The 72,089-nt window shown below is 32.8% G+C and overlaps 2 protein-coding genes across 2 annotated transcripts; one reads left to right on the top strand and one right to left on the bottom strand.

Moving 5' to 3' along the window:
- Positions 1–1,226: 1,226 nt before the first annotated feature.
- Positions 1,227–12,566, bottom strand: LOC127728322 (required for excision 1-B domain-containing protein-like). Its single transcript, XM_052235672.1, has 4 exons — positions 12,429–12,566; positions 10,192–10,396; positions 8,113–8,201; positions 1,227–1,572 (listed from the first exon to the last, which is right to left on the bottom strand). The coding sequence occupies exons 1-4, from the start codon at positions 12,536–12,538 to the stop codon at positions 1,467–1,469; spliced, it is 510 nt and encodes a 169-aa protein (XP_052091632.1). The 5' UTR covers positions 12,539–12,566; the 3' UTR covers positions 1,227–1,466.
- Positions 12,567–26,371: 13,805 nt separating this feature from the next.
- LOC127728295 (uncharacterized) lies at positions 26,372–34,007 on the top strand. The gene is made up of 3 exons (XM_052235637.1): positions 26,372–26,725; positions 32,030–32,170; positions 33,189–34,007. The coding sequence occupies exons 1-3, from the start codon at positions 26,518–26,520 to the stop codon at positions 33,623–33,625; spliced, it is 786 nt and encodes a 261-aa protein (XP_052091597.1). The 5' UTR covers positions 26,372–26,517; the 3' UTR covers positions 33,626–34,007.
- Positions 34,008–72,089: the final 38,082 nt, after the last annotated feature.

The following is a 72,089-nucleotide window of genomic DNA, read 5'->3' on the forward strand; positions in this document are numbered from 1 at the left end:
GACAGAAATATGAAAAAGGACCAGCACAGAGCAGTTGCTTCAACATTTTTTCAAGAAAGTTTCTGTATTTGAACACACAAAAATTATACCTCATTCATGATTCATGAATGATTGCTAGTGTTTAACACAAATTTCAGCACACTTGTTATAGTGTGACGACCTGTTTTTATTGGTGGAGGAAGCTGGAGTGCCACTGAGAACCACTGACCTAAGGCAGGAAAACTGGAAATCCTAGTCAATCAAGATAGGAGTTGAACCACCTTCCAAGTGCAGGGTTTGAACTCATCACCTCATTGTTGACAGGCTAGTGATTGCTGAAGATGAACCACTTAGACCACTCAGCCATTGAAGCCCCATATAACTCATTCATGTTTTACTATTATCTGTCTGGCAGCCATGATAATGTACATGTAAGATCATAAAAGATACTGTAGATCAGGAATTGCTGTGTTATCATCCATGCTTTGTTGGATTCATATGATTATTTACTAACAGTTGTTTGAATAAACAGCTGTGCAAAGAGTGCATTATACGCCTTTATTGTGCATATTGAAATTGTTGCAAGAATAGACTGATATTTCGATAGCATTTAATCATATGTTCACCAATTCCAACAATTATGTAAAGTTTCCACTGAATCAATTAAAGCAAACTCAAGTTATGGTACAATATATGAAAAATTTACTAAAATCTGACAATTAAAGTCCCATAACTCTGAAGCAATAAACTGGAAAATTTAATACAATAAAAGATAGCCTCCTTTCATCAATCCCAACAATAATGTAATGTTTTGAGGAAATCAATCCAGGAATACTGGAGTTAGTGAACGATTAATGAAAAATTGCATTAAATCTGATCAAAGCTCTGTAACTGTGAATGACAAATCCAAAAAAAAAAAAAAAGAAAGAAAAATGTGTCCATGGGACACAGATGCCACTTGTAAATATACGGCAAATTCATCAATTTTTACATTCGATAAGGGACATACCTGGAGAACGGTGAATATGACGCCACCCATATTCGACTTCATCTGTGTTTGGTGGTAATAAGCATTTTGTATGAGTTTCATAACATTTGGTTGAGGCAAACTAAAGTTAGAGAATGGAAACTAATTTTGGGACGTACGGACGGACAAGGGTAAAACTTAATGCCCCTCCGTCATGGCAGGGGCATCAAAAAACTCAAAAGGGAGCTTTCTGCCTTCAATGTCAATGTTGTGTTAAAGCTATATGAGAATTGGTTTATTCATTTACATATCATAGTAATAATGTAACAGACAAAGATTGAATGTATATGAAAATTACAAAACCATATCTCCCTTCCAATAAAACAATATTGATGTTAACATTTATAAAACAATCCCGTTTTCATTTTCACATCTTCAAGGGTATCATGACATCTTTGCACAGTTTTCTTTTCTCTCAGAAACAATTCTTAAACTAACAAATTACGACTTATCAATGTTGTCATCTTTCAACATGGCTCTCGTCCTCTTCTTCAACATACAATTCTTCTGATTCATATTTAAGTTCTTCCAAAAAGTCATTTATTTTATCAACAATTTCCTTTAACCTGAAAAATGAAAATAAAATATTGAAATAGTAAAGAGTACTTGACACGAATGTTGATACATTGCAGAAAAATGCTGTTGTATTTGAATCATTTGAAAGGGCAATGAAGTTTCAAACTCGTCTGGGTCAAATGAAATCCGTCAGTTGTGCATGTTCTGATACAATGTACATTTGTACATGCAATAAATCAACCCACACGGTCACACCATAATAATGTTATTTAACTTTCCAGACCGACTCTATCACGATTTTTCCCTTTCTTACAAAAATTTAAAGCTTAACTGGAGAGAAAGATGTAACAGTATACTGCATAAAACAATGGTAAAAATTATCCCTAATTAATGTTTGACACATTTTAAGTAGCTGTAATCTCCTATTCCCTTCCTAGTTGTTTGTCAAAAATTATTACATGTGTGTTCGTGTCTTTATTTTAGAGATGTTACACCTGAACAAAATGACCTTGTTTCTCCAAGTTGAATGAATAAAGAAGACTTTTTTGTTAAATAAACTGAATGTGACTTTTTTCCTTTGTAATACTGGTTATTTCAAGCATTCCTGTCAAGTTTTGTCATAATCAGTTCAATAGTTTGAGAAAAATCTAGTATAATGTAAGACGACATCTACAGCGATTTGAGCAAAATTTCTTCGAAAAATCCAAACAAAGCCGCATCATAATAGAATATAGTGTGGACCAATAAATGATCAAATATTTATCTCATCTGCCTACAAACAGTTGAATATGATACAAAAGATGACTTTAGGATGATAAATACTACTAATGGACCTCTTTGTCTTCCTTATAAGGTCTCTTTTGGTCCATTTATACCTCTCATTTCCACAAAATTTCTACTTTTTAGGCCAATAAATAAAAATTTTGGGGTAACTTTCACTCATTTATGATGGAAATGTTATTATAAATTATTAATTGAAGTATTCAAGCAGAATGAACTATCCGTATAAAAGTTTACTGTCTCCAAGGAGGTTTCAATAAGTCCTTACGTAAAACTTAAATTTACGCCGCGTTCCAGAGAGGGACATAAAAAACTTGGCGAATAATTTGTTGTTACTGCTTTAAAAATAATTTCATTTACTTAAAACTATATATTTATTAAAGTATTTCTTAAGAAAAATTTTCTAGTATAGCAGAATATAAGAAATAAGGAGAAAAAGCTCCCCAAAACTCTAAGTATGGCTTGTTCTGTCAACTAATATTCATGGTAGAGTCCTATTTCAAGGAAATTTTCTCATAAAATGTATTTTGGAGACTCAATCCACTCAGAATATTTCATTATTTGTAATATTTCACTTAAATAGCAAGAAATTTTAACACATGAGAGTACTCACAAGGTCAAAGGTGCATGTACAGCTTCCCATATTAGGTGTAATACCACCATTGATTTCCCCCTATTAGTCTTTGTTAAATTTGCACTTTTCAAAAAATTGTGCAGAATGTATCTTTGTTTCAAATAAAGAAATACTTGGCATGAGTAAAGATTTATCCTGTCCAGTACTATAGAAAAATTTCACATAACATTTCATTGCATATAAGAAAATAACCATCACTGGAAGTTAACCAATCAAATTTTCCCCCTTTTTTAACCTGTGTACAAGCTTTAGTAACCATGTAACCTCAAGTTTCCAAAATATTCTATAGAAACCCCAAATAAAGAAATAATGGTGCTTTGAAATACCCAAGATATATGTTTATGACTCAGAAATGTTTTACTGCAATGAAATGTAGGATCAATTACCTACACCAGTCTTCACGCTGAGTGGCAGCCCAGGCAGCCCAGGCTTGTAATATTGCTCTCGGGCCTGTAAAAATCATATCTACAAGCCAACAGAATCTAACTAAAAATTTTCAAAAATTGAGCTCCGGGCCTGTAGATTTAGCAGTTCATCTTGAAGACTGAGCCTACAACTGTCAAATTCAAGGGAATATTTTTTTTCGACCTATTTTCGTATGCAACCGGATGTGACGTACTATGATTTGGTGGTATTACACCTAAAGAAGACTTTTTTGTTAAATAAACTGAATGTGACTTTTTTCCTTTGTAAAACTGGTTATTTCAAGCATTCCTGTCAAGTTTTGTCATAATCAGTTCAATAGTTTGAGAAAAATCTAGTATAATGTAAGACGACATCTACAGTGATTTGAGCAAAATTTCTTCGAAAAATCCAAACAAAGCCGCATCATAATAGAATATAGTGTGGACCAATAAATGATCAAATATTTATCTCATCTGCCTACAAACAGTTGAATATGATACAAAAGATGACTTTAGGATGATAAATACTACTAATGGACCTCTTTGTCTTCCTTATAAGGTCTCTTTTGGTCCATTTATACCTCTCATTTCCACAAAATTTCTACTTTTTAGGCCAATAAATAAAAATTTTGGGGTAACTTTCACTCATTTATGATGGAAATGTTATTATAAATGATTAATTGAAGTATTCAAGCAGAATGAACTATCCGTATAAAAGTTTACTGTCTCCAAGGAGGTTTCAATAAGTCCTTACGTAAAACTTAAATTTACGCCGCGTTCCAGAGAGGGACATAAAAAACTTCTCTTTTGGTGAATAATTTGTTGTTACTGCTTTAAAAATAATTTCATTTACTTAAAACTATATATTTATTAAAGTATTTCTTAAGAAAAATTTTCTAGTATAGCAGAATATAAGAAATAAGGAGAAAAAGCTCCCCAAAACTCTAAGTATGGCTTGTTCTGTCAACTAATATTCATGGTAGAGTCCTATTCCAAGGAAATTTTCTCATAAAATGTATTTTGGAGACTCAATCCACTCAGAATATTTCATTATTTGTAATATTTCACTTAAATAGCAAGAAATTTTAACACATGAGAGTACTCACAAGGTCAAAGGTGCATGTATAGCTTCCCATATTAGGTGTAATACCACCATTGATTTCCCCCTATTAGTCTTTGTTAAATTTGCACTTTTCAAAAAATTGTGCAGAATTTATCTTTGTTTCAAATAAAGAAATACTTGGCATGAGTAAAGATTTATCCTGTCCAGTACTATAGAAAAAATTTCACATAACATTTCATTGCATATAAGAAAATAACCATCACTGGAAGTTAACCAATCAAATTTTTCCCCTTTTTTAACCTGTGTACAAGCTTTAGTAACCATGTAACCTCAAGTTTCCAAAATATTCTATAGAAACCCCAAATAAAGAAATAATGGTGCTTTGAAATACCCAAGATATATGTTTATGACTCAGAAATGTTTTACTGCAATGAAATGTAGGATCAATTACCTACAACTGTCAAATTCAAGGGAATATTTTTTTTCGACCTATTTTCGTATGCAACCTGATGTGACGTACTATGATTTGGTGGTATTACACCTAAAGGCTTATTTGGCTGCAATCTATTTCACAAATACTATATAAATGCTTGACTGTACTTGAAATTGAATACCTATTTCCAAATTTGATTAACAAATTAAAAATTAACACAGTAAAACCTCTTTTAAGATCAGTTTTCTCTGGTCCCAAAGGTGACCTTTATATACAGGTTTGATTGTACTCTTGCAAACACATCCATGAATAAATGGTAAACTTTGTGTATTTACTTTTGTTGACAACCATGTGTTTTTGGCAGGAAAAAAAGGGAAATAAACTATTACAGACAACAATTTATAGAGTAAAGTCTTAAGAATTTCATTCTGACATTGACTTGTTTTGGATTTATTTATTGTATCATAAATGGGAGTAAACCTATACAGCAATGTTTGAAATAGCTTTGAGATTCTGAAAATTCAATTTTATTACAGAAACAGCGATGTTTGAAATAGCTTTGAGACCTTGAAAGTTCAATTTTATTTGATTTTTTGAATTCCTTTTGTCATTTCTGTAGATTAGACCACAAGGCAATTGAAATAAAATCTAAACTTTTGTTATGAAAAGGCTCCATAGGGTAATATAAATGTATAATGCATACAAATTTATCACATGAAAAGCATTATACAGATGATTCACTTCACCCTGAAGTCTTCTATTGGGTCATCACTTCCCAAAGCTGCTTGGTTGCTAGGGAGAAGACACTTCTCTCTAAAATTCTGAAGTGTGGTGACGCCTGATCAACCAAAGTTAAAGTTACTTGTACATTTACAGGTATCATTTAGAATGATACACACATATTAGTGAATGTTATACATTTTGTAACTTTCAACAAAAAAAACCCCAAAAAAACCTTATCTTGAAAACTAAGGTTGTAGTAAAAGTTAAAGGTATGTGGAATAGCATTTCAGCCACTGAATTTTCAAAATATGAAGAACTTTGGAGATTAACATTCACTTTTAGATAGATTAAGAATAATACAGCCTTAAAAAATAGGTTTTCATATGTCATAATTATGGTTTTATGTGTGTTTTTCTTGGCAATTATCTGTTTGGCAGTCTGTGTTTTTCAAATTAAGACTCTGAATAGGTCTAGAAATTACTGTATGGCTTTTGTCTGCATATAAAGGCTGAAAATGTGATGCAATTATATCATGTCTATAAAAAAATGATGCCAAAAGCATAATATGTTTATTTGATCTGTCAGCAAATTAATGTCAATTTTTCAGAATGGTATCACTCAAAAGGATTAAAATTCTACTCTGGTCAAATTTTGGTGCCAAATTGATACATGTCTGCATTAAATTGTTCAGATTCAAGTTACCTGTTTATTTATCAATAACATTAAGATTCTTTTGAAAGACTTGAGTAATTTTACTATTTATACAATTTCAGGGGCTCATTTCATACCTCCTCCTTTTAGTTACTTGATTTTAGCAACTAAAAATCCAGGCGCGTAGCTGCCTTTACGCAAATACTCATTTGCTTGCACATTTTTTTCCCAAAAAAATTAATTCTGAAATTAAATTAAGAATGAGTAGGAAGACAGATCAACCGGGCTAACTATCCAGCTGACACCCCAAGTCAGTATTGGAAGCGAGCCTTGTATTTCTCCTTTCTTGACTATTTCTTTGAAGAATTCACAGGACGTTTACTGGATAACTCTGATCGTTTTCAAGGCCAGACCCTTATACCTGCAAGTTTGGAATCTTTGACAGCAGAGTGTATAGACAAACTATACGAAACATTTAGACACGAATTGACGGACAATCAAGAAACCTTCAACTCTGAGGTAAAGAGATGGCAGAGACGCTGGTCGGGTCCAGGTGTTATAAAGTAGCCCAAATCTCTTATGTCGTCTCTAGCAGTGACTAAAAAGGAACTATATCCTTCAATAGTTTGCAATCGTGTCAATCCTAGTTACAATGCCAGTAACTACATCAACTACTGAACGGTCATTTAGTGCATTACGGCGACTGAAAGCTGATCTCCGTTCAACCATGGTATAGGAAAGACTATCTTCGTTGGCGCTCATACATGTTCACAGAGAAATGAATATCAACACCGAGAGAGTTCTGCGATCATTTGTCTTGGCAAAAAATAGATATATATTGACTTTGGATATTAACTATACTTTAAGTCTTACATGCAGTATTAACATTTAATAATACAGGCTCAATACAATAACCTTGAAAACATCTTAGATTTATATCCCTCACTTATAAGTCAAGACTTAAAAGTCGCCGTTTGATTTCGTATTCACATTGTCCGTTCGTCCAAAAGACTATTAATTCACCTTGGGTATCTGTGTCCCAAGTGACCTTCTACCGTTGTCGTAGAAACCTCTCCTTTGATTCGAAAATGACCTTAGTGCTAAACGCTACGGTCGGGTGTCTTGCAAGAAGCAGGACCTGCTTACCCTTCCGGAGCACTGGAGGTCGCCACATTTTTTTTTCGGGGTTCGTGTTTTTTATCAGTATTTAGTTTTCAATATTGAATGTTTTTGTTTGTTCTTTTGTGTCTTATCTGATCCCGGGTTGGTCAAGTGTCCATTGATTGCCCTTCTATTGATAAACGCTTCGGTTGACTTGTCGTCTGATCTTCCCGTTTTATAAAATTTATTTTATATTTGAAAACAACCATGTTAATAAGGAGTAATGTGAATTTCATAAGCATGGCATTCCTGGAAAATGACCAAAAATAATTATTTTCGGCATAAAAAGGTCCCAAAAAATTGGTAAAAGACTTATGCTTGCAATTTTTTTTAGGCCAGCTACGCCCCTGAAATCAATAAATCAAACATTTTGTTTTAAATAACTGAATTGCACAATTAATAAAATGTATCTATCCAAACACATAATACATTCTATTATAAAACATATTCATATACCATAGTGCTATAAGGCCTCTGGAAGATCACTGTGTGGTTATATAGCTCATCAACTTACATACATGACTTAGGAGTGATTTTAAAAATCCAAAGAAAGACTTGAGTTAAAAAATCCATAACTCCCCTCTAAATCCAGCAATGTGTATGTATCAACTTTATTGAGCATGGGGGCTGCAGCACTAATGTTTCTTGTGTTTCAATTATATGAGCGATTTTAATATTCATATAAATTAAAATATATGCAATACAAAGTACATGATCTGCCTACAATCTATGTATACAAACTTTTCTTTATGGCTTTCAGATTGTTCTTTGTGTCCTGGTACATCAGGATGATCTAATTCATTCTGTCTTGATATCTGATGTTGTACAGTCTGTAATGGAGCAGAAAAAGTATATAAGCTATATTAGAACTCATAAATACAAACAAACAATTATGTCTAATGGCATAAAAATATTAAAATTGCTAGATTCTTTGAATGTTTCATTGAAATCCAGACAAGTGAAGCAGTTTCAGACAATTAGATTGTTGACTTCTTCTATTCCTATAGATACTAGTGTTTTTATAACAGTGAATAAGATAGAAATTTTTGTGAGTCATTTATTTGGATCATCTACATTCTAGTTATATTTACATGTAGTAGTTGAGATTCACACCTCTGTATTTACAATATACATGTAACTAGTTCACAATTTCAGGAATACAATGTATGTTAATTGTAGTTCCTTTGAAAAATAAGAAGAAAGTTCCATACATGGCTGCTATGTCTTAGAATATATAATCATTTGGTTAACAGGAAGTTGATGAGCAAAAAATCTGAAAATGCAAAACACGTCATATAGAATGTTCACATGAAGACAGGTCCTAAATTTTTGGAAGCTCCAATTTTTAGTTTCCTTGAAAAATGCAACAGATTTCATACACAGTTATTATTGAGAAAAAGAAGAAATTAATTTTTTTATCTTCTGAAAATGACTCTCAAGGTTGATCTGTATTAAATGTCACGTCACAGTACCCAAATTGCACTGAGTACCCAAATTGCACCGAGTACCCAAATTGCACCCATTTAGCAACAGGCAGCAGAAATCTTACAAGTTTTTTTAGAAACTAAACAATTTGTATTTTTATGATTTGACATGTGTACATTCCACATGTCTTTCGACATAGCTAAATATATTTAAATATACGCCAAAAGTTGACAGTTTATATGACAGTACATGTATATAACAGATAAAGTATTCACTGGAAAAAGTAAAATCTACAGGACCTCCACAAAAAGTCAACTTTTAAAATTTAGCAATTAAAATATGTTACAGGAATTCATTTCTTAAAAAATTAATAGTAAGCATGGACTATTGTCAAATTGTTCTAAATATTTGGAGAAATAAAACAAAACATTAGTTATTCGATTTTTATGGATGTGAATTTAAGCATGGATGCAATTTGGGTACTCCTCATTACAGAATCATGGATTGTTTGGAGATTGCTTCAAATCCATTTTTCTATGATTCAATATGGATTCAAAATTAAATTGGTGGAACTATATAGTAAGTAAGGATATATCTACAAATTAAACACAGAATGGAAACTTGTGTCTGGATCATAAATAAATGTGGGTGAAAAAACTGTCAAAATAGGTGCAATTTAGGTACCCTCACGTTATATATATGTATATAGCAATAATACTGAGAAACTACAATATGTCTTAACTATTCTATTTTAAAAACAAGCTTAAAAATCATTTTTGGGGGTATTGCCCAGCCTGGGCCTAGGTATTACTTTGCCAACCCTGAGTATTTTCAATCTGTCCAAAATAGACAATTATAGATGGTGTACATGTACATCTTCAATATGTATGCTGTAAAACTACTGCGCAAAGTTGTAATAATGTTGATCAATAATTCTTAAAGTTACAGATGACATAAGTTACCCTCTATGTCTTTTGAGAGGATGGAAGGACCAGCTAAATGAAGGAGGGAGTCCAGAAGTAACTTAACTTGCTCTTGTGTATGACAACACAGGTTAAGGATTAGGATGTGAACAAAGCAAATAGCCATTGAAGATATAAATCCAATCACTGTAATATTTGTTTGCAACTACAACTTATACAATGACAAGATATCTTTAAGATCTTTTTTTTTAAATACAAGGAGAAATTTTCCTACTTAAAAATGCAGAAATATTTGTTGTGGTAGAGTCTGAAAAGGGACCTCAGGAATTATATATTTCCAATAATTTGGCTTATATTCACCACATCATAAAATTTTAAATCATTTATTCCATCCTATGATCAGTTCATTACAATTTCAGCCACGAAAGATCTTAGAAAAAGGAGACAATTCAAACCACATTTATCAACCTACAGTTTCTAATTTCTTCTGCTCCTGCTCCTGTATTTTACTGATGGGTCCAGCTACAGTATTCTGTTGGTGATCATCATTAAGTCTGGTTTTAATGACTATAATATCTGTAGATATTTTGTTGAATGTTTCTGTTATCTCATGAACAAGCTGACGATACAAAGGAAAATTGTAATTTGGATGTCCCTTTAAATATGCCACAAAACCTCTGAAAAAATAAGCTGAATTAAAATATATTCAAATGCATGTCAAAATTTGTGTTAACACAGACAGTCTCTCAGAAATAAGATAGACAAAAATACAAAATCAAAAATTAATTTTCATTCAGCTTTTTAAAGAATATGACTACCAATACAACTAGCATGACTAGTGTAGTGTGGCCATGGTGTGTCAGAGTATTTTTTTTCATTTTTTTAATGTTTTTTTTTTCTTTGGTGACCTTTATTCAATCTGACCTTAAACAAAAAAGTTCTTCTAAGGTCAAATGCATATTGCTACGAGCAAAATCTCCTCAAATCAGGTTGCCTCCTAAAATGCCAATTCACTTTTTAAACTCCCTAGAAATGAAAAAAAAATAGTTATAGGAGAGGTCTAATGGTTAGGGTCACTGCATATGGAAAAGCCATCAGCGAATTAAGAGTAATAAATTTACTGTATGGGAAGACAATAATTCAATAGCAGTACATTTCTGAAGATTTTGATAAGATAGAGGATTTTTTTTTAAGATAGAGTCCATGTAAACTTGTTTTATAGTATATAAAACATATTCAACTCTTTTTTTTTTAATTTGAAGTATCATGTGACTTTAACTTCTTGAATTACACATTTTCAGGGACAATAATTCTAATTAATCATTCTTATTGTTTTAAGAAGTGATAAGGATTTTTTCTTCGGACAAAGAATTTTATATTGCAATGTGTTTTTAAAATCAACAACATTTTTTTTCCAATAGCATATACAGGAACAAGAAATATTTTTTTGAAACTCGATGTTGAATTTATATGTTACCCTAAATTTCAATGGAAACAATTTTGTTCATTTCCATTCTGAAAGTCAAACACTATTTCATTTAAGAAATTGGGAATCAAACAATTCATTTAAAAATTGGGGAATTGTCAATTTCTTTTACAGGTATGTTTCAAAGAAGCATTGAAAACAAGAAAAACATGAAAAACATTGTATGGCTAATTTGACGCAGTTTGCTTAAGTGATGCAGGGGATATATTTCATTATACAGAAAAAATTTGGCATGAAACCTCTAAATTGGTGAAAAGTGAGGTTGAAAAAAAGTGTCAGTGCAGATTATACTGAAATAATAATTGTTCTGCTGGTCTAAGGCAAGACATTTTATTTTGGGCTAAGGTTACAATTTCTTATCCTTAAAATTTATCTTTTAACTCAGAAAATCATAATTTCTGGGGTTTTTTTTTAATTATTTATTAACACATGTATTGTAACTGAACAAAATTTTGTAGACAAAGTTTATCCAGAATATTGATAAACCTGAGGGGTGCTTTAAATTAGCCTTCTTTTGACTGTGCATAAAATAGGGATGGGTCACCTTCTACTATACTACTAGTATAATTTATTTTGCAAGGTAACATATTTATGATTGTGATTCAATCACCACAAACAATAACTTACAGTAGGTACATGTAGACTGGTACTCATTGGTTATTTGACAATATCAATTGATCTTTCAAAAAAGGTGGAAAGGCTTAAAATGCAATCCTTGCTTTAAAGACTTAGCTTTAGGAAACAAATTCAAAGGGTTCACCTTATTAGCGACAAGAAACATAAAGAAGATTTATTTTATGTGCATCAAGATGTGTAACTATTAATCAATTCAATTTCAAATATAAATCAAATAAAGAAACTTGCATTAAAGTCATGCAATATATTGGTTTTTTATATATAAATATGTGTATTTTAGAAATTTTCAATATTTGAATTTCATCATAGTGATCAATTGAACGGGGGAAAATTCCCAATAACCACAATGGGTCTTATTTTCTTGAACAAGTACATGTCATACTGATAGAAATGAACACTTGTTCAAGAAAAAAAGACCCACTTGGGTGATTGTGGGAATGTTTCCCCGTTCAATTGATCAAAGACACAGCCTATAATAAATAAATAAGCTTTCCTTAGAGTTGGCAATACAAACATGGACATAAAATTTATAACATAAATAACCAACATGAAAAATCCTGAAAAGGAACACTATGAAAAACCCGTACTCCTCAAATAAAGTGTAAGTTTCTACTCTTTCTTGTTGTAGTAAGTGAAATCTCTGAAGTAATTTAACAGCAGTTGTTTCAAAAGAATTATCTGTAACAGATTCTGTCATTGTTTTGATATTTTTCAAGGGAGGCAATCCCCCGTAAATACGCACAAAATAAAACCTTCAGAAATGGAAACGTATGTGTTACGGAATTAATAAATGATAAAATTTAGAATAAATCACTGGAATCTGATGGGAAATAATGTCATTTTTTGTACAAATGCTTCTTTTCTCCCTTTTAAAAGGTTTTTAAGGTTCTTCCATTGGTAAATAAATGAAAAAATAGAATATTTTAAAGTTTTTTTGTTGTTCTAATCTGTCCCGATAGTAAATAATTCTTCTTCTTCTTCTTCGTCTTCCAAATACTGCCCACATTCAACATGATGAATATTCTGGCAAGTTGCGCATGATTAAAAACTAACTGTTGATCGATTTAGTTAGAAGTTTTGGTCATTTAAGACTTGAATATCTCAAGAGACTTTGATGTAGCGATATCTGGAGGCAGTTTGTTCCATTCCTTGACGGTGTTTACGAAGAAGGACCATTTCCTACAGTCTTTGGTGGCTGGCTGTAAAAGGTAAGTATGATGTCCTGTCCGGCTAGAGCTTCTTGTTGGTTTTTGTAGGTATTTACTCTTGTCTATGGCTACAAGGTCGTTTGTTATTTTGTAGCACATGATGAGTCGAGCTTCTTTTCTGAGTTCTTGTTTGTAGGCTTTTCCATCATAATTCCGTAATCATATTGCTGACACTTGATCTATTTCTATGTCTGCTGGTTACATGTCGTGCTGCAGCTCGTCTTTGTACTTTTTCGATTTTTTCTATGTGGTTTTGCTGGTACAGGTCCCATACTGTCGTGCAGCTGGAGTATTCATTTTGCGGTCTTACTAATATTTTATTGGCATGCTCTTTGATGGATTTTGAGCTGATGTGGAGGTTTCGGTGTAAGAAACAAAGGCTTCGGCTGGCTTTTCTGTGATGTTGTTTATGTGTTCTCCCCAATCTAGATCATTTGCAATGGTGCAGGCTAGGTATTTAGTAGATGTTTCATGCTCCAGAGTATGGCCGTGGAGTTTGTAATCCCACTGTGCATAAAATAGGGATGGGTCACCTTCTACTACTATAATTTGTTTTGCAAGGTAACTAGATTAACATGAAATGTAACTTGAATAGTAAATTAAAGCCAGTTAATTATGGCAAGCCAAAGTGGACAAAAAGAGCTACAGTACTTTTTGTCCACTTTGGCTTGTATATTTTAATATTTACAGTGTTGAACGTCTCAATGAAAAGTAATGCTTGTTAAAAAATATTTTCTCCCTTCGTCTTTTAAGGTAACACGATACCAAATGTCATATCTCCTGATTTCTATAATTTTTGGCACAATTGTACTTTGATTCGAGTTACATCGGAATATGAAATAAAAAATAGGGGTCACCAGTTTTTGTTGTTATAATTTTTATAAGAAAACGTCATTTTTGGCCACAAATATACATATAGGGAAAATGCTTTTTTTTTTTAAATTATTTTTTTTTATTTTTCTATTGATGGCTATGTTCTTATATGTTCTTATATACGGAGAAAAACTAAAAACTAACATAATATCAAGGATTGTATAATAAATCCATGCATATATAGAAACAAATATGTCACCATCCTTGTCTTTTAGATACATTGCTTCAAAGTTGACTGATACGCTTTAATAGAACTTGGCAGAAAACGTGTGACGTTACTGAATACAGAATACCGTTATTTTTATTCAGAGGTATTGAACAAAATAAAATTGACGGGATCTGAATGATGTTTGTTATTTTATTTTCATTCCCCCTGTAGTTACTTTCCTATTAATTCAATATAACATTCTACTGATTTAATGAGTTTTCTCCTGAATACAAGAAGTTTAAAGAATAACAAATACGTACTAGGAGACTGAAATATGTTGCTGTTATAGTTAAAATCTGACTTATGTTGTGAACATATGATGTTATAATACTTGCTAAACTAAATATACTTTGCTAAAACTACAAATTAGCATTAAAAATACTCTTCCATCCTGTATAAATCACTTACTATATGTCTTTGGTTTTGTGTGTCGTTAATTGGTCAGTTGCTGTTTACACACTTGTATACACACTTGTATATACTTGTTGTAAAAACTCCTTATAAGACTGCGAATACTCTCGAGCTTTTCCCGAAGCCTATGTGAGCAATATGCCCATACCCGAAAAAGGCACCTTTGCTTATCATCTGTGAGTAGTTATGTCCCCCCATTTTGTTAAAAGGTGCGATTTTTATCAGCTGCACCTGTACATCATCACCCAACTCGAAAATCAGAAACATACTCATCCCCGAAGACTAAAGTGCAAATTAATATTAATCTAAAATAAAAAAGATTATGAAAACTCGTTGGTTTTTTGTCCCCCATGCGACGCGTTGTGGGGGACATAGAAAAATCGGGCGTCCGTCCTTTTGTCCGTCCGGTATTGTTAGCTCTCTCACGTGTACAATTCTTGCCAGATTTGTATAATAACATTGAGAATGGAAACGGGGAATGCGTCAAAGAGACAACAACCCGACCAAAGAGCAATTCTTATATATTAGGTTTATATCAACATTGCGACTGACAAGTTTGAAAATCAGTGCCGAACAATTATTTTTAAAAGAGTTATGCCCCTTGGAAATATTAATTACATGAAAAATTGCTTTGTAAGCGCTCTCACGTGTACAACTCTTTGGTTTCATTCTTGTTATATTTTTTTATTCAGTTGGCTGAAATGTCCGGGAAAGAAACGTCCATTGGCGAAAATGTCCTTAGCAAAAAAAGTCGTGACCGAAACGTCCGTTCACCGAATTTAGAACCCTTAAGGTAGATGGGGTGTCTAAATTATAATCCATAGAATTTTTTAATAATTTGCCAAAATGTAGTTTATATCATGCTTTTTTTTAAAAAATAATGAAAAGAATGGGTCACGGGCCTTATTTTCATGCTACAGGTTGTGCAAAATTGACAGATTTTGTATAGATTATGCATGAAAAACCCAATTTTCTGCCATAAAATGAAAACTACACCATAGAATTTTGAGATAAAATATGAGAAGATAGCTCTAATAGTATGCTTTCAGATAAGAAAAAGAAAAAATGGGGTCACCGGACCCGTTTTCTTGCTACATAATAAAATAGGTAAATTCCTAACACATTCTATTGTAAATGTAACTTTATGTGAATTATCTGCCCTTACATTTGAGTTGCCTCCCCTTATGTTGCAAAGTTGGAAAATATAGAATCAAACAAAAGTATTCTGTTTTTTTGTAAAATACAATTATAAATATGATCAAATATGTCATTTTCTATATTGAAATGAAAATTCTTACACATGAATTACCTACTACTCTCAAAATTTGAGACCTTTTATTATAGATCTAGACCGATTGTTTTCTGGTATTTCAAAATCCAAGATGGAGGAAGACACCCTATCTACCTTAAAAGGGACTTATGACCAATGGTAGTTTTAAAAATCCACCTTGCGACCTGAGGGGTGGTACCCTTCTGTAGTCCCATCTATATTTTGCTTTTTTATGCCTGAACTTGTGTCGATTACCCAAACATGCCTTCATCATAATACGTAGTCCATTCTTAGTTTGACCGGAGATCACTGAATTGTTCATTTTCCGGAATAGGGTCGCTATGCTACCCATTCAGTATCTGGATTAGACTTCTTCCACTTTATCTGATTCGAGACTTTTACAAAATCATTAGCATACACTTGCAAAATATTAAATGAAGGCACACCAACTCATATATTATGTTCCTATGTTTTAAGTTTTTTTTTAAACTTCCCTTGGCTTGTAAGGGTATTTTTTTTTCAATTCGGGTACATTATGGGTGCGTTTCATAGGAATAAATGAGTTTTGGTGCCCCTTCAACAGGGGCAGATCAAAGAAGGGGTGTAAGAGGTGACCGCCCTTTCCCCTTTAGTTGAAAAAACATGAAAAATACGTCATATTTAAGTTAAAATTCTGCAAAAATACACAATTTTTCTGCCTCGTTACGCTCGGTGTAGATTTTTGAGACTAAACATCATATTTTCTCTAAAATCGAGCACAAATCAGTAAAAAATTTCAAATATTTTTTCATCTCGTTATGCTTGGGGTACAACTTTGGATTTACGCCCCCACTGTGAGACAATACCTTTTTCTGTCAACATGTTTTGGGCATATTTTTGCTGTTGTTAACTTGTTAACGGACCCCTATTCTCCCTATTAAATATTTTGCATGTGTATGCCAATGATTTTGTTAACTTGAAGTCTCGAATCAGATAGTGGAAGTAGATTGGATTTTGAAAGAAATTCGACGTTGTATGAAAGCAAAATTATTTAAGGAAGTCAAATTCAGAATATCTTTCATAAAACTGTGCCTATTCCATACCTGTTTTAGGTCTATCGGCTTTGTAGTGTGACGGGCTTGCACCCCTTAATTCTCTAGCCAGAATTTACAGAAACATTCCTCATGTCTCTGACTAATCTTGACATGGATGCCAGTGACGATCCCAGCAGCTCAACAGTTACCTCATTTAATTCTCCTCTCCCATTTTCCAGTTTAGTTGAGTCATCTCTAAACAGGATTTCAACTTCTTCGAAATTATTTGATAAAGCTGCCCGTCAATCCTTAGCAAAATCTGATTGAGTTCATTCTTTTTTTCGGCCAAATTTTTTTATTCTTTGAAAACAGGGAGGAGTTATTGAATAGAAAATAAACAAATCAAAACTCTTTAGTGATGAAGATTTTAATTTGTAACTCTGAAAGTTGATTTTTTAATATTAAATAATGAATTTCTAATATTAAAAAAACATTTATAAATATTAGAAAATGAATTTCGAATATAAGAAAATACTTTCGAATTTTTAATATTAGAAAATGTATTTCTGATATTAAAAAATGGATTTCTAATATTAATTACATGATTTTTTAATGTTAGAAATTCTTTTTTTTTTAATATTAAGAAACCCATTTTCTAATATTACAAATTCATTTTTTAATATTAAGAAATAGTTTTTTTCTTTTTTCATATTAGAAATTCATTTTTTAATATTAGAAAATGAATTCTTAATATTAAAAATACATGGCTCTTTTTGTCCACGTTGGCTTGCCATAGTTAATAAGTTAATAACCGTCTCTGTTTATAATCTTAGAAAATTCATTCCACAACTCTGTATTCTAATTTAATAAGTTCATTCAGAGAAACAAAATAGTTTTAATTACAATTTGTATGAAATATATTTATGAGATTATTAAAATCAACAGATTTATACCGAACCAATTTGAAATATGACTTACAAACGCATTATTTCAATTTACTTCTCATCAAAAGGTATTAATTACACACAATTTCAAATAATTTGTTGTGCCTCGGACCTTTTCCGTACATTAGAGACATATAATACATATATTGTTTATGCCTACATGTAAAAAAAAATATATGTATTCACACTGAAGATATATACTAAATTTAAATGTCCCTTTGGTATCTTTCGCCTCTCCTTTCCTATTTTTTTCTAGCTTAAGTTATTGGGACTTAATTTCCAGGGACCTTTTTGTTGTGACTTTTCATGTGACTTTTCGTTCCGCGACTTTTTTCCACGACATTTTTTCCTGTAACTTTTTTTCCTGCATTCGATTTTAATAGTTAATGTCATGTTTTACATTTTTTAATATAAAGATAAAAACAATAAGCGTACTAAAAGCTTGCTCAGGTGAGAGCCGAATATTTCAAGTAACATAAAGGAGCATATCATAAGTGACTATATAAGAGTACAGTCTTTAAGGTGAGTGGGGCACGCTGTTATGTTACAAGGGACAGCTTATTGACCTTAAGTTTCATGAACAATACTGATTTGGAGAGTATATCCAAGTATTTGTATTGTAAGAAATCCTTGGTATAACAGTTACTGTTCCAAACCATATGAGTATTTGAACCATACGTGTATGGTCATGACTCATGACTATATATATGCGTATACTCATTTGGTTATTAACGGGTCGGACCATATGAGTATCTAGACCATATAGGTATTTTTCAAATAAATTCTAACTTCCTTCGCAGGAACACACAGTTTCCGAATCAAAATCGGCACGAACTACTAAATAAAATCCGTTCTTTGACATATTGTCTGAATCGTAGTGTATCCTTTATCTTGCCTTCGCTAGCGTCAATTTAAAGAGTATCTATCATGTCAACCTGTTCTTTTGTTAGTGCTACCATTAGATTAGTTTTTTTTTAATTATTCTAAATTCAAATTACTTTCCCTTCACTTTATTTCATTAATCATCTATTAACAATAAATCAACATATGAAAACAAGAGTCAATATTTAATAAAAAAAAAAAACTCTTAATAATAAACGGTATGGTCCAAATACTAATATGGTCCGGAACATAACCATGGAAGTATTATATTAATAAACCGTAAATATTAATATACCATGGTATAACAGAACACACCAACAACCAACACCTGTCTCTTCTGATCGAATGGACGTACACAAAGCATGCAAGAACATAACATTGTCAACAATGAAGTACGTCATCAATTATCAAGGTATCTGCCATCAGAGACATATATAACTGTATGTCTCTGCTGCCATTATGGGTTAAAATGTAGATTAATGTGTCATAACATTTATTTTTTCCTTTCTTAAGGTTTTGCATGAAAGATTAATCATTTATACAAACAAATAAAAATTCAGCAATTAGAGGTACACATGCATTTAGTACCCAAAGGAATTTCCTGAAATTTGAAGATATAAAATCTTGTCATAACGAAGAATATAGCGTCATTCAAGAAATTGAGCATCAATGCTTTTCTATATTTTTATGACTGAAGAAATGTTATTACAGAAAATGAATTAACATACATTTATATATGAATACAAGGAGCTTGCTAATGAGACAACTATCCACCAGAGTTCAAATAACGTCAATGTAAGCAATTTTAGGTCACCGTACGGACTTCACAATTACGAAAACACATACCGTATAGTCAGCTACAAAAGGCCCTGACATGGCAAGATGTGAAACAATTCAAACGAAGAAACTTACAGCCAAATTTATAACAAAACAGTCGACCTGATATATATTGACATTCATATTTTTCGAAAGAACAAATATTAAATTGATAGCAAAGATTTCGGTTTGAACAAAGATTTATATTACTATATAAATCCTTGGTTTTAATCAGATTATTTTGTTCTGTCTTAGTGGTGTATAATAAACTCATCATAGATACAATTGTATAATCATCGAAACTGACTGTTACAACTTATAGCTACCAAATATACAATGAAAACACTATGTTGGTAATTTTTGTCTGCTGTGTCCTAAGCCATTTAAAAACAAATAGCATTTGACATTGAACACGGAATTTCTACTCAGTTATAGTGCATTTTCTCTCTATCGTTCTCCCTCATTGTAATATATTGAGGGACTCGAATGAATTTTTACTGTTTCCAATATATTTATCAAACTCTTAAAGCACCCAATTTCAAAATCTTGATTTCTAATTGGTTTTTATTTATGTATTTTCTTATTTACTATTAATTAGTGGTGACAGCAACGCTTATTTGTAGAGAAAGGCAAGCAGTCAACTCAAAAAAAATGTAAATTTTAAAAATTGCAAATGTTTAGGTTGAGAATTATAAGGATTAAACACACTTTTCTAGAGTTTATCAATGAATTATAATTCATGCAAGTCATAGATTTCTTGGAAATGTTTAGTTTATCTTACAGAGGGTAAAACAGAACAGCCAAATATGTCCACGTCATGAACATGCATGAACTAATTGTCACTGGACGTTAAACAATTAAGCAAGCCAATCTATACAGAGGTAAACATTCAGTCAAGCAAAAGCAGACTTAAATCCCTTCTTATTTAAAAAGTTGTGAAAAAATTAATTTAATTAAATTCCGATCTATCGAAACGCGTGTGCATATGAGCATAACGAAATCAGAGATCAATAATTCAATTAGATTGTGCAAAAGATAAACAGAGGATATTGAAAAAGATTTGTCATCATGGTCATGTGACAAAAAAAAACCATTAAGATATGGCATAACACAGCAACTGACGAGGTAATGGACTTTGAATAGACCCATTCACTATTTGTATTTTCTATCCAAAAATGTAGACCAATATTTTCATATATGTCAAATCCTTTCATTATTCCAATAAGATATTATTTTGTCTGTTTTTAGTACAAAATTTCAACCTTATTCATGATGTACACCTGAATACATAAGCTGTCACAGTCGGAACGACATTTCACAAAGAGCACCGCAGACGTATGTATTATATAATAGGGTGGGAATATATTAATTATAATAATATATATATATATATATGTTTGCATCTATTGAAAATGTAGTGCCGAATATCTTGTACAAAAAAAATCAATCAATTTTCTATCTTGAAAAATAATAAAATTCTAAAGTCTATGCTAAATCCACAAAAAGAGCGTAAGAAGACTTGTATTTAAACTTACAAAACTAGCAAGAATCATAGTCGAATTATGAAAAAAAATATATTTCATAAACAAGTGACAATAGATCAAAAACCAAACTCTTCTAAGTAGCAATTTATGCAAGTATTATTGTGTAAAATTTTGTTTTAAAGTCAACTTGCGTTTTCATATTTACTATCTTTGGTATACTTTTAAAATTTATAGATTTATCAACTTATTTGATTAGTGTTTAGAAAGTTGTTAGAATATTTATAATATCTTGAGAGTAATCATTTAATATCTGCAATAACTTTTTATCTAAAATATATATATGTCATACACATTTCAAGATTGCACAAGGAGCGGCCACCGGTGGATGATCTACTAATAATAAATCCTGGATTTTTCAGATCATATTTGAAACGGATTATTTTGCCTTCGAGGAAGTTTGATATTAAGCATGGTCTAGCTGATTTATTTACTCCCTTTTCTCTACGGTTCTATCATTTTTTCTTATTCTTCCCATGCTTGCTCCCTTTAGGCTTGTCATGCGGTGTGTGTGCTGGCCCATTGTTCATGGTAATGGATGGCTGCTTAACATCCAGCGGCAAATTAATATGCATATTCAGGACGAGAACATGTAAATGTAATATGAATATAAACCCTGCTTTGTACTAGACCGACACGCTGAGCCGGATTTTAAACGAGCTAGTTTACAAAGTAACAGTCCGCAGGAAGACATGTCACCTTACCCAGACACATTATTCTGACTCCGAGCCGACCAGTCTTTGCTCTTACTCCTAAATGCCGCGTGCTAAGCGGAGAAGCAGCACATACCTATTTTAAAGTCTTTGGTTCGAACCCACGACCTCCTGCAATCGAGGTGAACAGGCTACCACGAGACCACAGAGGCGGTTAAAACCCATTGTTGAAGACCTCGGTTTGATTTGGTGTTAATTTTGGTTAACTTAATTGTGTTGTACAAATACAGATACAGATATTTCACAACACCCACAAGGAGCAGATAAGTTATAATGATGAATCACACATAACTAAAAACTAGTAATTATAGCATATCAATTAAAGAAATTACAATAAGCTGTTTTCATTTTACTTTATTGAATTATTAATAGTTCTAATAATGATATCCCCACACGCTCAAAAGAAGCAAAAGTAAAAAGTAAAAAATAACCGAAATACACCTTAAAATTAAAACATTTTATTGATCTCCAGTGCACATGTATATTTCCAATCAAGCGTTGCTGGTGTTATTTTTTTAATCTTGTTAAAAAGTTCACTGTTATCAAATAATTAAGCTACCCTTTTGAATAACATATAGGCACAATTTTTATCATCATTACACGATGATCCATATATATGTATTTTCTGAACTAATTATGTTATACATGTAATACAAACTGTTTGAAATATCCATAAAAATAATTAAATATCTCTTAAAACTTTAATTCATATCTCTCAAGAAAAGTAAAAACAAAGTTGCCTTTTTCACATTTGTGTTTTACAGACTGACAGGCGCTGTCGAGTGGATTATAAATGATACAGATCACTTTTGTGTTTTACAGACTGACAGGCACTGTCGAGTGGATTATAAATGATACAGATCACATTTGTGTTTTACAGACTGACAGGCACTGTCGAGTGGATTATAAATGATACAGATCACATTTGTGTTTTACAGACTGACAGGCGCTGTCGAGTGGATTATAAATGATACAGATCACATTTGTGTTTTACAGACTGACAGGCACTGTCGAGTGGATTATAAATGATACAGATCACATTTGTGTTTTACAGACTGACAGGCACTGTCGAGTGGATTATAAATGATACAGATCACATTTGTGTTTTACAGACTGACAGGCACTGTCGAGTGGATTATAAATGATACAGATCACATTTGTGTTTTACAGACTGACAGGCGCTGTCGAGTGGATTATAAATGATACAGATCACATTTGTGTTTTACAGACTGACAGGCACTGTCGAGTGGATTATAAATGATACAGATCACATTTGTGTTTTACAGACTGACAGGCACTTTCGAGTGGATTATAAATGATACAGATCACATTTGTGTTTTACAGACTGACAGGCACTGTCGAGTGGATTATAAATGATACAGATCACATTTGTGTTTTACAGACTGACAGGCGCTGTCGAGTGGATTATAAATGATACAGATCACATTTGTGTTTTACAGACTGACAGGCACTGTCGAGTGGATTATAAATGATACAGATCACATTTGTGTTTTACAGACTGACAGGCACTGTCGGGTGGATTATAAATGATACAGATCACATTTGTGTTTTACAGACTGACAGGCACTGTCGAGTGGATTATAAATGATACAGATCACATTTGTGTTTTACAGACTGACAGGCGCTGTCGAGTGGATTATAAATGATACAGATCACATTTGTGTTTTACAGACTGACAGGCGCTGTCGAGTGGATTATAAATGATACAGATCACATTTGTGTTTTACAGACTGACAGGCGCTGTCGAGTGGATTATAAATGATACAGATCACATTTGTGTTTTACAGACTGACAGGCGCTGTCGAGTGGATTATAAATAATACAGATCACATTTGTGTTTTACAGACTGACAGGCGCTGTCGAGTGGATTATAAACGATACAGATCACATTTGTGTTTTACAGACTGACATGCGCTGTCGAGTGGATTATAAACGATACAGATCACATTTGTGTTTTACAGACTGACATGCGCTGTCGAGTGGATTATAAATGATACAGATCACATTTGTGTTTTACAGACTGACAGGCGCTGTCGAGTGGATTATAAATGATACAGATCACATTTGTGTTTTACAGACTGACATGCGCTGTCGAGTGGATTATAAATAATACAGATCACATTTGTGTTTTACAGACTGACAGGCGCTGTCGAGTGGATTATAAATGATACAGATCACATTTGTGTTTTACAGACTGACATGCGCTGTCGAGTGGATTATAAATGATACAGATCACATTTGTGTTTTACAGACTGACATGCGCTGTCGAGTGGATTATAAATAATACAGATCATGGTTTAGCGCTAAAATAGTTTTACAACGTCACGAATAAATATTCTGCCTGTTCTAAGACCGGACTCACGTCAGTGTCTTTTTGTGTGTTTTTTTTTCCTTCTATATTGAGAATCTGATGCTTGCTTCAGATATAAGGACATTTCTTTCAATTCATTTGCATCTGATCGTGAATAGGCTAGCAACAATTTGATTGAGGACTGATGCGGGAAATGATTGTATATCCCTGATTTTCTTTATGGCATCTTTTTAGTTTTCTTCGTTGGTATCATCGAGTATTATGTACAATGCAATTGGTTTTGTCCTGGTACTTCTGTTTTCCTTTGACAATTTCTTTGTTTTTCTATTTTTTTTAATACCCTCCATTGCAGTAGCGTAGTTTTCATTAAGGCAATGAGGTAACTGATTCACCAAAGTTTTGACCAAGAAAAGAAATAGAGAAGGATGAAGAGTGATAGAGTATACGTCTTTTCAATAGTATAAAGTGAGATGGTTCGGATGCCCTTAACATTAACTAAAAGAAGTAAAAAAATATGTCCATCTTTTTTCATAAATACTACCAACTTGGATAGAAATATCTTGTTTGTAGGAACGTACAATTTGTATTTTGTAAAAAATCCTTGTTTCAGACAAGAGATTAGAATTGTGAACTGACGTCATGCTTTTTTGTTTTGTTTTACTGACAACATATTTGTTATTTTGGTGGACCTGTTTTTCAACAGACAGTCGGCCTTCCTATGAGAACCAACTTTGATCCACTTCTCACCGACATGTTCCTTTATTCATATTTGAGGCAGTTATAATCTATTCACGCATCGTGGTACCGTTTAAAATACAAGCGAGCATGGCTAATCTTAACTTTAATATCACCGAATCTGTATATTCAAACGTATTTGTCGAATGCGCATTGGAAAATATCATTATATCATAATAAAAATTCAACAAATTGATTTTTTTTAAAACAAGTAGACAAGAACATTGCGCTTATGTGTGGCAAATCAAATGCGTCCTGAAAAAAAAGGAGAGCGAAAACAGTAGAGTCCTTAAAATTTAAAGATGGATAATGTCTGAAAACTCTTTGTCAATTTACAATTTTTTAAACACCCAAATACCTGCTATATAATATTTCATGATTATGAATATCTAGAAAATACTTGCATATCCTGCATAAAATAAGAGATGAATGGGGTATATAGAAATGTTATCATCTCTAGACATGAGGATGTACAGGATGTATAAATATGCAGCCACGTCCAGTCAGAATAAAGACGTTAAATCAAGTATTTCGTGTATAGTGAGAGTACCACGCTCTCTTCGCGTTTAGAATCGTCACAACAACTCTTTGAGTGGTTCATAAATGACACTGCTGGAAGGAAAAATTTCTGCCTTTGTCTAAACTGCCATTCTTTTCAAGTTGCAGTTAAAAGCACAGGCACTTGACATTTTTACCTATATATATCATATTGATATATTAAAGTATATAAGTAAAACAAAAATGAATATACATGAAATATTTGTCACTGCACGTTAAACTACCATGTTGAACCGCAATGAGGCCTCGACTCCCACACCAAAAAATTGTTTGCCTCACTAGAAATAAGTGTCAAGCTACGACACTGCATTGTCCCCGAAATTAAGATCATATAGTAACTGCCTTGGAGATTGTTTTGAGATTTGGATGCTTGTTCATTGTTGAAAGCCTTATTTATATAGTACCTGTCAATTCTTGAAAAAGAACACATATAAAATATATACTACTGTATACGTAGTAATGTATAGTACAATGTACAAGTTATTACTAAAGACAAGACCTTGTGATGGTTGTCACTAGATGTCTATTTGTTAACCTGTTTTGTTGGGTTTCTGTCTATTTCACATGATAAATGTCTATACTATATCCACCTGCCCTTCATATTAGACTCGAAAGGGTGAGGCATTTGATCTATTTGTAGGGTTGCAGCTAGAGTACCATCATTATATTATAATTGGATGAGATAAATTGGTCACGAGGTTTAACGAGTATCAACTAGATATAGATTCAATATCTGGTAAGGTATGAGAACCTACAACGCCATTAGTATATAACCCTGTCTAATATTTGATAACAAATTTACCCCCTTATCATATACAATATGTAGCATGAAAGACCTATTCCAGAGGCTCATATTAACCACACATGGCCATTATTCATTTCATGAATATTCACACTTAGTCTAGATTACACATTATACACACAGATAACAACCAACATCAGTTAACATATTTTCACACACTTAAAATCAAATTGATTCAATGCAATATTCATTTTTAACCTGAAAAGAAATTTATAGATTTGTGCGTGTATACAATAATGCATGCGCAGTTCAATTAAAAGTTCCAGGTAATATATATGAGGTTGACCCAGGATGTTGCCGGAATATCTCTCTCTTATTTGATGCATTTATCGTTTAACACTTATAAAATATTATTAACAACGATAACAAAATGTCGTCAGCAGTACCAATTGGAACGTTTCTTTTGGTAGCATTCTTTATAATGGAGGTTGTTGGACTTGCAACTGAGTACTGGATGGTAGTTGCTCATTCATCAGGACTACTACAATCTCATGCTGGACTCATTAAGATTTGCTACGAAATTGCATCTCAAGAAGCCTGTTTTTATTATATTCAATATGCAGAGGATTTCTTAAATGGTAAGAATTTCTTAACTGTGCATGTGTATTTTAAAAGAGTACTTGTTTTAACACTTCATTATTTATATAACTAACAAATCAAGTAAAAGAACAAACGAATTAAGAGTTAAAATGTTGTCTGCATGAAGATACACTGGCTTTTATCAAAGATGAAAGACATAGTTGTACATGTTGTATTCAATTAGTATTATCATAGATGTATGTTACAAGTAAATACTAAATCATTTTAGTTTTGTCTCCCTGGTAATAACAAAACTACAATCCATATAGTTACACTTTCTATCATTTATTTTATTCAACATTTTCTTGATCCTTAGTTTCTGATTATCATCCCAGATTAAATTACAATTTATTACTAATGACTTTACAGAAGAACTGGTTGGTCTTCTGCATAGCATAAACAAACAAAAAACATCCAACTTCTACAAAAAATTATAACACTTTAATTTAGAGCCTTTGCTTATCATAATTTAAAACTCGGAAGTAAATCTATATTCTTTTCTTAGTTCAAGTAGATACAGATACGGATAAGTTGTAATATACAATTAAAAAGCAAATACGCATGTGTATAATCGAAAACTAATGTCATCTGTCTTCGAAAGGTTAAAACAGAGTTTAAATGTCTGTCTTTCGCCTCTTACAATCGCTTCTTTATTTAGACCAAAGTACTTTTCATTTTTGCTTTACCTGGAGGATGTTAATAACATAATTTTCTGAAAACGATGGTACGGATGTAAACATACTTTGAATATCCTGAAAACTGTTCAGGTTTTGCTAGTGATACCAAATCGATACAGCGTCGTTTTGAGCACTTTACAATAATCACTTGCTTTTCGGTTCATTCAACAAGACAAAAATTAGATATGATTTTCATTCAAATTAGATCTAGGAAGAGGGGGTAATGACTAGTATTTATTCAATTTTCTTTTGATTTCACAGTGAGTTATATGCATATTTAAAATCCGTTTAGTTGTTGAAATTTTACATACATAGATTCATCTTATTTACATAATCGGACACAGCAAAACTACAATAAAGATAGATTTTGTTTCATATCAAAATTTTGATATCTAAACTATTTTTATTTCTGTTTTCTTTTTTTTTCTTGTCTTTTTTTACACTTAAAATATTGTTTCTTTTATTTGAAGTCCAATTTTCGTCTTTTTAAATTTTGATTTCAATTTTTTTTCAAACTTAACAGTTTGAATTTTTACAAGTCAAACTTTCTACTTTCCAAATCAACTTTTTAAAGATTTTACATTGAAACTTTAAAAAAATCGAAACTTTACTTTTAGAAAGTCGAAATTTGACTTTTTAAAGTAATTCAATGTTGACCATCGCCAATGTTGTCTCGAACACCATCATGTACGGCAAAAAGAAGAGACGATGTAAGCTATATAAAGGAATGATTTACAAATTTTGACGATTGATATAACGGAAAATTGTCCATTTTCAGCGTAAAAATATAATACGCGATAAGCTTTTGTAGCGGCTACTTCAGACTGAAATATGTTTTTCTTATATTGAATGCATATGTGCTTATTCAATATTTAAGCTGCTTTATACAGTTAACTGTTTTATGAATTTTGTTTGTTTGTTTGTTTTTCTTTAATCAATTTGTATTAATGATTTTTGAAGGCATCGGGGAAGACCACCATGTTATTGTTAAATTTTTTACCTTCGTTAAAAACAAATCTTGTTTATCTAAGTTATTTATGTACTAGGCAAAATAAAAACAACCCCAAAGCTTTGACGATACCATCTTAATTCAGATGCCGCATGGTTATCGCTTGATACAAACTGTATCAACGCATGCAAATGTTCGTGTTCATTTCAAAAGTTTTTTTCCTGAAGGATGTGAGGTAAAGGGTATTTGGCCCTGAAGGATGTGACGGAAAATTACTAGTATAGTCTTTGGCCCAGAGGGTGTGAGTTAATGGGTCTTTGGCCCTGAAGGTTGTGAGGAAAAGGGTCTTTGGCCCTAAAGGTTGTGAAGAAAAGGGTCTTTTGTATGGAAGGGTGTGAGTTAAAGGGTCTTTTGTCCTTGAAGGTGTAGGGTAAAGGGTCTTTGGCTCTGAAGGGTATAAGGTAAAGGGTCTTTGGTCCTGAAGGATGTGAGTTAACAGGTCTTTGACCCTAGAGGGTGTGAGGTAAGGGGTCTTTGGTCCTGAAGGTGTAAGGTAAAGGGTCTTTGGTCCTGAAGAGTGTGAGGTAAAGGGTCTTTGGTCCTAAAGAGTGTGAGGTAAAGGGTCTTTGGTCCTGAAGGGTATGAGGTAAAGGGTGGACTTTGTTGCAGATCTACTTTAAAGCCAAGCCATGAATAACTGAGTTCATATCAGAGACATACATTGATAATATGACATGCAGATTAAGTGAGTAGTACCAATTCCAATTTAAATTGTCGCCGATCCTTAATTTAAACCCTAAAGTTATTCTTAACCCATGTTCAATGATACTGAACGTTGACCATTGAACCTTGAAAATGATATCAATGTCAGATGAACTCAGGCGGAAACCCAGTTGAAATAGAACAAAAGAATCGAAGCTCTTTGTTAGAGAAGGCGATAAATGCTTACTGTAATGTTTACTATAGTAACAAAATTTTTAAAAGTTAATAGAAACAAATAAAATGACAGTTTTCGGCTAAATTACGAAGTATTTTATCATAAAAACACAATTTGCATAAGTTTTCAATTTATCTATTACATAATTAAGCAGAACAATTAGATATCAAGTCGACGACATGGGTGTCTATTCAGTTGGATCTAAAAAAAATGCATAACCTCCGATTTTCTTTTTTTTTTTTACCACGGACGGAGAACATATCAATCTATTTGTTCCTTAATTTTCGTTTCTGCCCTTCCATTATGTAACTCAAGAAAAAATTCAAAAAAATGGGTAACAATTGCACCGAAAAGATAAAATCGAGTGCACCTTTTTATGTTAGGGCGTGTTTGAGTTAAATATTTTGTCTTGAAAACGTATAAAGCAAGAGTATTTGATACATCATCTCGCTTCAGATTCTATTATTTTTATATATCAAGGCTGCAGGTTGACTTTATAACATCGAAAGTTCACAGTACTAAAAAATTAGATATATGGGTCAAGTGAAATACCTTTCTAATGAATCACAAAAACAGAGTAGGTGTGTTCGAATAGCAAATTTTTACTAAAAGTACTTGACGACTGACTTTTAAGTTGGATCTTAAAAATGCATATCTTCGAAAAAACTTCATTTTTTGTGTGTGATAATTAGGGTTTATAGTCTTCAACCACTGAAAATTTTTAGTCTGCCCTTTCCACGAAATATTTAGAATTTTTTTAAATGTTTATGAATTTCCGATAATTCCACCTGACAACCGATCCGACAATAGTTTTTAGTTGACTGAATGCAGACAAGTACATTAACTGATGCTCATTAGCTAGTAGATACATTGTACATTTGTCTTTTAAAATACACCTGGCATATAAGGATCGTAATGGTGCTATGTGGATAAATTTATCGGTTTTCAAGAGCTAAATTGGAAGCGCGTCATCCCTACAATGGCTTCCATTTTTGGCGTAATGGGGAGATAATTTTGACGAAGTAGAATCCTGACTGAACTCGGTCAGACGATCATGTACACTATTCAATAATTCAATAGTATAGTACACCAAATCTAGCTTACCTATTGTTTTTAGTATGTGTGAGAACTGCATCTAGCAGTTCTGCCAACTTTTGATAATGCAAATGCGTGAGATTTGGTCAAAATCGTAAAGATCAAAGAGAAAAAAACAATAGATCAAAGGAAAATGCCGCCAAATAAGCATGGAAATGCGTGAGTCTCACGCTAAAAGCAAAGCGTGAGACTTGGCAGCCCTGATCTAGCCTATATATATAGTTGTTTCAAAATTAATTATAATTAAATAACAGTATCCAATATATTGTAATGCCGGCCTCCCCCCATTTTATTGTAAATCTATGTCTGTATAGTTTCTTGAAATTATTGAGGATAAACGATAGATATTAGTGAGATGTCTAATGTTGCAAGTAATGTCAGACTTGTAATTTGTTTTTTTGGCTGTTGTTTCAAGGATATGACATATTTGTGTATGTTAGGAGGTTTTATTTCACGTACTGATTCCATATTTTCGCGGTAATTACCTTGTAAGACTATAAACTCAAATAAAACTCTTCTAATTATCTACTAATAAATTTAAAGTCAAAACCCATCTTTATTGATGAAGATCAATCCATGTTTACAAACATTATCAACATTACGGGAATTTCCCTTTATATGTGAGCCATGGTTGCCGATTGGTAAACAATATGTAACAAGCTCTGTCATTGGTCAGTCGGGAGTATAAAAGCAAAAGCAACAACAGAACGAGGGGAGTGTTGGTTTGACAAAGAATGGGAAGTGACAAACTTTAATAGAAGCTGGAATATGTCTGAGAAATACAGACAGGCGTTGAAAGTTAACTTTGTTTTAATTTAAGATTGCCGGTGACGGTGCTAAATACGGTTTTGGGTGACGGTGACGGTGCTAAATACGGTTGTCGGTACCGGTGACGGTGACTGTGCCGGTGACGGTGACTGTGCCGGTGACTGTGCCGGTGACGGTGACTGTGCCGGTGACGGTGCTATTGAAGTGATATTGAAGGTGCACATTAAGTGTTCTGTTGGCGGTTCCGACATGATTAATATGTCATTTAATTTGTTATACTAAGTTGTTGTCTTCTATAATGTAGTAGGGTGTAATATCCTTAAATTGAGATTATAGAAAGATACTAAATAAGTGACAACCTTGTTTCTTGACTGTTGAATTATAGACTAGTTTTGTTTATATATGTAAGACCAACCATTACCGGGGACCTGGCCAGACCAGTGAGAGAGCCGGCAAGACCCATTCTCTCCGTCGAGGATTATTTTTGATATTAATAAAATATGAAACTTTATTTTATTCAGATATTTTATTTCACAACTGAGAATATATATATAAACACAAGTATACGATTTCCCTTTCTGTAACGTGTTTTGGTCCGACGGTAAACAGTGGACGTCGAACCTTGCACTTTATAGATCATTTTACTCTCTTTTTCTTTGTGACCCTGTGTTCTCTGGTGGCCGACTCTAGCACCAGTGAGGCAGCGTTTCAATATTTCAATATACCATAGTTTGATTCTAACATTTTTTTCTAATAAAAACGTATTCGGTTGAGAAGTAATTGAAACGGCACTCTTCTGTTACAAGTTGTATGCATCGTTTTTATAAATTAATAACCAAAACATTTTGATGAAATTTCTCATACTTATTTGTTTCAGTTCATTATTTTGGTATAGCTGGAAGTTCTCTTTTAGGATGTCTACTACTGTTTATAGCTTGTCTAATCGGGTTTTGTGGCTGTAGTAAACCGAACCCCAAACCAACAGTACAGAATATAGCTGGTGTCGGTCTCTTCGGAGGTAAGATGATTGATTTTTATTTTCTTAACGTTCAGTGGCAATATTTCGTGCATATAAAGATAAGTGCATATGCAGGACTTTTTATTGATTATTTCCGACTCGTCTCCGAGTCCCCTGAATATGCATGAAATACTTGCCACTGGTCGTTAAGCAGACACCAATGAATCGAGTTATTATGGTTCGTACGTATGATTTTATACAATTTTTTATACTTGAATGACTATAATACTGTTGTTTTGAAGATATTTGTTTAGCTGTTAACTGTTCTGTCGATTTAGATTTAACTTAAATTTTATGATCGGGTTCTCTATTTAGTATTTATCCTTACAAGCTGTATCCGTGGAAATTTGCATTGTCGGAAACTAACATAACAGTAGGATGTGCTTTTACATGATTTAGATATTATTATGTTGTCGTTTATTCATTATGACACGAACACATAGAAAAGAAAGGATATAGTGTATCAATGCCTGACACAGGATCACTACACTCACATGGTAAAACCAAATGCAAAGGAACAGTGCTTAATGTTCTTCATCTCAAAGTCACAGTGATGTGCATTATTAAAATATAACTAGTTCGGATCATATAAGTTAACGCCAAAAACTGATATGTGTGTCTTATTACCGGAAACAAAATGCGTTGAATGAACGTAGACCAGTATACCATGAACTTTTGTAAACAAGAGGTTTTTTCCAAAGATAATTTAAGGTCCTTTAAGTGATTAAGGTCATTAAATATGCAGCTTATGGTGATAAAATGAGGGTTATCTTGACCACCTTTGGTAATACATGACTACTTTACCAATTAAAGCATTGAAACACATGCGCAGAACAAACGCTCTCTCGTCCTGTCTTGACATTGTGACTACTGTATGTTCCTTTATTATGCTATTATCATCTTACCTGTATGGTGATTCGAACAAAAAATAATGGCATTGATAATGTCATTTGAAAATATTATCTGATTGCATACTACTTTATATTTTAACTTTATTATACGTGTATTTTATTTGCAGGTTTCTTTTGTGGTGCGGGTGCTTTATGGTATTATTTGTACTTCTTCAAAGGAACATTTGGTGATATGGCTACCATACTTTCAGTATTCGGTGTAGACGTGGCACCCGGGTGGTCATTTTATTTATGTGTAGCGGCCGGTGGCGGAGCATTGATAGTATCATTTGTTCTCATAATAATAGGATGTAGTATGCCAGTACATCAAGGGACAGTAGTATCAAATCATCAGCCCCAGACCGTTATAGCAATGACAGGAGGACCTATGCCAGTAGTTCAACATCAGCAGTATCCCCCAACAGTTGTTGCTATGCAAAATTCGGCTTATAATGATCCATTTGGACCACAACAACCTTATGGACATCAACCATCTTATGGACATCAACCTCAACCATCTTATGGGAATCAACATGGATATGACCCTCAACCTGAAAAATCATGATTGTATCAACATTGCATTACGCAAAATGCACTCTTGTCTATTTAATGTACTATGTACTATAGATAGCCATGATATATTTTATGCCACCTAGAAACAATAATTTATGACATAACAAATGCATACCTACACATATCTTTCTTTGTAGAGCAATAGTAAAACTTAAATGCAAATGAACGGTGACGAAATGTAAATATAGCGGTTGTTGATTATTTCTTGGTCATTAACAGGGGAAGTGTTAGAGATACGTGTTCATGTACACTTATCTACTTCCTGTTTGCCGCATACATGTACTTGATAGCTTTTCGATATTTGGTGCTACACTTCATATTTGTAAGTGTAATAGCACTTTCTAGGGCTAATAAAACACAATACTTTCTTCTGAGGTGGATTCGTTTTATTTCTTGACAAAATCAGGATAATAACAATAATTAAATAAATACCCTACAAAACAAATACAATAGTAAGATTCTGACCGTTTATCGAATAAATAATCTGGTACATAGGTTTCTATCCATGTAATGTGATAAGCAAATGTTTTACTTATAGAAATAGAAATAAATCTGTTCTGCATGTATTTACAACAATATGCTTATATTGTTGAGTGTATCTGACAAAGTTTAGTCCATATGCACTTACATGTAACGACTCATATTATATAAACAAGTCTAATATACGAAAGATGACACTGAAATGCGGTTAACGCAAACTTTAGCATAAGCAAATTAACAAAACTAAAAGCAAAAGCTGCATGCTGTATAAATGCCGTAAGCATAAAGTAGCAACAAACAAAAATACGAACATTACAAAAATAACACTTAGCTTACCTCGCATGAGGTGCAAAGGCCTCCTGAATAATCTAAATGGAATTTAATCACATCTTCCCAGGATTACTTAAAATATACCTGTATAACAAATAAACAAATTGTAATCCATGTTTTACTGTAATAATCCACCTGTTTACGATATGTACTCTTAGTTAAAATAATCAATCAATACCACATAACTTTTATTACGTTTATATCTTTACCTTTAACAGTATTTAAAGCATTCGTACCGGAACACTCGAATTCTCATACAGTGTGTATTAAATTAATCCTTTACCAAATTAGTTAAAACTGGGACTATTATACTAGTATAATAGTCCCAGGTTAAAAGTACTTTATTTATGAAAATATGAAAATAACGTCTCTTAAACCATTTAATCAAACAGATAATACTTTATTGTACTTTATCTATTTTATATCATTTTAAAGCATTCATCCCGCATTAAACATTTACGCATCAAGCTTTTCATTCTAAACATTCGTTCTAGGTAAAATAATAAATATCTGGACTATTAACATATAATTAGTAATAGAGAAAGATAACTGACCTGTATATAGAATATAGAAAACTAAGAAAGAATATATATATCAAAATATCAAAACACATATGTCTATGTCCACCATTATATCAAAAGTGATGACCAGTATATAGAACAAAAGAAATATAGCGCCAAAACATAATGACCAATAGAAATAAAGAAAGTGTGAGGTCCAATGGACCATGAAAAGAAAGCCTTTGAAGTAAAATACAGTGAAACCAAAGTTACCCAAACCAGTAGAAAACTCGTCTGTCAATAAGTCCAAATGTCAAATAAGCAAATAAAATGAACTATGAAAATAAAAATACTCATCAATTAATTACAATCTGTAATTAATATACTCATACCTTTTAATTAATCAATATAAGTCATATAATATACAAAATATAATACCATAAACTAAATATAAAAATATACACAATTACTGTAAAACCTATAAAATACAGTCTACCACATTAGTTTCAAAGCGCGACACATTTTTAGATCAGACATTTATCCTTGTTTGCCGGATACATGTATATATGTTATATAGGTTGATTTGGACGTAAACGAAAGTTCTAAGTTCACACCCATCTAGGATTTGAAATATTGTGCATACCTTTTTTTTTCGATTATGCTAATCACTTTTTAATGAAAATCATATTTCAATTTCAAAATAATTCAAATTTTTGTCTTTATATATGAAAACCAGACGATGTAAAAAGTACTGATATATCATTCTTTAACTATTTGATATAACACATGGTGCAAGACTAATCTTTGCATATGAATCGTAACATATATGTTCAATACACATCTGAAATATAAGTTTAAAAACAAATTCACAAACAGAAAATTATTTTATTCAACTATCAAGTAGCTTCCATACAAACATCATGACCTAAGCCTTCTTGGCTATTTTGAATTTCCTAGGATGTACAGCCACTGATATTAGAATGTAAGAACGAGTGATTTTAGTATTCTCAACTTGCTTTAAGTAACTGAACTCTTTTTAGGGAAATATATGTCTAAATTCTATTTAAGCTTATACCTGACTACATATATGTTTGTCGTTGGCATTGCTATATTGTAGAGTTAAGTGTTTTAATGTACTTACACATGAAACCTAATGTGCTTACCTACATGAAACCTAATGTACTTACCGACATGAAACCTAATGTACTTACCTACATGAAACCTAATGTACTTACCTACATGAAACTTAATGTACTTACCTACATGAAACTTTATGTGCACACCTTTAAGAAACTTTATGTACATACTTACATGAAACCTAATGTACACACTTTAATCAAACTTAATGTACATATATCCACTAAACTAGATGTACATGCCTACGTGAAACTCAATGTGCACACCTTTATGAAACATTATGTACTTGCCTACATGAAACTCCATGTGCACACCTTTATGAAATATTATATACATGCCTACATGAAACTCCATGTGCACACCTTTATGAAATATTATGTACATGCCTACATGGAACTCAATGTGCACACCTTTATGAAACATTATGTACATGCCTACATGGAACTCAATGTGCACACATGCCTACATGAAACTCAATGTGCACACCTTTATGAAACATGTACATACCTACATGAAACTCAATGTACCTTTATACATGAAACTTAATGTACATACTTAAATGAAACTTACTATAAGTTCCTACATGAAACTTAATGGACAGACCTCTACGGAACGTATTTCATTTCGCTGGTCAATATGAAAGGCGAAAAGACTAACCATTGAAAATACAATTGACCCCACCAAATGTTAATGTTGAGTCAGTTACTATGGTCTAAATCTATTTATTTTTTTCTTTCTTTCTTGATATCTTTTATATTCAAGAGTGTGTAATTAATGGCAGATCTTTATTCATTACTCATTCCCTCATAACGTGTCAGTAGTCAGTGCTTCGGTACTGACATATTTTCCTAAAATTCTCCGTTGATAAATTAAGAAATTATTTTAAAAACTAAGGTTCCAAGTTGATCTTAGATTATTTTGGGTATTCTCTTTATATTACTTGTGATCATTTAGCTGCCAACGTTTTTATGGACTTATACATTCCTGACTTTCAAATGTTTAGGTTTCAGCTTTCCTTATGAAAGTATATCCCAAAAAATTGATTTGGACGTATGAAATTTATGAACACTTGTTTTCATTGTCTAGAGAAGATAATTTAGAGGTATACGTATGGTACATGTATAATCACTTGTTGTCCCTTGGTTTGGTCTTTCCTTGATTCGGGAGATGCGTGCCTAGCTGGAGTCACTTTGTACATATTCATGTAAACAAAACGCGTGTTGAGCGTATCAAATTAAAAACATGGTATCTCCGATGAGATTTTACCCTGTCGACCCAACGGGTCTGGATTCTTTTGAAGTTCATGCGATTTCCTAAAGATTTGTTTTTACATTACTTTTTACTTTCTGAATATTTTTTATGAATTTGAACTTCTATAAACAACTGTATTCTAATTATACACATTCTAAAAGTGCGGGTTAATATTGCATTCACCTTTTCCGTCCGTCCTTTCATTCGCTAATCCAATAATATTTGTAGTTGTACTTTTCTCCAGTACTACTGATCAGAAAGACTTTTCACTTGGTAAGTATCTTGTATATAGTTAACATTTTTCAAATCTGTCGGGCACCCACTTCATATTTGCCGATACTTTGAGCTTTTATATATTGAATAAACTTTAAAAAAAAATTATCAGACTTTTCTCAAGTACTACTGAACGTCATATTTAGTCAGCAGCTTATCATTTACAAATTGTATACGTGAGTATTTTGGGAATATGTCATACATCTATGCTTCCTGTTATCCGATACTTTGAATTACGAGTTGGTGTATGCTTAGAACGACAACGTGCATTTTTGTTTTTTGTGTTTTGTGATTACACCCCACTTCACTTATATATATAAGTTTATTGTTTTCTGTTTAGTATTAAATTTAAAATTAAGATCCATTTATTACATCGGTGATCCGTTTATTTGGCAATCGCCAATGGCAGTCAGCAGGGTTTAAGAACGTTTGTTGTTCGACCTGTTAGTCAAATGCGTTTTGTTAAAATATACTTTATCACTTTTTTGGTCTTTTGAAAAATGTTGTTTGTGCTGTATTTAGACCCCTCTAACAAGAAATTTGTTTTGCATGCACACGTATAAAAATTGCGGTTTTTATCCAACGCAATCATAGGTTTGAACGTTGTTTTCAATTTAGACTTGTTTATATTTTTTTCGTTTGGGCTTGTATTATATTTGCCTTAGGGTTTATATGATCCGTTCATCCTATTTTGACTCCTCCTAATTCAAGAGTCTGTCCTAAATTGAGGTAAATTGTTGGGCTTTCCAAATACCGTTTCGAATCCTAACATCTCTGAAGAGACATTATTTGTCGAAATCCGGATATGGTGTACAAAAACCTTTGCACCTTTTGTTTGCGGTGTATCATCTTTTCCGCAAGTTTATTGTTTTTTATTTAGTATTAAATTAAAAATTAAGATCCATTTATTACATCGGTGATCCGTTTATTTGGCAATCGCCAATGGCAGTCAGCAGGGTTTAAGAACATTTGTTGTTCGACCTGTTAGTCAAATGCGTTTTGTTAAAATATACTTTATCACTTTTTTGGTCTTTTGGAAAATGTTGTTTGTGCTGTATTTAGACCCCTCTAACAAGAAATTTGTTTTGCATGCACACGTATAAAAATTGCGGTTTTTATCCAACGCAATCATAGGTTTGAACGTTGTTTTCAATTTAGACTTGTTTATATTATTTTCGTTTGGGCTTGTATTATATTTGCCTTAGGGTTTATATGATCCGTTTATCCTATTTTGACTCCTCGAATTCAAGAGTCTATCCTAAATTGAGGTAAATTGTTGGGCTTTCCAAATACCGTTTCGAATCCTAACATCACTGAAGAGACATTATTTGTCGAAATCCGGATATGGTGTACAAAAACCTTTGCACCTTTTGTTTGCGGTATATCATCTTTTCCGCAAGTGTATTGTTTTCTGTTTAGTATTAAATTTAAAATTAAGATCCATTTATTACATCGGTGATCCGTGTATTTGGCAATCGCCAATGGCAGACAGCAGGGTTTAAGAACATTTGTTGTTCGACCTGTTAGTCAAATGCGTTTTGTTAAAATATACTTTTTCACTTTTTTGGTCTTTTGGAAAATGTTGTTTGTGCTGTATTTAGACCCCTCTAACAAGAAATTTGTTTTGCATGCAAACGTATAAAAATTGCGGTTTTTATCCAACGCAATCATAGGTTTGAACGTTGTTTTCAATTTAGACTTGTATATAAAATTGAGAATGGAAATGGGGAATGTGTCAAAGAGACAACAACCCGACCATAGAGCAGACAACAGCCGAAGGCCACCAATGGGTCTTCAATGCAGCGAGAAACTCCCGCACCCGGAGGCGTCCTTCAGCTGGCCCCTAAACAAATATGTATACTAGTTCAGTGATAATGGACGTCATACTATATATATATATATAGATTGCCTAACAATGTAATTTTAACACACTATTTAGTATGTAAATATTAGAATGATTAAAATATTTACAAAACGATAAAAATAAACGCAATATTTCGCTAGACAAACTAGCTTTATCAAGCGTGCATCTATCCACTGGCAGGTGAAATCGGATGTAGATGATAAAAAACTTTTGCAGCTCAATGCACATGTTGCACATGAATTTAGCTGCCTTGTAAATAATACATAATGTGGATGAAGTTCAAGATTATATACAAAATTGGTGGTTGAAGTTTGCAACGTCCATTGGCCAATATTACAGGATAAAAAGGACGATGCTGTGTATTAAATTATTCTTTATCTTTCCTGTATCTCTTCTCGTCTTTTTCGTTAAGATCATCCGGTTCTAAAGTGTGGAGCTGGTGGATCCAAAAGTTTTCTCTTCTCCATCTCGCCGTGGTGTCCAACTCGGTGTTGACTTCTATGATTTGGAAAGTAACATTATCAAAAGGATGTTTCTTTTGAGCGAAGATGTCTTGTGAGAGGACAGTTTTTGTTGGTTTTGTACCATGAACGATGGTTATTGAGCCGAATATTGAATTTATCCATTGTTTCTCCCACATACTGAATGCCACAAGTGTTACATGTTAATATATAAATTGAGTTCTCCGTTTTACAGTTGGAATTTGAGTAGATGGTATAATATAATATAATAACAAATAAAAGAAATTATAATTTATCAAAGTCAGAAAGCATCGCTTTGAAAGCATTAAAAGAACAAGAGGATATTGTTATAAAACCTGCTGACAAAGGGGGCGCTGTGGTTGTCATGAATAAAACAGACTTCATGGCAGAGGGGAATCGCCAACTGTCAAACTCCATTTTTAATAAACAATTAACCACAGATCTAACACTAGATACCATTCAAAAGATCAACACCATCCTTCAAGAGATGTACGACCAAAAGCATATCGAAAATGACACCTTTGATTATCTTCGACCTCTTGAGAACGAAGCAAAGGCTGGAAGATTCTATATGTTGCCTAAAATACACAAAACGGGAAATCCTGGTCGACCAATTGTTTCAGCAAATAGTCACCCAACTGAAAAGATATCCGAATTTGTAGACCATCACTTAAGACCTCATGTTAAAGAACTACCCTCTTACATTCAGGATACGACTGATTATCTAAAGAAAATGGAAAGCCTCAATCCTCTACCAAACAATACTATACTCGCATCCATGGACGTGTCTTCTTTTTATACCAACATTCCACAAGACGAAGGAATAGCAGCGTGTGAAGAGGCATGGAACACTCGTAGTAAAAAATATCCTCCAACTGAGTGCCTTGTTACACTTCTGACACTAGTGCAGGAGAACAACAACTTCTCTTTCAATGACAAACACTATCTCCAGATAGACGGCACTAGTATGGGCACAAAAATGGCCCCGTCATATGCCAACATATTTATGGGCTAACTTGAAAAACGCCTCTTGGCTAGTGCTCCATACAAGCCATTATCATGGTTTCGATTCATTGACGATATTGATTTTAAATGGACAGATTCGCAAGACCATCTTAATGAATTTCTAGAACACTGTAACTCTTTCCACCATTCAATTAAATTTACATACGAAACATCTATGGAGAAAATAAAATTCCTTGATACTAAGAGTTACATCCAGAACGGAACCATTATAACGGACCTTCATACCAAAAAAAAAACGGACAAACATCAATTCCTTTATCCTAAAAGTTGCCATCCTAAACACTGCTCCCGTAGTATCCCATTCAGCCAGGCATTGCGAATCAAGAGAATATGCTCTACTGAAAATAAGCAAAATGCTAGACTTGGACAACTACGTAAACATCTAGTTGTTCGAGGATACAATAACAACATCATTGATACAGCTTTCGAAAGAGCAAACAAAACTAGTCGCCAAGAACTTCTAGAGTACAAGGATAAGAATAAAGACGTCAACAGAACACCTTATTTACCATCCTGATTTTAAAAATGTGTCATCCATTGTTCAGAACCATTGGAAAATTATAGAAAATGACTCAAATCTAAAGAAAGTATTTTCCTCACCACCAGTCATGGCCTTCAGAAGACCTAAAACATCCGTGACAAATTAGTGACATCTGTATTAGCAAAGCAGCCTACTCCACCTCCCGGTTGCTACAATGTGATCGAAGGAATTGCTTACTAGTATGTTGTAAAGCTGCCAATGCAAGCAGTTCTTTCATCAGCTCCGTTACTAAACAAAATTATACCATCTACTCAAATTCCAATTGTAAAACGGAAAACTCAATTTATATATTAACATGTAACACTTGTGGCATTCAGTATGTGGGAGAAACAATGGATAAATTCAATATTCAGCTCAATAACCATCGTTCATGGTACAAAACCAACAAAAACTGTCCTCTCACAAGACATCTTCGCTCAAAGAAACATCCTTTTGATAATGTTACTTTCCAAATCATAGAAGTCAACACCGAGTTGGACACCACGGCGAGAAGGAGAAGAGAAAACTTTTGGATCCACCAGCTCCACACTTTAGAACCGGATGGTTTTAACGAAAAAGACGAGAAGAGATACAGGAAAGATAAAGAATAATTTAATACACAGCATCGTCCTTTTTATCCTGTAATATTGGTCATGGACGTTGCAAACTTCAACCACCAATTTTGTATATAATCTTGAACTTCATCCACATTATGTATTATTTACAAGGCAGCTAAATTCATGTGCAACATGTACATTGAGCTGCAACAGTTTCTTATCATCTTCATCCTATTTCACCTAGATAGATGCACGCTTGATAAAGCTAGTTTGTCTAGCGAAATATTGCGTTTATTTTTAACGTTTTGTAAATATTTTAAACATTGTAATATTTACATACTAAATAGTGTGTTAAAATTACATTGTTAGGCAATCTATAATTTTATTTGTGTAATTGTATTAATCTCTGTACTGATTAATCCACACTCCCATAGATGTGTATGTCATGTGTTGTAAACAGCCCAACAATGTTTCCACAAATTTTTTGTTCTTCCCAGGCCGGGATTCGAACTCATGCTACTGAGATATCGTTGCACCAAATCGCCTTGCACTTTGCCCGACGCGCTAGACCACTCGACCACCTAGGCTCGACAAAAATCAAGCTTTCGGTGGCCGGGTTTGACCTTTCCTCGTCAGTTTTTATCTAGCGTCGTAACACAGTACATGATATATAAGGCATGAAGATGGAATATTACAGATCAGCTGAATATATATCTCTATGGTGTGACATAATAATGCTCATTACTGCATATATCCTGAATATCTCAAACACTTGTTTGTTTCTGCTGATTCACAAATATCTGTCCTAAAAAAAACTATACAGTAACTTATTATATGTGAAATAATTGAACTGTTTCTTGTTTTCTGCTAATACATAAATCCACGTCTGGCCATTAGAATATTACTAGTCATGTGTAATAGGGTACTGTCTGTGCTTGTTATTTCTTTATCTTTTCAGTATATTGAGGATAAATGAAAATTTCTAATATTTGGGACTAAACATAATAATAAGATGTTTTACATTTTTTTTTTTAGAAATTATCATATAGTTTATGCATCGCTCGCGTTCGACACATATATTATATATATATATATAAATGTTGTAAAACTGGTGGTATGAATGTTGATGTATTTACAAAACTACATGACTCTGTAGTAAAACCTATTTTAACTTATGCTTCTACTGTATGGGGAACTTATATACATAATTGTATAAATAGTTTGCAAAGCAATGCGTGTAAATTTTTCCTAGGCTTAAGCAAGAGAAGCAGCAGTTTAGCCGCTAGAGGTGATATGGGTTTTTTTTATCAGGTGATGCTTTATGAAAAGTTGAAGTTTTCAAATTATGGAATCGTCTTAAATGTGATAATACCAGTATAATATTTAAAAAGGTTCATACCTGGGAGATAAGAAGAAAATTGTCATAGGATATATAAGGTATATCTCCTTGAATTGAGCGTGCTTAAAAAATTTATCTCTTGACCTTACGCAACAGCCCATCTGTTAATCGATCATTTCATGGTGTTGTGAAAGGCAGAATACTTTCACAATAACAGAATAAGCTTAAAATAAGTTTCCTTCTTTTACCTCTTCTAAAACTACTCGTCTTATTGGTTTTGAAAGCAGGCAGCATGGTATACATCTAACAAGTATTTGCATCTATCCCCTCAAAAATTTTCTGAAAATAAGAGACGTTTTGTCATAGAAAGCGCCATTATTTGATTGACATATTTAATTCATGAAAAGTACAGTTAAGTTTAACCTTTGACATGTGTCATCGCCCATTAATGTTACAAATCATATATAACCACGCCTTACTCATTATATTTAATCCACTCAAAGCTACGCTTTTCGTGAATTAAATACGTTAATTCATAAAAGGCGTGCTATATATACAACTTGTTCGTTACAACTTCAAGTTGAAATAGGACGATATGCTAGACCACCAGAACCTCTATAAGAACGTTTATGTATTTCTGTGTAGTGACCGAATTGAAGATGAGAAGCACTTTCTCTAAAATGAAACTGTTTTGTGTGCAGATATAAAGAATATTTCAAACAAATTCCTTTAAAGTTTTGCCAAAAGAGTTTCATTTTATGTATCGAAATGTGTAACAAGTGTTTATTTAAATCCCCACTGGAGGGCCTCTGACAGACTGAGTGCGCGTAAAATCATTGTTATCGCTAGCCGATGACAAACAAGTTAAAGGTAAATGATTCAGTATTATTAACAACAAAAGTACTACGGTTGTCCACACTGTTACGGGAATACCTCTATATATAGAGATAGATTGAGAGAACTTTAAAGAGTTCGTCAAACAAATACTTATCTCCAATTGGAAAAAAATACTGTAATTAAATGTCTTATCATTTTAAAGCTTAATCACTTATTTTTATTATTACCAAATCCAAACAATGGGTTACTAGTACTTAACCAGTTTGTTCACATTTATTTCCCTGCTATTTGGGATGGTAAATCTGACAAAATCAAAAGAGAAGCAATTTCTCAAATATATATATAGTTGATGGACTTACCATGTTGAACTTAAAACAATATGTAAAAAGATTAAAATAAGTTTGGATATGAAGAAGTATTAAACAAACTAATAATTATTATAAATTACTAACTTATTCAGAAAAAATAATTTAAATGAACTGCTTTAAATAGGTCTAGGTTCTTTTTGTCAAGAAGTTTTTAACGCTTGGACAGAAATCCAAACTAAAGTGAATGTTAAAAACGAATATGATTTTATCACATCTAATATTTGGAATAATAAACAAATTAAGGTTGGTAATCAACCCCCCAACCCCCTTTTCATAAATAATGGACTGAAAAAGGAGTCTGGTTAATTAATGATTTAAATAATCATGATGGACAGTTAATGAACTGGCAAGAATTTAAAAAAAAACAATATATTGATACCTCTTTTTATAGAATCAGATTCAGATTCAATATTTTATTATAGTCTCACCACAAACAATTACATATATTTACACAATAAAATATTCATACAGGTACATAAAAGAGATAACAAGAAACATTACATTTAATGTATGTGCCAATCTTAAAAGATATATGAGAGACTGTACAAGCAATTTTAAATACAGTTTGATAATGTACACATTATATATAATATATATTTGTTTAAGAATATCATTTAATTACAGCATAATTAATGATATAAAAACCATTTCTTCTGATTAAAATGTTATAGAAGGTTCTGGCCACACTTTATTTCAGCTATAAAACGGCTTGATATTAAATGTAATCAAATTTTGAAGCTTTATAGGCCAATTACACCAATTACTATCAAAATATTCTTAAAATGTACAAAAGGATCAAAAGACATGTACAGCATTCTAAAGGATAAAAAAAAACAAATATCACGTCACAGGGAAATTGTCCTCAATCCAAAAAAGACACACTGTTATCTGGAATTTAGTGTATAGAATGCCATTTTACATAACTCAAAATACAGTCGCTCCAATACCAGATCACTCACAGAATATTGGGGACAAATGAATTATTTACAAAATTAAAGTTATACAAAGCAACAAATGTACTTTCTGTATGGACTCAATAGAAAACATATTCTGGACTTGACATGTCAAAAAGTATTTGACGTATGGGAAGAACTTAATTATAGATGTATACAAAATTAAAGTGCAAACTGAACTACTTCTCAACTTAGAAATAGTTTTACTTGGGGTCTTAGAAAAAACTTTAAAAACCTACACAAGAAACCTCAAGATAGTATTAACTAAATTTTATATAGACAAACCAAAAATGCAAAGCGGACAAGTGAATATTGTAACATTTAAAAACTATCTTAAATAAAATTTGTAAATTGAAAAACATCATATTTTATAAAAAAAAAATAAAGTATTGCAAAGAGCGTAATCCTGCTGGAACCCCTTGCTCCAACTAATAGAATAATTAAAACAAGTAAACTTTAATTTAAGTAATATAAGTATTCTCCAAATCCAGACTGCCTGGGTTTTTATCCTTACTATTTATCTATAAGTTTGTCAAATGATTTAAAGAAACAACCGTTTGGATTTGTCTTGATTATGTCGAGGATTGATTTGGAAAATCGACGAATTACCGTATTTTTAACATATAATCTTGATATATGTACTTTTGTCAATAAACTAATTACAAAAAAAAGATATATATAGTTTCCATCTGGGTTTGATTGGAAATCCATTAAATCAACATGACTGTCCTCTAACTCTTTGGATAAAATGGGTTTCACCGCTACTCCCTCCCCTATATGTGCTTTTTCTCCATGTTACAATTTTAACAAAGTGAAAGAAATCGTTCAATGGCATCACGGGAAATGTTTGCATATAGCCATTATTAAATTGTTCTTAGGGAGTTATTTGTCCTGCATTTTTTTTTTAGTTGTAATCTCTGTCCTGCCTTTTTATTTTGCACTCTATTCGGTCGTGCCTTTTTTTATTAGTTTATCCTGACGTTTTTTTACATAAATTGTCATCCTGCCTTTTTTTTTGCAAAAATGCTCATCCTGCCTTTTTTTTTTTTGTAAAAATGCTAATCCTGCCTTTATTTTTTACTCAAAACTCCTTTCCTGCCTTTTTTTCAAATTTCATCCTACCCCCCCCCCCCCCCCCCCACATAAAAATCAAATGGTAGCTCCCTTAAATCGTACGGTCTCTGTGTCATGAACTGGGGCTTGTTTTTTTTGTATCTTTGTTCTTAATGGGTTTATCAAACACCCTTAAAAGAGGGACGAAAGATACCAGAGGGACAGTCAAACTCATAGATCGAAAACAAACTGACAACGCCATGGCCAAAAATAAAAAGACAAACAGACAAATAATAGTACAGATGACACAACATAGAAAACTAAAGACTAAGCAACACCAACCCCACCAAAAACTGGGGATGATCTCAGGTGCTCCGGAAAGGTAAGCAGATCCTGCTCCACATGTGTTGTTGCTTATGTTATTACAAATCTCATTTTATAGATACATTAGTTATTAGGTCTTGTGTCTTATCAAAGTTTATACATCATATTATATTTTATTACAACTTTGTTCATACTATTGACATTATTATCATCATTCGAGATATATACGTTTTTCCAAGGATATAACTTTTCTCTGATTAATTGATTAATTAGTTGAATCTAAACTGTAACACTCGGACATTGACCTTTCATTTATCACTGGTCATGGCGGATCGCCGTGCACCTCGTTTCAGACAGAGGTCTAGTCAGTGGGACAGTGCCGATCCAGCTAACTGGACTGCTAACAAGTTGAAAGATGAATTAGAAAATATTAACATTTTTGTCCCTGTTTCACTGGGAAAGAATATGCTCAAGAAAATATACATGGACAATATCGCGCGTAGGAACGTTGCCCCAGCTGACCAACAGATGACAGGCAACACCTCACAGACGTCAGCATAATCAGACAATGCACCAAATACAACTTCTTCTGATGCAAGTGCTAATTTAAACACAGACATAATTGCCAGCTCTAATGAAGTTCCTCAAGTTCAAAGAGATTGAACTTCGGGCAGTGGTAGTAATTCGGCTAGAATTAGTGCCGTGACAGAACCGCGGATGAATTTTCACAGTGAAATGGCCGGAACTACGTCATCCAATATGGCGGCGCCCAGTGCCAGTAATGTCAACAACGAAGTTATGACAGGGTGTTGAATTCAATGCAGTCCATGCAAGGAACGATGCTTGGTTTACAACAGATAGTCATCAATTTGATAAATATCAATGACAGACCAATAACCGTTGATGCTAACAACCTCAGCACTGCATACGCAGCCATGAAAAGCAACGATCCCGGTCCAAGCACCAGTTTAGGAGCTAAATGTAGCCAGACTTTTCCTTTGAATGGTGGGTATCGTTTCCCTATTTCGGAATTTGAGGTACCATCAGAATGCATCCCACATGTTGACATTGTTTCTGAGGTTATTAAGAAACGTATTTGGGAGGGAAAAAATGTTAACTTAGCGGCCCTGTTAATCCCTAAACACGAAGCAGACAAGAACATTGTTCAACAACAAGGGTCTATCACGGTCAACTTGTCCAATCATGAAGATACTAGACTACTAAAATCTTTGAGCATAAGTAAATTCATAACTGCCTTTGGCAAATACAAAAGAGTGATGTGTTCAAAATTCCCTAATAGGAGAATTGAGTTGGACAGATATGAAGCCAATATTATTGATATATACAATGTATATGGGGCTAAATTTTACGACTATCATTGTCAGTTTTCATCCAGGGCAGCAGCAGCATTGAGAGACTGCAACATTAAAGTTGATTGGTCAATCAAAGATACAACTATGCTCAGTATGGTTGCCGGGAATGCCAAGGTCAATTCATGTTCCAATTGCTCATCAACTATGCATTTATCTTCATTCTGTCCACATCTACAAAATATAGGAACAAACAAAGTGGCCAACACAGCTAATTATTCTAAGAGTTCAAATTTTGCTGTGAAGGATGTGGACCGTTATGGCAGGAAAAGAGTTACACACAATGAAACTGAACTCTGCAATAACTTTAACGATAGGAGGTGTAATAAGCAACCTTGTCAATATGCACATATTTGTTCAATTTGCTATTCTTATAACCATGCAGCATTCATGTGTTCAAGAAAGAAAAATCCCAAACAAATCAACACAGACAATATAAATAAATGACTAGATTTTAACGAGAGAGAAAAAGTGGATACTCCAATAAATGTAGATGCCTTAAATAATCATCCGGATAAACAATTTGTGAATTATTTATGCCATGGTCTTGCTTTTGGTTTTAATACCTTAATTTCTAATATAGAGGTTCCTACTAAAGAATGTCGAAATCTAAGATCAGCATCTATTCAACCAGATATTGTCGATAAACTTATTGAAAGTGAAGTAAATAAAGGATTTTTAGAAGGGCCATTTAAAGAATTGCATTTTAAGAAATACAGAGTAAGCCCAATAGGTGTTGCTATAGGAAAATATTCAGGAAAGCCAAGACTTATAGTAGACTGATCTTCCCCGCATGAAAATATTGTGCTTCAAAGTGTTAATGACATGATTGACAAAGATAGTTGCTCTTTATCATATTTGCGCATTGACGATGCAATTCAAATTATACAGAATTTAGGAAGATACACAACCATGTGTAAAACAGATATTTCCGATGCGTTCAAATTAATGCCAGTAATACCCTCGCAGTGGCACATGTTTTGTATTAAATGGCGTACACATTATTATTTCTATACCAAACTTGTATTTGGCTGTCGATCAAGCCCAAGAATTTTCGATAACTTGTCGCAAGCAGTGTGTTGGATAGCAAAGAATAATTTTGGCATAGAACTTATTTTGCACCTTCTTGATGACTTCATAACTTTTGAACATCCACATAAATGTGGACAGAGAAATATGGATTTATTGTACTACATTTTTGACACACTAAAGATTCCAATGGCTAAACATAAAACTTCAGGTCCAGACACAGTAATTGAATATCTCGGAATTATTCTGGATTCAAATTTAATGGAGGCAAGACTGCCAAAAGCTAAACTTCTTCGAATTTCAACTTTCTTGAAAGAGTTTCTGATTAAAAAATCCTGCACAAAGCGGGAGGTGTTACAATTACTATGCCATTTAAATTTTGCATCTAGAGTCGTCATTCAAGGGAGAGCATTTGTATCCCATCTGATCTTAGTGTCAACAACAGTTAAGGCTTTACGCCACTATATCAAACTAACATGTGAATGCAGGGAAGACATTTGAATGTGGCTCTTTTTTCTTTCAAATTGGAATGGTGTCAGCATGTTTTATAACAAAGAAAATATAACTTCTGATGATTTGTGTTTATATACAGATGCCTCTGGTTCTATCGGTTTTGGTGGCTATTATAAAGGACTGTGGTTTGCTGAATCATGGCCATCAATGTTTTCAAATTTAGTAGTTGATGAAAAAGAAGTATCTATAGCTTTTAGAGAACTGTACCCTATAGTGGTATCAGCAGTTTTGTGGGGACACATGTGGAAAAAGCAAAGAATAATTTTCATGTGTGATAATGAGGCTACGGTAGCCATCTTGAAAAAAGGACGTTCCAAATCAGCACATATAATGCCTTATGTAAGGAGATTAACATTAATAGCTGCACAACAAATTTTATGTTTTTGTCTAAACATGTACCAGGAAAATTTAATTCTAAAGCTGATGCTTTGTCTCGTTTGCAGATAGACAAATTTCGTCGCCTTGCGAAAGAAGCACAGGAGTATCCATGCAAAGTGCCTCCTCCTCAACTAGTGTTATGGAGCTCGACACCGTAGTTAGCCAGTTATGGGAGGCAGCAATCTCTACCGGTACAACAAAAACTTATGAAACTGGTTTCAGAACATACACATCTTTTTTTGTTATTAACCGGTGTTGTCGCATTCATCTTGCCTGGCTGTGTTCCAGTCAATGAACAGTTATTATTACTTTTTGTTGCTTATTGTACAAGTAGACTACATATTAGTTATAGTACTATTAAACTGTATGTGTGTGGTATTAGGTTCAAATGTTTAGAACTTAACATAGATTATCCTGATTTAACTAAGTTAAGACGACTCAAAGCTATACTTAATGGAGTAAAGCGTACTTATAAAACCAAACCTAAACCAAGGTACCCTATAACTTTTGATATTTTAAAGAAAGTCTGTCTCTGGCTGCGCCAGGACAGTAATTACGAGAATTTATTATTAGAAACTATGTATACAGTTGCATTTTTGGATTTTTTAAGATGTGGTGAATTCACAGTTGATAGTTGTGGAAATTTTCATCCAGCTTTTAATTAATGTATTTCAGATATTACTTTTTTAAGCGACAGCATACATCTTCAGCTTAAAATTTCTAAAACAGATCCTTTAGACAAGGTGTGACTATTAAACTTTTTGAAACTGGTACCGAGATTTGCCCATATAGGATATGTTGTTTGTACATGAATAATCGCTTTCAAAGGAACCCGTCTCCTGAAACTCCATTGTTTGTTGATTTAACTGGGACTGCTGTCACCAGAGCTAAATTTCTCTCTTTATTCAAACATGCTTTAGATAGTTTAGGTATTGACTCTACCTATTACGGTGGCCATTCTTTTCGCCTAGGGGCAGCGACAACTGCCGGTTCAGTTCAGGTTAAAGACCACTTGATAAAAGTTATGGGCAGATGGTCTTCAGATGCTTATTGTAGATATATAAAAATTTCAGAGTCTGACCTGAAAAGAGCTCAAAATTCTTTAGCAAAGAATTGATTAATTTGGCAAAAATTGTTAATAATTATATAAGTATTATGAACATACTAGTTTTTCAGTATACTATATTGCAGATCTATTTAGTATCACTTGTATGCCTTTTGCCATTTTGGTTTAGAATATAATTAGTGATTTATGTAGTGTAGTATGCTACATGTGATAATAATGATAAGATTATATATTGTTTTGATTCATATTTTTTTGGTTGTTATAACTTTTACTTAATTTTGGGGCACTCAGACCGCATACATCTCATGTATTCAATCTGACTTATGGCCGTATCAATTAATTAATCTGGTAATGAGAATACATAATTCATTAATTCCCCAACATTCTGTAGTTTTCATTGTTTCGATGTACAGTACATGTACATTAAAGTTTGAATGGGCTATTAAATTTGTCTAGCAGTTTTTACTATCTTCATCCACATCAATTTGAAGTAATGCTTTTCCGGCTCTTGTAGCACATTTGTCTTCCGGCTCTTGTAGTTCTGGGTACACCGAGTAGCATCTAACATTGCTTCAGGCTCTTGTAGATAACGACACCGAGTTGACCGCTACACCGAGTTAAAAATTACTTCCATGTGCATTACTGACATTGTTATTCCGGCTCTTGTAGCCTTAGCTGCACTGAGTAAACAACTACTTTTCTGCTCAGATAGCTTTCCAATAGCTGCTACACCGAGTTTAACTATGTCAGTAAAATAGAAAATGCTGAGTCTGCCCTAAACCCAAATCAAGTATAAGTTTTTAGTTATTTTGTATTAAGAAGTTATGTAATATAGTATAATCTTTTTGACTAGAGTAATTTTGAGGGATTTATTGTGTATGTAAATATATTGATATTATATTTTTAGTAATAGAAATTATTAACTACTTTAGTTTTGTCTAATTATTACATTAGGGAGCCATATAATTAGAGAATCAGAATAGTAAGTCGACATCACTTTTCTTATTACTATACTAGTGATAAGATCCATCGTCAAACTATCCATACATGTAAATGTAGAAATTGGTATATGAGTAGCTGCACTCTTTGCAAATATGGGGTATATGTCAATGCATACCAAGCGGAGTCTTAACAGTATTCAGTAACCTGTAATGCCTTATAGTAGATTATATGGCATCATTTTTTGAGCTGTGCACACACTTGGTTCATCTTTATTGAGTTTTGTCTTAAGTTGTTTCTTGCTAGGCATATTTATATGCACATGGTTTATTGTCAAACTCTACAGAGCTCACAATGAGAAGTTACTTGCATTACACTATGACCACTAAAACATCAGGCACATTACAACTATACATGTATGCTGATTGATCTCAGAATTATGATACAACACAATTACTATATTGGTATTACCATTCAAGGTGGGATAAGAATACAGTTGAAGGATCGAACTTGGTTTTCTATTCTAATTAAGTATTTACAAAATAAATTTTAATTTTACCGTTCAAGATATCATTTCCTTGAAATTTGAAGTGTAGTATTTTGATATTCTACAGCAAAATTTCGTTTGTGTTTCATTTTAATATTTACATTAAAAACAGCAAAATTACTCGGATAGTTTCTACAATAATATTGTGGTTTAATAGAATAAATAGTTCAATAAACTGAAATGATCGAAATGGCGTATTCGGTATAGTATTTGATTGTTCGTTGTTATAATTAGAATATAGTACTAATGAAAAGAATTTGAGGGGTATGAGTAACATTTGAATTAGGCTTGTGTTAAATATTAGGCGGTTTTTTTGTATTCAATTTTCAACAGAAACGCATAACATAATCGAATTCCTTCACTGTTGTTATTTGTCCAGTGGCAAATATAACAGTTATATCGGTAGTGCAAATTACGACGTTAATCTTGAAATGTTTAAATGAAATCAAAAAGCAGTTTTCCACTTAAGTTAAAGTCATACAAAACGGAATCCAGAAATGTTTTTATTTAAGTTTTTTTTCTAAATAAGGGAATTAGAATTACAATAAAAAATATTGTCAGTTTGCTATCATTGCTACTAAAGACTCATCTAAAATATGCATAACATTGTTTTCGTTGTTATGAGCAAAGGGAAAGAATAAATGTTGAGTTATGCACGAAACGCTGTTTTCTTGTTTAATTTTATTTGATCTAATAGAATGGTTTAGAAAAAAGAATTACATTTTGTGTCGGATATGACTTATAATCGAGCACACCCTTATTAGTTAAATAACCTAGACTAGAGTGTTACATACCTGGAAATTTATTCTAGTTGTACCATTTCCTTTTTCATAGACGATTCTACATCCAAGATTTATCAAATGAAAAACACACATAATCCATTCACTTATATGCATAGAGTCCATTCCCCAAGCGCCTGTGATCCGTAATGAAATAATTTATGTACTCCGTATTTATATGAAAGATGCACGAGATTTGCCTTTGAACGCTGTAAAGTTTAAAACGTGCCACTCCGAATTAAACTCACTCAAAAATATGTAATGGTTGTTATCGATTATCTTTTATGAGTTTTCACTATTTACAAATAATTGGTTCAATTATTATATAAAACGTTGTTAAATTGTTTTCGTTTTGGTTTTATTTCATAAAGTTTGAATGTACAATTATTAGATAAATATTATTTATTATCCTTATAATAATACTAATAATATTTCTAATTTCTAATCTTATAATTATTTACTACTGGTGATATTCGATGCATTCTTAAACATTAAAAATTTTCAAAATCCTATTTTTCTTTACGCTAACACTTTGGACAGCGGTTAGGACATCCTAGCTAAGATAGTCTTGAGATAGTTTCGATGTGCTTGCTGAGACATGCATCGTAAGTCGGTCCTAACTTATTCTTATTTATTCCTAAGATAAGTCTTAGGACAGATCCTAGGACATCTTTGATAAACAGGCCCCTGTTTCTTTATTTGCCATTTCCAAAATACCATACAGTTCTTCTAGAAAACACATAAATTTTGATATTTCCCTCGTTCAAAGCCTTGAAAGATAAAAAATATCCCACCTTTTTAAATTGTAATATTCTATAGTTGTGTTCTCTTCTAAGAATTTTAAAAGTTTAATCTTTGCCAAAAGATCATTGTACATCTGTCTTGGGTATATGTCCCTTGTTTTCTCCGATTCACTTCTAGGCCGCAAACAAACAAGAAATCTTGTCACTTAACTGCTAATAATCCAGATTAAGAAGTAAAACAAAATGTTTAACAATAAAATTAGTGGAAAAACGATGGGATAAAAAATCACATCTACATTTGTTTGTTTGCCCAGCTCAAACCAGCTCCACATTCTTTATGTGCCTGTCCCAAGTCAGGAGCCTCTAGTTCAGTGGTTGTCGTTGGTTCATGTCTGTCATATTTGTTTTTCGTAAATAGTTTTGTTTTAAATTAGGCCGGTGGATTTCGAAATTGAATTGTTTCATATTTTTCATGTCAGGGCCTTTTATAGCTTTGATATACGGTTTGTGTTTTTCTCATTGTTGAAGGTCGTACGGTTGCCTATAATTGCTTACATCCACTTTATTTGAACTTTGGTGGATAGTTGTCTCATTGGCAATCATACCTCATCTCCTTATTTTTATGTCGACCCGAGTGAACTGTGAATTCTCTTCAAATAAAAGAAAATCTTCAACCCCCTCCCCATTTCCATTAAATACAATCACATATTTAAAACGTATTGTTTTTTAATACCACAAAGAAATACGAGTTAAATTTATTTTGAATATGGAAAAATACTAAAATATCAAGATCTGTTTAATGAATGAATATTTATTTGGAATATAATTCAGAAAATACTACATGTGTACATCAAGAATATTTAACCGAATGTACATGTATTTTGGGAGATAAAACAAAATCCCAAAATGTACTTAATAGATTGACTAATCCTCATTAGATTTCAGTAAAAAACGTAATGCCTGAAAATTTTTGGCAATAACTTAACGCATAGGTGTAAGCTTATTGCCTAGGATGTTATAGGCTTAATGTCTAATTTCATTTATTGCCACCAATATATATGCATGTACTTTCTTTTATCGGAAAAAAAATCGTTTGGGTAGAAAAGGAGGAATTTGCATTAATAAAATGATATTATCAAACTATTAAAAAAATTAATTATTTGAGTATGTGATAAATACGTAAATCTGGGATATACGTAAATTGATATAATGAAGCAGGTGTTAGTTGAGGCCGAGATTGCTCTGACGTCTGACGATCTGTTTTAAAGACTTGCTTTGACCGTGGGACGAATAAGTTTACACGGTGTAATGCCAGTTACAAACATTTTTAAGAAAATATTTTATAAGAACATACATGTAGTTGTAGAAACCGAAATAAGAAAAACATTAATAAAACAACATTTAAGGTAATCCTTGCTCAAAATTTGAACTGCATTGTGCCGCGAATCCCTACGGTTTTGGCTGATAACAGTTTACCGAATTTTAAAAGTACTCTTACGCTTTCAAGTTTCCGTTTTTTATACTTAATAACTTCACAGTTTGAGGTTAGACTTTTTAACGTAAAAGAAAATGTGTATCAATGATGTTAGCGTCCTTTCAGTTGGAGTGAAAATATCCTACAACATATCATCGACCTTCGACTCTTACGACTGACATGTTTCTTGGTGAAATAGAAATTTGAACAAGAATGTTTCTTAAGATAAGTTTGTTTCAAATTGATGTAGGAGAAGACAAGGTGTACTGTAAGCTACAACCGACTTATTATTACCCCGCTCAATTTTGTTGACTTAATGTGACAAATATTTCATATATATATATATGCATGATATAAAAGTTTTCAGCAAACAGGAAGTACAACATCGAAACAACCGAAAACATGTCACACGGTATTGCATTACCAGGTGAAGCTTCGTGAATACTGAAGATCGGTTAGATACTACTAAAAAAAAAAACACTAGGTACTAATCTAAGAGTACTCGCAGTTATTAAAAGCTAGTTTAAAGCCAATTTCATGACACATGTCTTACTTTTGTCGCAGGAGAAGGAAAATTTCTTGCAGAGTTAAAAAAAAAAAAAACTCCCTGCTCAACAGCTCAAATATAACAATGTCCATGTTATGCTAAAGAAAATATAAATATACAGTAGCATTAAGTACACTATACTTCTATTAAAGTTTCATTGAAATTAAGTCCGTACATTTCAAATAATTTATTTATAAACAATGACATCAATCAACTTTTGTAAATATAGCAGTAAAATTGAGAATGGAAATGGGGAATGTGTCAAAGAGACAACAACCCGACCATAGAGCAGACAACAGCCGAAGGCCACCAATGGGTCTTCAATGCAGCGAGAAACTCCCGCACCCGGAGGCGTCCTTCAGCTGGCCCCTAAAAAAATATGTATACTAGTTCAGTGATAATGGACGTCATACTAAACTCAAATTATACACAGGAAACTAAAATTAAAAATGATACAAGACTAACAAAGGCCAGAGGCTCCTGACTTGGGACAGGCGCAAAAATGCGGCGGAGTTAAACATGTTTTTTGAGGTCTCAACCCTCCCCCTATACCTCTAGCCAATGTAGAAAAAACAAACGCACAACAGAACGCACAGTAAAACTCAGTATAAGAGAAGTCCGAGTCCGATGTCAGAATAGGAAACAAAAGAAAATAAACAAAATGACAATAATACATAAATAACAACAGACTACTAGCAGTTACTGACATGCCAGCTCCAGACCTCAATTAAACTGATTGAAAGATTATGTCTTCATCATATGAATATCAGGCACAATCCCTCCTGTTAGGGGTTTAGTATTATACCGTCATAAAACAAATGAGAAGAACATAACCCGTGTCATGCCAACAGTCTATGTTTTGCTATGGGAAACCCCTAAAGGAATACAAAACATAATTAGTATGTGCACATTGATACCATGTAAAAAATAGTCCTGTGACTCCAAGTACGGAACATTTCCCCTGCATTTAGTTGTTCCTGGGATCAAACGCTGGAGAATAGTGAAACATTGTAAAATTGGTTAAAATCCTAACTACGATATACTTATTAAAATGATTTTTCAACAATTAAACACATTATATAACTAAAAGAAATTTCAGCATCAAACATTGCTGTTGAAAACAATTTAATGCACTATTGCTTATTTTGGATAATTTTTGTAAAATTTTGCACTGAAGAAAATTAAACCGAGGTAAAGTTATAATTTGTTACTTTTGATAGATAATCATGTTTTGAATCACTAATTTGCCGAAATCTTTCAAAAATGCTGTTTTCAGTCATCTCTAAACATTTATGAATTAATTTTACACGTTCAAAGGACCCATATGAAGTTGTGATACTGTAAATTTTAGTAAATATCTAAATACTTTCTGAAACCGGTACTAATGTGAAATCCAATGAAAAAAATTACCCTACCTCATTCATTGAAATTTAATTAGTAACAATCATAAATTGGAAACAACTGCCAGATAAAGTTGTGCATGCAGATTCTGTAGAGGTATTCGAGACCGCTCTACAGAAACACCGCCCATAACAACGGCGCTCTTCTCCACCGTGTATAAAAGCCTAAATACCAATACAGATACAGATACACCGATAAGTAAATGTGTGGCATGTCGCAATAACTTTACTTTAAAATTCAAATGCCAAATTATTACAGCATACTTTGGAGAGAAGATTGCCGGTTTGAAATGTCTTGATTTATTCGCATTGTATATATCCAAATACAATTTCTTTAAATTTGCCTTTCAAAAGAGTTAATCTTTGCTTCATATAATTTTATTTTCCTCATAGAGGTTGGTCCGCTTGGATCAGAAGTTCTTCATTGCATAGCAACATACGGATTTCATACAAAACTCCATAACCTTCTGATCTCCTTAATTGTTTGTTATGTCTAGAAAATTATGAAATGTTTAATTTGGTTACCCAGTTTCATTGACCCCTACGCGACGCGTTGCAGGGACACAGAAACACCGAGCTTCCGTCTGTGCACCCGTGCGTCCGTCCGTGCATACTTTTTTTTACCATTTTTCCACTGTCTTAAAAGTTCAAGGAATTAACATTAAATAAATCACTCTCTTCAAGTTAAAACATTGGTGCTTATAAATAAATCAAACTGATGTTCTTCTATATAAAACAAATGACATTAATATTTCATTTTAGCTGTCAAAAAGTCTATCAATATAGAAAAGGGTGCTTCGTGTGTTCAAGTTAATTACTATTAGCATTTAACAATAAACATTTGTCCATCCTGCACAATGAAGCCAGCATCACACACACAATCATGTAAGAGGTAAAGCCTCTTAGAGCCTAAACTTTCTTAGTTCTCTGCTTTGGGAGACATATAAAGTTAACTATCTACATGTAAGTAATTCGACAAAACATAATTTGACAAAAAGTTCACTATAGTTCAGAAATTGAAACTCATTTTTAGTTACGCAAAACATGAGACCCACGCCTCTATCAATCTATGTTTTGTTTGGGTGAATATATCCTACTATTTTCACTAATACATGTCTACAAACCTACCTTGATAATCACATAAACGGTACCATTTTTTCTGCACCAGATGCGCATTTCGACAACCAGTGTCTCTTCAGTGATGTTCGATACATAATTTATATTTGAAAATCCTAAGTTTATTAAAAAGATGAAGAGCTATAAAGCAAAAAGGACAAAAAAAGTATAGCCAAAACCGGGCAAAGAATCAGAGCTTTGCATGAGGGAGATATATTCTTTAATTTAAAATAATTTCCTAAATTTTGTAACAACAAAACAACACAAAATCAGTATTTTCATGCCAGTACCGAAGTCCTGGCTACTGGGCTGGTAATTCCCTCGGGGACTATCAGTCCACCAGCAGAGGCATCGACCCAGTGGTAGTAATAACTTCCATTTACTGTTCTTGATCAGTCGATGGACAAGGCCTTCTTTTATAAACGCAGTTTTAGTAGTAAATGAACATGTCATCATGCTTTCAATTATAAAAGAGAGATGACTTTTGTTCAACTATTCAGTGTCGGACTATTGGGGCGTCGGACCAATGGGGTGTCGGACTAATGGGGCGTCGGAGCAATGTAGTGTCGGACTAATGGGGCGTCGGACTATTGGGACGTCGGACCAATGGGGTGTCGGAATATCGGGGCTGCCCCAATTTTATATTTACAGACCAAAAATGCAAAGCGGACAAGTAAATTTTGTAACATTTAAAACTATCTTAAAGAAAATTTGTAAATTGAAAAACATCATATTTTATAAAAAAAATAAAGTATTGCAAAAAGCGTAATCCTGCTGGAAGCCCTTGCTCCAACTAATAGAATAATTAAAACAAGAAAACTTTGATTTAAGTAATATAAATATTCTCCAAATCCAGACTGCCTGGGTTTTTATCCTTACCATTTATCTATAAGTTTGTCAAACGATTTAAAGAAACAACCATTTGGATTTGTCTTGGCTATGTCAAGGATTGATTTTGTAAATAGACGAATTACCGTATTTTTAACATATAATATTGATACATGTACTTTTGTCAATAAACTAATTACAAAAAAAAAGATATATATAGTTTCCATCTGGGTTTGATTTGAAATCCATTAAATCAACATGACTGTCCTCTAACTCTTTGGATAAAATGGGTTTCACCGCTACTCCCTTCCCTATATGTGCTCTTTCTCCATGTTACAATTTTAACAAAGTGAAAGAAATCGTTCAATGGCATCACGGGAAATGTTTGCATAGCCATTATTAAATTGTCCTTAGGGAGCTACCATTTGATTTTTATGGGGGGTGGGGGCTAGAATTTTATTTTTCACTCTATTCGGTCGTGCCTTTTTTTATTAGTTTATCCTGACTTTTTTTTACATAAATTGTCATCCTGCCTTTTTTTTTTTTTTTGCAAAGTTGCCATCCTGCCTTTTTTTCACTTAAAACTCCTGTCCTGCCTTTTTTCATATTTCATCCTAGCACCACCCCCCCCCCCCCCCCCTCCATAAAAATCAAATGGTAGCTCCCTTAAATCGTACGGTCTCTGAGTCATGAACTGGGGCCTGGTGTATCTTTCCTAAATAGGTTTATCAAACACCCTTAAAATACACCTGTGACGTAAATCTTTTGTTCAAACTCTCCATTTTTTTTTACGAATGGAGAGTTATTTTCTATTTTTCATCTTCATTCATCCGGACGTTTTGCCCTTTGGATATTTCCATGGGCACTTTCTTAAAAAGTGTTCACCTATGGAAATAATTCTAAGGGACGAACGCGATAATGAATGAAGATGAAAACTTACTAAAACGGTTGATTCTGGAATTTAAAAAAAATGGGATCGTAGTAATACAATACGGTTGATATTGGAATTTAAAAAAATTGGGATCGTAGTAATACAATGAACACCAAATATCTCATTATTAATTAACAGCTTTTATTTGCGAGTCGCAATTCCATCGTATAATATATAGTATCGTATTCACTAAAATTCAAAAACATTATCCACAATTTGTTTTCCGATGCAAATCTTGGCTGAATTTCTGTCACGGATAATTCCAAACGGGTAAACACGAATATTTTCCATTAAGTGCCATTCCTCACCTGTGCATCTACAAAATATGAAATGTTTTATCTCAGTTGAATTCTTTTGTAATATTGAACACATTAACATTATTCAATAAGTAAAATTAGAGAAAAATATATTTCACTTAAAGATTTGCTTTTAATTTTACCGGTCAAGATATCATTTCCTTGAAATTTGAAGTGTAGTATTTAGATATTGTACAGCAAAATATCGTTTGTGTTTCATTTTAATATGTACATTAAAAACTGAAAAATTACTCGGATAGTTTCTACAATAATATTGTGGTTTAATAGAATAAATAGTTCAAGAAACTGAAATGGTCAAAATGGCGTATTCGGTATAGTATTTGATTGACCGTTGTTATAATTAGAATATAGTACTAACGAACAGAATTTGAGGGGTATGAGTAACATTTGAATTAGGCTTGTGTTAAATATTGGTTGGTTTTTTGTATTCAATTTTCAACAGAAACGCATAACAATATCGAATTCCTTCACTGTTGTTATTTGTCCAGTGGCAAATATAACAGTTATATCGGCAGTGCAAATGACGATGTTAATCTTGAAATGTTTAAATGACATCAAAAAACAGTTTTCCACTTCAGTTACAGACATACAAAACGGAATCCAGAAATGTTTTTAATTAAGTTTTTTTTTCTAAATTAAGGAATTTAGGGAAGAATGAAAAATATTGTCAGTTTGCTATCATAGATATAAGAAGATGTGGTATGAGTGCCAATGAGACAACTCTCCATCCAAGTCAAAATTTATAAAAGTAAACCATTATAGGTCACAGTACGGTCTTCAACACGGAGCATTGGCTCACACCGAACAGTAAGCTATAAAGGGCCCCCAAAATTACTAGTGTGAAACCATTCAAACGGGAAAACCAACGGTCTAATCTATATAAAAAACGAGAAACGAGAAACACTTATGAACCACATCAACAAACGACAACTACTGAACATTGCTATTTAAGACTCATCTAAAATATGCATAACATTTTTTTCATTGTTATGAGCAAAGGGAAAGAATAAATGTTGAGTTATGCACGAAACGCTGTTTTCTTGCTTAATTTTATTTGATCTAATAGAATGGTTTGGAATATAGAATCATATTTTGTGTCAGATATGACTTATAATCGAGCACACCCTCATTAGTTAAATAACCTAGACTAGAGTGTTACATACCTGGAAATTTATTCTAGTTGTACCATTTCCTTTTTCATAGACGATTCTACATCCAAGATTTATCAAATGAAAAACACACATAATCCATTCACTTATATGCATGAAAACTAGTTTTTTTCTCTTCCGAAATACCACTTAAGGTTCATCATAGCCTTTCGGCTAATATGGCCGTATTTACACCACAAATTTCACTCTGAGTACAGACAAACCTGTTCACCTGGATAATTAAATTTTAAATGCATTTTATGTTTCAGAAAATTATATAAACTTTTCTGGATTTTGCTATTCATTTTTTTTTTTCATTCTTGCAGAAGGTGCCAAAAATGAACTAAATGGGGAAAAAAGTTTGAGAACCTCCCCTCATATAATAAATGTTGTGAGTAGAATTGGTTTAAATGGACAATAGATGGACACTAGGCATCTGCAAACAATAGGTGATTTAAACTGTGTAACTGAGTGGACCGTATCAAATGAAACTCATGTGTGTTTATTTTGCTATCTTCTGCAGATTGGAAAAAATGCACATAAAAATTCAGGTAAGTTTTTAATTTTCTGAAACATAGACTATGTTGTTGTCTGTTCTATGGTCGGGTTGTTGTCTCTTTGACACATTCCCCATTTCCATTCTCAATTTTACTACATATAACTTTTATATATCTAGGTCCTGCCATGCCTTAAATTTCCTAGATGCATCAGTTTGTCTGTACTCATAGTAGATTTTGTGGTGTAAACATGGCCATTTTTCAATTCCTTTTGATGAACCTTAAATAAATGAACATGGGTTAAAATATCAAAAAATATTTCCTTTGAAAAAATATTTGAATACAAACAAAAAAGATTTATAAAAAGGGAGTCCATTCCCAAAGCACCTGTGATCCGTAATGAAATAATTTATGTACTCCGTATTTATATGAAAGATGCACGAGATTTGCCTTTGAACGCTGTAAAGTTTAAAACGTGCCACTCCGAATTAAACTCACTCAAAAATATGTAATGATTGTTTTCGATTATTTTTTATTAGTTTTCACTATTTACAAATAATTTGTTCACAATAATTATATAAAACGTTGTTAAATTGTTTTCGTTTTGGTTGTATTTCATAAAGTTTGAATGTACAATTATTAGATAAATATTATTTATTATCCTTATAATAATACTAATAATATTTCTAATTTCTAATCTTATAATTATTTACTACTGGTGATGTTCGATGCATTCTTAAACATTAAAATTTTTAAAATCCTATTTTTCTTTATGCTAACACTTAGGACAGCGGTTAGGACATCCTAGCTAAGATAGTCCTTAGATAATTTCGATGTGCTTGCTGAGACATGCATCGTAAGTCGGTCCTAACTTATTCTTATTTATTCCTAAGATAAGTCTTAGGACAGATCCTAGGACATCTTCGATAAACAGGCCCCTGTTTCTTTATTTGCCATTTCCAAAATACCATACAGTTCTTCTAGAAAACACCTTAATCTTGAGATTTCCCTCGTCTTTCAAAGCCTTGAAAGATAAAAATATCCCACCTTTTCAAATTGTAATATTCTACAGTTGTGTTCTCTTCGAAGAATTTTAAAAGTTTAATCTTTGACAAAAGATCATTGTACATCTGTCTTGGGTATATGTCCCTTGTTTTCTCCGATTCACTTCTAGGCCGCAAACAAACAAGAAATGTGTCCTCAATAGACATCTTGTCACTTAACTGCTAATAATCCAGATTAAGAAGTAAAACAGACAAAATGTGTAAACACAATAAAATAAGTGGAAAAACGATGGGAGAAAAAATCACATCTACATTTGTTTAAGTTTGCCCAGCTCAAACCAGCTCCACATTCTTGAAGGCCGTACGGTTGCCTATAATTGCTAACATCCACTTTATTTGAACTTTGGTGGAAAGTTGTCTCATTGGCAATCATACTTCATCTCCTTATTTTTATATCGACCCGAGTGAACTGTGAATTCTCTTCAAATAAAAGAAATCTTCAACCCCCTCCCCATTTCCATTAAATACAATCACATATTTAAAACGTATTGTTTTTTGATACCACAAAGAAATACGAGTTAATTTTGTTTTGAATATGGAAAAATACTTAAATATCAAGATCTGTTAAATGAATGAATATTTATTTGGAATATAATTCAGAAAATACTACATGTATACATCAAGAATATTTAACCGAATGTACATGTATTTTGGGAGATACAACAAAATCCCAAAATTTACTTAATAGATTGACTTATCCTCAATAGATTTCAGTAAAAAACGTAATGCCTGAAAATTTTTGGCAATAACTTAACGCATAGGTGTAAGTTTATTGCCTAGGATGTTATAGGCTTAATGTCTAATTTCATTTATTGCCACCAATATATATGCATGTACTTTCTTTTATCGGAAAAAAAATCGTTTGGGTAGAAAAGGAGGGATTTGCATAAATAAAATGATATTATCAAACTATTAAAAAAATTAATTATTTGAGTATGTGATAAATACGTAAATCTGGGATATACGTAAATTGATATAATGAAGCAGGTGTTAGTTGAGGCCGAGATTGCTCTGACGTCTGACGATCTGTTTTAAAGACTTGCTTTGACCGTGGGACGAATAAGTTTACACGGTGTAATGCCAGTTACAAACATTTTTAAGAAAATATTTTATAAGAACATACATGTATTTGTAGAAACCGAAATAAGAAAAACATTAATAAAACAACATTTAAGGTAATCCTTGCTCAAAATTTGAACTGCATCGTGCCGCGCATCCCTACGGTTTTGGCTGATAACAGTTTACCGAATTTTAAAAGTACTCTTACGCTTTCAAGTTTCCGTTTTTTATACTTAATAACTTCACAGTTTGAGGTTAGACTTTTTAACGTAAAAGAAAATGTGTATCAATGATGTTAGCGTCCATTCAGTTGGAGTGAAAATATCCTACACCATATCACCAACCTTCGACTCTTACGACTGACATGTTTCTTGGTGAAATAGAAATTTGACCAAGAATGTTTTTTGACCAAGAATGTTTATTAAGATAAGTTTGCTTCAAATTGATGTGGGAGAAGACAAGGTGTACTGTAAGCTAATAACCGACTTATTATTTCCCCGCTCAATTTTGTTGACTTAATGTGACAAATATTTCATATATATATATATATATGCATGATATAAAAGTTTTAAGCAAACAGGAAGTACAACATCGAAACAACCGAAAACATGTCACACGATATTGCAATACCAGGTGAAGCTTCGTGAATACTGAAGATCGGTTAGATACTACTAAAAAGAAAAAAAAACACTAGGTACTAATCTAAAAGTACTCGCAGTTATTAAAAGCTAGTTTAAAGCCAATTTCATGACACATGTCTTACTTTTGTCGCAGGAGAAGGAAAATTTCTTGCAGAGTTAAAAAAAAAAAACTCCCTGCTCAACAGCTCAAATATAACAATGTCCAAGTTATGCTAAAGAAAATATAAATATACAGTAGCACTAAGTACACTATATTTCTATTAAAGTTTCATTGAAATCAAGTCCATACATTTTAGATAATTTATTTATACACAATGACGTCAATCAACTTTTGTAAATATAGCAGTCTATGTTTTGCTATGGGAAACCCCTAAAGGAATACAAAACATAATTAGTATGTGCACATTGATACCATTTAAAAAAAAGTCCTGTGACTCCAAGTACGGAACATTTCCCCTGCATTTAGTTGTTCCTGGGATCAAACGCTGGAGAATAGTGAAACATTGTAAAATTGGTTAAAATCCTAACTACGATATACTTATTAAAATGATTTTTCAACAATTAAACACATTATATAACTAAAAGAAATTTCAGCATCAAACATTGCTGTTGAAGACAATTTAATGCACTATTGCTTATTTTGGATAATTTTTGTAAAATTTTGCACTGAAGAACATTAAACCGAGCTAAAGTTATAATTTGTTACTTTTGATAGATAATCATGTTTTGAATCACTAATTTGCCGAAATCTTTCAAAAATGCTGTTTTCAGTCATCTCTAAACATTTATGAATTGGTTTCACACGTTCAAAGGACCCATATGAAGTTGTGATACTGTAAATTTTAGTAAATATCTAAATACTTTCTGAAACCGGTACTAATGTGAAATCCAATGAAAAAAAATTACCCTACCTCATTCATTGAAATTTAATAAGTAGTTTGAAAGTTACTGTTAGTTAAGAAACATTCGGATAAAAAACAACAGGAGATGCACACTGACACTGTCTAAGAGAGTCAGATCCTATCAAATTCAATTTAGTCATACCAAGTCAAACTAAATCTTTACCACTTTTAACAATTGGTGTATGACAAACCATATTTATATTAAGTCAACGTTGAAGATATCCCAATCTTAAAAAAAGATATTTCTAATCTTATACGATATCACCTTTCTTTAAAAGATAGCGTATAAACTTTCTTTTATATCTCATTTTATATATGAACAAAATATCAATGATACATGATATCTGATATAATATGTAAGATATACAATGTACAATGTATTATATGTATGTTACGATATAACTTATAAATAAAGTTTTATAATTAAATCTTCTATTCTTTTTTTAAATATCTGATATATACATAACAGTCGGCCGGCATATTCAATTCTTAGTGTGCCTGTCCCAAGTCGATAGCTTGTAATTAGTGATTGTTTTTGGTTTCTGTCTGTCTTATTTGTTTTTTGTTGTTATTTTGTCATAATTTGTTTTTTCTCGTTTGAATTTTTCACCTTTTGATTTGTCGGGACCTGTAATGGCTGACTATACGATACAGACTTTGCTCATTGTTGAAAGCCTTACGGTGACTGTAAGTTGCTTACATCCACGACATTTGGACTCTGGTGGATAGTTGTCGAATTAACAATCATATCACTTCTCCTTATTTTATATGTACCGATTATCAGGTTGTCTGCATATTAATATTATAAAATATCAGATGAGAGTCATAATATGAAGCTTTTTGTCGAGTGCGCGCAGCGAACGAGTTTAAAAAGGCTTCGATTTGTGTCGAACAGGTGATATTTTACAATATAAATATGATGAAAATCTGATAATCGATATGTCGGAATGTATTTGTGTATTTTGCATGAAAGAAACAAGTGTGTTTCTTTGTTTCACCAGCAAACCGGAAGATAACTTGATAGAATAAGTTCGCGTCAACGTCGGTTCAGTCATTATGACGTCGGTAATATTTCCAGGTCAAAATTATTTAGGCCGGGTTAACGTATTTGACGTCACAAAGCTGTGATATGCAATTTTATGAAGAGCTGAGCAGAGTGTTACATACAGACAGTGGGAACACCGATACATGTATATATATATCTATCCCAAATGCTGTTTATTGTGGGGTTCGTTTTGCTTAGACTTAAAGCATTGTAGTAAGGTAGATAACTCGTATTGTATGACATGACGAGGACGGACAAGGAGAGAACCAGAGACGAGGACGGAGTAGGAGAAAACTGGAAGAAGTGTGCGTGCGGAAGGATCTACATCTTGAGAGAGATTAGTTGCAGACAAGTCATCAGAGAAACGTAGAGAGTGATATTCGGAGTAGTTTGTGTTTCTACTTAAAACTCGAACCCGAACATTGACTATCAAAGCATATATTTGGTAGGTACGCTTAAATACACATCAAATGGCGTCTACTCGCTGGGTTTAAGTGTTGAAAAAGTGATTCAAAGGGGAAAGTGCAGAAAAAAGAAGTTCGAAAATGGGAGCACATGTTGCTGACAGTTTAAAAGGAATTGTGGTGTGAAATTCAAAATTTTATAAGGATAAATGTGAATGGGACTACTATTTTCAGGGAATTGTAAGTAGTTTTGTGTAAGTTTTAAAAGGTTTAGAAAGTATTCTTAAAGTGTCGACACTTGCCTTTTTTTTTTACCATAAATCGCTCAGATGAGACATTTCGTCATTTTCCGGCAAATTAGACATTTTACCGTTAAATCGGTCAAATTAGACATATTACCGTCAAAAAGTAAAACAACAAAAATAAAAACTCCAAGGAAAATTCAAAACGGAAATTCCCTTATCAAATGGCAAAAACTCAAACACATCAAACGAATGGAAAACTATGGTACGCCAAAACTGTCTTGTTATGACCATTTTCATTATATGATGTGCATTTGCCTTTATATGATGTGCACTTGTCATTATATGATGTGCAAACACCTTTATATGATGTGCAAATATCCTTATATTATGTGCAAGTATCCTTATATGATGTCAAAACATCCTTATATGATGTGCAAATATACTTATATGATGTGCATATATACTTATATGATGTGCAAATATATTTATATGATGTGCAAATGTACTTATATGATGTGCAAATGTACTTATATGATGTGCAAACATTCTTATATGATGTGCAAATATCCTTATGATGTGCAAATATCCTTATATGATGTGCAAATGTACTTATATGATGTGCAAATATACTTATATGATGTGCAAATATACTTATATGATGTGCAAATATTTTTATATGATGTGCAAATCTACTTATATTATGTACAATCAGCTTTATATGATGTGGTTGTGTCATTATATGATGTAGTTGTAACCTTATATGATGTGGTTCGGTTTACTTCATTATATGATGTCGAAACGTCATTATATGATGTGCTTTCATCGTCGTTATGGTCAATGAACATGATTACGATTAGAACGATTACTGTCTACGTCATAACTGATTCCGATCTGCTTCTGTGGAATTACTATAAACCTGGCGCAAATCTGTAGCTATCGTTTGGAAAATGGTTGAGATTTAAAAAGAGATAAACCTTGGCTTGTTGGTACCTCGTTTTAAGATGAAAAAGATCACATCTGACATTGTTGGAAAATTGTCAAAATATGAATTGCAAAGTTCAGTTTTAATCGATGGGTCTACAAATTGAGTACAATAATAAACACTAGAACACACCCGCGAAATCGCGGGTACTTAGAGCGTTGTTGATGGTATGTAAACTGTTGTAGGATGAATTTTTGTAAAAGATTTTATGACTGGAGTATTTCAGGAAAGTCAGGAAGGGTGCCACATGTGGAGCAGGATCTGCTTACCCTTCCGGAGCACCTGAGATCACCCCCAGTTTTTGGTGGGGTTCGTGTTGCTTAGTCTTTAGTTTTCTAAATTGTGTCATCTGTACTATTATATGTCTGTTTATCTTTTTGTTTTTGGCCATGGCGTTGTCAGTTTGTTTTCGATCTATGAGTTTGACTGTCCCTCTGGTATCTTTCGTCCCTCTTTTATCAATAGTCAAAGGTACTTGGGGACAGTACAATTTTTTTAGCCCTCCCCCTTTTTCCAAAGTCCGTTATTTTTTGTTGTTTTCTGTTAATTTCAATTATATTAGCGTTTTTTTCTGTACACTATGAACATACATAATAACATATACTATATAAATACAGTTTATTTGGTATTTATTATCAATCTATGGAATTAAACTTTGAATTGATAGCAAATAGCAAATACACTGTATTTATATAGTAAACATGTATGTTTGTTCATAGTATACAGAAAAACGCGAAAATAATTGTCCTGTGACCTTGTACCTATGGAAATAATGTATTAGTTTAAGTCCTAAACGGAAGTATTATCTATGACTTAAAAACCAGTCCGCGGACGGAAACAATATCCGGACGTCTTTATTTTCGTTTTTCTCCCAAAAAAACCCAAACGAAATATTTATAAGCGAGGATGACAAATGCGACTATGCATGGTACCTATAGGACATAAAAGCATGATGATTGATTTTTTGTTGAAGGAAGAGAAGCGACACACAAAATGAGGTCTTCTCGTTTAATAGTATAGATACGGGGCCTACAATAATGAACATACGGTTATAGTTATTAAATTTAAGAAATAATTCTTTTATGCCATGCTCTATGCTCATTTTAACAAGGGTAGGCATTATATTTGTCAATATCTTTATACCTAGCGTTAGCGTTTTTCCCATAAGAAGTTATTACATGAACTTCCAGTATGTTCATTTTTTGTAAATTTTGCCTTTCTGATCATTTTAGCTGTTCAAGTTCTCTTTAAATATTACTTTTCTTAAGATAGACACAAAAATGGGAAAAAATCGGACATTGATAGGGTAATGACTCGTATAAGGGTCCGGTCATTTGTAACCCCAAAAAGAGGGGATAGGAAGAAATTAAGGGGCCTTTGATTTTATTTTTTTTTGGGATGGAAAGGTGGTATTCAATTTTTTATAGTTAAAGATTTGCCGCCGTATAATGTTATGGCGATGTCATTGTCGTCCGTAAATATTTTGTTTCCAGACAATAACTGTTTAGGAATTAGGGGCCAAACCGGGACCAAAACAAACAATTCTTATGGTTCTTTGATATGCTGAATCTAACAATATATTTAGATTTTGGATATTGGACCTTATAATAGGTAAATGTTCATTTTTCATCTTTTTAAAATCTTAGACCACATGTTTCATGTGTCACAAACCTATGATGTGTCAGCTATTTAATCATATCAAAATTCAGAGCTGTATCAAGCTTGAAAGGTGTGTCCATACTTGCCCTAACTCTTCAAGGTTCGACCCTCATCGTACCCCCCTCCCCCCCCCCCCCCCCCAGTAAACAAAAAAATAATAGTTTTGACTCGAAAGACATCAATTTTTACGCCTCGCTGAGCTCGCCTCAATTATTAAAACCTAAATCCTTAGTTTCAACAATTTCTTCTAGCAGAGTATTTTTTTTTTTTATCTGAAGCTAATATTGAATGAAGGTGTGGTAAATATCAATGAGACAATAACCGGCATATCCAAATTAAGTTCCCTAAAGTCGCAAACAACTTCCATACTTGAAGTTCTAGATCCACTACTGACGCAATATTTTAAACTTATAATGCAATAGAAACTTAATGCGGTTTTTTTAGTTATTACGAACAAAAGTAATGAGAAATGTGTGTGTATGTGATTGTTCGGTGGTGTCTTTTTTTTTTTGGGGGGGGGGGGGGGCGGGGGGGGGGGGATGGTGAAATGTTTATGTCTTTGGAAAGGGGGGTCGTGATTGATTTTTTTTCTTTCTTCAAGGTCAAGACTTGAAAAAATAAGAGAAATTTCCATGTTTCCTCCCACATCCCCACCCCCAATGAAAGAAAATGACCATAATTATAATTTATTTATTTTTAAATCTGTTCTTGTCTATACCATTTTGCAAGGAAAGGTTTCTCTATAGATAAGTTATCAAGATAGTAGGCAATAAAGCAACAAAACTCTTAAGCCAAAATTGCCCAAGTCGGACCTTTACTATAGAATATATTCAGACACATTGCACTATTTGTTTTTTTTTAAATCTATTGTAGTTTTCAAGATAAACGCAAAATATTAAAAACCGCCGCCGTAAATCTTCACTTAAAAGAAATAAAAAACACAAAACACAACTCTCTATCTATAAGAGACCAACAGGCCTCAGTAAACAACACATTAATGCATTTTTTTTTTTTTATGTTAATTTAGACACCAATCTGATTTAATTACAGATATTGTGTGTCCAATATTGCGGATCTGAAAACGCTACATTCTTTTTTCTGTTTTAAAGACCATTGGGATTCTCTGGTTTTGTCGGATTGATACACACCTTCATAAATTTGAAGCTGAAATTTCATTGGCTGATGTAATATTTACCAGAACAGAAGGTAATTTCATTATTGTTTTATTTTTCCCTAATTTTCAATGGAAACAAACTATTTCGCTTCCCTTCTGAAATAGATAAAATCTCTTTCAAGAAAATATGGAATCAAACATTTACAAAAAACATGCCCCCCACTCGCCAAAAAAAAAATCAATGCTCGGTACGTTAGCCCTGTTTACTTGAGTCTGGAGATAAATATATGAGCGGCTTCCCACAAAACCTTTTATATAGCGGGTTACTGTCTAGTGGCGGTGCTTTCGTGGAAGCATATTCGCCTCGAGTGCGGGAAGTCGTGGGTTCGAACCAAAGACTTGAAAATCGATATTTGCTACATCCC

Source organism: Mytilus californianus, unplaced genomic scaffold, assembly GCF_021869535.1.
Source record: "Mytilus californianus isolate M0D057914Y unplaced genomic scaffold, xbMytCali1.0.p SCAF_1, whole genome shotgun sequence".
NCBI classification, from domain to species: Eukaryota; Metazoa; Mollusca; class Bivalvia; order Mytilida; family Mytilidae; genus Mytilus; species Mytilus californianus.

Coding starts and splice junctions, on each gene's coding strand:
- LOC127728322 (XM_052235672.1), bottom strand. CDS start 12,538: ATGACAGAATCTGTTACAGATAATTCTTTTGAAACAACTGCTGTTAAA. Junction 10,397..12,428: donor ACTTACACTTTATTTGAGGA/GTACGGGTTTTT, acceptor TTATTTTTTCAG/AGGTTTTGTGGCATATTTAA. Junction 1,573..8,112: donor TCTGAAAGCCATAAAGAAAA/GTTTGTATACAT, acceptor TTCATTTTTCAG/GTTAAAGGAAATTGTTGATA.
- LOC127728295 (XM_052235637.1), top strand. CDS start 26,518: ATGTCGTCAGCAGTACCAATTGGAACGTTTCTTTTGGTAGCATTCTTT. Junction 26,726..32,029: donor TGCAGAGGATTTCTTAAATG/GTAAGAATTTCT, acceptor TATTTGTTTCAG/TTCATTATTTTGGTATAGCT. Junction 32,171..33,188: donor TGGTGTCGGTCTCTTCGGAG/GTAAGATGATTG, acceptor TTTTATTTGCAG/GTTTCTTTTGTGGTGCGGGT.